The sequence below is a fragment of the Brassica napus genome, chromosome A7 (genome assembly GCF_020379485.1).
Source record: "Brassica napus cultivar Da-Ae chromosome A7, Da-Ae, whole genome shotgun sequence".
NCBI classification, from domain to species: Eukaryota; Viridiplantae; Streptophyta; class Magnoliopsida; order Brassicales; family Brassicaceae; genus Brassica; species Brassica napus.
In genome coordinates this window covers 2,044,064-2,100,217 of record NC_063440.1, presented here as the reverse complement: position 1 = coordinate 2,100,217, position 56,154 = coordinate 2,044,064, and the positions used below count along the sequence as shown (strand labels likewise).

The window sequence follows — 56,154 nt, the reverse complement described above, 5'->3', positions numbered from 1 at the left end:
GTAGTAGTTGTTTTGTTCTCTTTTCCCAAATTTCTGATAATATTATGCGTGGTTTACTACATAACATTCATTCCTTATAAATTTGTTGAATATTGCTATCGATTTGATTCATAAAAAAGTAAGTGCTAATCCTTTTTGAAACTGTCACAAATCACTTTGTTGATTCAGAAGGTGTAATTTTTATACATAGACGTATGTGTTCTATTTTTCAGGCCAGTTTCGTTACGAGGATGAAGACTTTGATACTGTATTCCAATCTATTTTTGGTGTATTCCAATCTATTTTTGGTGTACCCCACGATTTTGATTATCAATCTATGAAGAGGAGGATCGATGTTGGTGGTCACCCTTCACGGTTTTCTGGTTTCTGTATGACCTTGTGGATATGATTAGTATATCGATATTATGACAAAGAAAAAGAAGTAGTAGAAGAAGGAGAAAAAAAAAGAGGATTTTATAAGGAAGCAGTATAAAAAATAGAAGAAGAAAGTTACAGTTCCAGGAATGCTGGAGATCAAAGTTTCAATTTGATGATAAGGAAAAAAGAAGAAGATGGTTGTGGTTCAGTACTGTCTGACCCAATTGAAGCTTCTCATAGAGAAACACTTGAACTGAATCCCTGGCTCACTTAAAACTAAAAGATGTCAAACATGCGCGTGAATTTGTCTATTAAACTTCACGATATAACACATGCATTCATCTAATTTCTCATGATCAAACTTAACTTCTTGCTTCCTTTTGTTTTGGTTTAGATATAGAACTTGTGCATTAAATGACATCCAAATTCATGAGGACTCTACCAAGGTATGTAAACCAATAAGATTCTTCTTCTTCTCTCTCTCTTTTTTCAGTCTTCATTGTATGTGTTTTATATCTTGTATTATAATTCTTGAATATATAGACATGATGAAGCTGAAGCTAAGTTCAAGTTCTGAAATATATGACTTATCAAGCTTTAATCAAAAAGTTACAGTAAACTAAGACACAGAGGATGATGAATTTTGATTAAAAGATATATGTTTTCATCATTACTTAGATTTCTTATAATAAAGTAATTTGATTATTAAAAAAAGAATTTTTGATTATGAGTTGATGACCCTTAGCAACTAATATTCTAACAGGATCCAAGTATTGTCCTCTCAGTATGAAAGACTTAACTTCCTATTAGTAAAAAATGTTTGTTAAAATATGCGTAAGAATATTTTTCTGAAAAATATTTGTAACTGATTTTAAATTTGTCTCGAAGCGGGGTAATGTAGTAATAAGTCATTTAAATCATACAATTAATACATGAAAAATGTTAACATAAGTTAGATCTGGAATATTTATATTTTTTTTTGTCAGCAACAAACAAACTCATATAAACTATGTAAACTAAACTGGTAGCTCTGCATCTATATGGACTACAAACGAAGATTGCTTTTTTACACTTCGTGCTATACTGTCCGCCCTTGAATTATGCGTCCTTGGTATATGGATGAGCTTTGAGCTGTGGAAACTTCTTTTCAGGATCTTTATATCTTCTAGATAACTTGCGAATACGGGCTATTCTTCTGGTTTCGAAACCCTCTTCACCAACTAAGAACAATTCGTTGTAAAAGTAACATTAAATTATCGTAAATTCCTCATACACACCATTACCCATAAAAAAAGCCTCCATCTCCGAATGAAGTAACGTCTAACTCGCTCTTGTACTCCTCGCTCCCATTAAACCAACAAGACCTTCCAATGTGCTATATCACCCTTGTCCCAAAAATGCGTCCTGATTTTTTTCATGAGCCATCTGTAAAACACCATCGACCTGGAATAGCCAGTATTATCGCTTTTACTAGTGAACGATTTTGGTCGATTTCTCGTGTAAGTGAGTTATGCACCTCAGCCCAAAGTAAAGACTCCCTTTCCGCCAATTTAAGAGTATCTCTAGGATCAATATCCAAGTTACTAAAGATTTTGTTGTTTCGTCCTTTCCATATATACCATAAAATTCATGCAAATTGGTGATCTTCCAATTCCGGACAAAGCCTCCAAAATAGGTGATCTCTGTTCGCATAAATTGACTGCATTGGACTGTGACAAAAAAAATGACTGCATTGGAAAAATGTATGAGCTTGATGGAACTCGTCAGAGTGCCCAAACCTGAACAGCTGGTGGACATTCAAAGAACACATGATTTATAGATTCCTCAGATGCTCCACACCGCGTGCAAAGTGTATGCCCTTGCATACCTCTTGCTCTTATTTTTTTCTTAACTGCTATATATCCTGATACCCGTTACCATAGAAAATGTTTCATCTTAGGTGGGTAACGAACCTTCCAACATAAAGCCTTCAGAGGAGATACCGAAGGACCAATGTCTGGTGGCCTTCTTTCTCTGTCCGGGTACGCTCGCTCTACTTGATAACCAGATTTAACCATATGTTTCCAATTATTGGTAAGATACCATCCATCGCGATCTGCTGTCTGTGTTTGGCTTAATGGTATACTTTCAATTAGTTTCACATCTTGAGGATCCACTAGAGTTCGAATGAATTGTAAATTCCATGTCCTCGATGTTATATTGATGAGAGAATCCACTGTAAGGTCTGGGTAAAGATTGTGCTGATTTTTATTTGCTTGTCTCGGGCGAGTGGATGGGAGCCATGGATCATTCCATACGGAGATAGAAGATCCTGATCCCACCCTTTTGATTAGTCATTTGTTAACCAGAGATCTATCAGAGACAATACTGCGCTAGCCATAGGACGACGAGAACGATCTAATAGGTTCCAAGGGAGATGCGTTCCTGAAATACCTTCCTTTGAACACACTGTTGACATGAAGAAATAAATAGCAGCAAGTGTAAGGAGTCCGATGAAGCAATAAGAGGCAAGAAGAGAACAAGTGTATGCAGATTAAACAAGAAGTTGAGTCAACTTGGTACACAAGTATGTCCGTACAACCTAAGGGTTCTAATGTGCCTTACAAGACAAGGGAAGAAGAGAGTGATCCGGAAATGTAAAGGGAAAGAGCCACTCATCAAGTCTAAGGCAATGAGAACGTTGGAGAAGTGGGATCACGTAAAGGAAGATAGCAATTGCCTATGGGAACGTTAGGACATGTCACTTTCTCACTGATCCAAGACAGTTTGGACAGTTTGGACTCATCTACAATTGTTTAGTCTTATACTAGGTTTATTACTAGTTTAATATTTTCCTAGGATATTTGTCTTTGCCTATTTATGTAATGTTTCCAGCAAGTTAATTAATCAAGGAAACTCTTTCCTCCTTCACTCTCTCTCATTTCCGAATCTCTCTCTCTCTCTCTCTCCATCTCTCATGTTCTTCATCTAGTTACTTAATCCTCTCAACTATACTCTAATAAATCACTAAAACTCACACACACGAGAGAATAGTGTGTTTGGTTTGTAAATTAATCTCCAAAATTGCTTTCCAAGCATAGCTGTGTTAAAATCTGTGAGATCTTTAAAACCCAAGCCTCCGTTCTCCTTTGGACTACAAAGTTTATCTCATGACTTCTAATGCATACCTCTAGTATTACCCTCTGGGTACACCAAAATTGTGCCACTGCACTCGTTAGTTTTTTCATTACAATTTTTGGTATGCGAAAACAGTACATGACTTGGTTTGGCAAAGCCGTTATCACAAATTTTATAATCACTTCCTTCTCTCCCTTGGTAAAAAACTTGAAAATCCATCCCTTTACTCTATTATTCAACTGGTCTTGGACAAAACCAAAAACCTGAACTTTCGATCCTCTCAGATTTTCAGGAATTCCCAAATAAGATCCTATGCCACCTAAATTCTGTATCCCTAAAATATCCCGTAGCTCCTGTCTGAGAGATTCCAATCTTGTGACCAAATTGAATCGATGATTTTTCAAAATTTATCTGTTGACTTGATACTCCTTCATAGTCTTTTAGAATTTTAAGGATTGTCCGACACTCCTCTTTTTGTGGTATACAAAAGAGCAGGCTATCATCTGCAAATAGTAAATGTGAAATTGAAAGACAAACCTTTGCAACCTTTATGCCCGATATATTTATACATAGATTTAGAAAAATTGTATAATTACATAACTAATCCAGAGAAAATATATAACAAGACACAGTAACACAATATATGGTCTCAACAATAAATAAAAGTAGTAAAAATTCAACCATTAAATTGTGGTGTTTTGAGCTTGAGTAATAGAATGGCCGTTCGACGTCAAAAAAAAAATTGTGGTGTTTTGAGATGTATGTATATCTATTATAAAATAAAAATCCACGCGGACGCGCAGGTAAAGCCCTAATATAATCTTATGACCGATATATTACAGAATATTGCAATTAGAAAAGTGTTCGTATTTTTAAGTTAAATAAATAAAACACATATCTAATTAAGTAAAACGACGGTTTATTAATACATTTCATACTTATTCAATCTCGAACGCTGATCCATCCAATCTCGACCGCTGATCCATCTTCATTTCATATTTATAAACTCATGAATTGTATATTTTTAAGTTAAACGATGGTTTATGAACACATTTCATACTTTTTCAACATATATGCTATTTAGTTGTCAAAACATGAAATCATATGAAATATTGTTACATACTATACTATATAGTTATCAAATGAAGAATATAATATTTTATTTCTTATACATATATTAATCATACACGCTACATAACCAGACTTCAGCCGTTCAATTAAATTGCATTTACCCGCCACCACTGATATAGAATTTCTGGCACCGATGATCTTCAAATTATCCACTATTGTTTTGACAACAAAAGCTCCATATTTTTATTATGAAGATTCCAACCAAGTGGTGTCTAGCACCAGCCAAATTGGGACCTTAGAGTGTACTGGTTACGTCGACGGTGGTTGTAACATCGCTCACCGGAAAGGAGAAAGAGAACCGATTGAGAGCTAAGATTTCGCATGGATAAGAGAGAGAAATGAAGAGTCTAGACTGATCTCTTCTTGGTCCGAGAAAGACAAAGAGACGTGGTGGGATGTGGCCTTGAAGAATGGGCCGTGTTGGACTCATACGAAACAGGTGGAGATTTGTTGGTTTTGTACATGCCCATATTAAAAGGGTTTGGGCCACGGTCTTAGCTGAGATGGGCCAAGCCAACTCCATTACCAGCCCATCATGAAGAAGCCGTGAGAAAGGTATAAATATACATGCTTGTGAGGTGATTTGGGTTTAACAGCTGTAACCTGCAACAGAAGAAACACAAGAACAATGACATTAGAAGATATGAAGAAAGCACAAGGAGAACATAGACCGCAACACTATAGATAAAATAGCTTAGGCCTAAACAATAAACATCACAAGGTTGTGTGTGGTTTCTTTGATCTATTGGTGTTGGGAGCAGAAGTTCTCCAATGAGACATACCAGTTAGAGGCCAGGAACTCGTTCAATTACTTGTGTCTTTTACTTCAAGTTTAGTTTAGGTCTATAGATTACTTAAATTTTAAGCAATCCTAGATCAATAATCTCTACACTTACAAGCCTCTGACCTGTGGAAAGGCCAGATTGTTGTCCACTTCCACGGCTTGCTCCCTCCTCCATGAAATTTTTTAGCCAATCTGAATTTCGTATGGGGGTACATTCGGCAAAATCAATATCCAAATAGTTTCTGATATCTCATGTCTCTTTTTCATCCCCAGTGTGCAATTGAGGGAATGGGCTTTACAGATAGGGTACTTGCAAGCAGAAAATGTCACCTTCTCTGTCTACATTTTATCCGATATCCGAACCCATATCTGAAAAACCCGATCTGAAATTCGAACTGAAGTAGCAAAATACCCAAACATGTATTGAACTAGAAGAGTTGAATATCCGAACCCGAACGGGTAATATCCGAATCCAAATAGATATCTGAAGATAACCGAACATATGAATAATTGACCCTATATTTGTAGTTTACTTATCTAATTATATTCAAAATATTTATACTGATGCACATGGCTCAAAATCATATAATATACATATAATTATGGACAAAATAATTTGCTACTCACTTAAAATACATATAAAGCTCTTATTTTTTACATTAACAAAAGTTGCATCTAAAATTTTAAAATAACAATTAAATTAGTGTCTTTCTATTTTTAAACTTTTATCTTCAATCATATTAATAGTTTAATCTATTAAAAATTAGAAAATCGGCTAAGTTAAAAATATATATTTTAAATACAAAAACTTAAACAATGAAGAATTTAATTTTTTTTTCCTTCAAATTCTAAATATCCAAACCTGACTTGAAATAACCGAACTCGAACTTAAAATACCCAAACCCGACCCAAATATAGAAATACCCGAATGAATTTTATATCTCTATACGGAAATATCCAAAAATCTGAAATACTCGATCCGAACCCAGATAAGTATTCGAACGGCCACCCCTAGCCCCAACTTGGGCAATATTGAAAAACGTTCCACCACAACTACATGTGGTGTACTGTGCAACTTGGTAGACGAAAAATAGATGTAGATTGCCCTTTCAGTTCCAGGGTGTGGTCTTTCTTCATGTCAGGCTTCACCTCTCCCCTCCGATGCTCTTTGAAGATGGGGGTGAGATGGCTGAAAGACCCCACTACAAATAGTATTGTCAATCTCATGTCAAGCTTCTTTATCATGCTTGTGTTTACTCTATTTGGAAGGAACAAAACTCAAGGCCTCAAGGGTACATTCTTCTCAGGCGCAGCCTCCAAAAGCTCTCATCGAAGATTATCAGAAACATTATCGCCTTTAAGCTGGATTCTATTTCGAGATCAAATCGTTATGTCTCCTCTACCACTCCTCCTCTTTAGGTTCGTGGTTAGCTTTGTTTTAATTTAGCCTTGTGAAGCTGTGTTATTTTTTGTAAGCTTTCGTCTGGCTACCTTACCCTTCGGAGCTCTTGACCCAACTCTTAAAATTGGATTAGTGAAAGTATATTAAAAACTGTTAATTTTAAGTGAAACGATATTCACAAAAACATATAATATCTCGATGAAAAATGATTACTGATCATATCAATTATCGATTACCATACAGTAGAATGAAAAATTTAGTCAAATCAAGGAAAATAAAGTTTATAGCGAAACAAACCACAAACCAATTCACACTTGCACCACAAAATAAAATTGTAATGTATAAACTGTAAAATATATTACACAGTTTCAGAAACTAAATACGATCAAAAATATTGAAAAAAAAAACAATTTTAAATGAGGAAAAATGTTTGAATGGACTTTAAAAGAAAATAGGACGTTATGTTGTACATATTCATTTGTCGATGATATTTCGGAAATGGAAGTATATAATAATAAACCTTAGGAGGTTCTACCCGGACGTGGCCTTCCTCTTCTCTGGCTTGATGACCATTCTCTAGACTCATACTGTTCACTGCTTCTCTCGGGAGTATAGTAACCTCTCGTCTCGTAATTGTTTCCTCCTCTACGTCCATATCCTCCTCTTCTGTTACTGCCGTTGTGGTTGCTGCTTGATCCTGCGGACCTTGCAGCAGAATCAGACCGGTTCAGGTCCAACGGCAGTGGCTCGATCCCTTGCAAATCAGGTTCTGGAGTGAACCAAACCGGGCGTTTAGACTCATCCATTTTCCTAAACGTGATTGATATCCTGTAGACAACAACAAAAAAACTCAAATGAGAAGCTTTAGTGGTTATTACTATGTGTAATAAATGGATGCAAACCTTTTTGTGGGAACTGCAGGTACACAGTGTTTAGCTACATCAGCTCCATTTCCATTTAACACCAGAACTGATCTGAAAAAAAATGTCACAAAACCATATTATTTAACAGTTTTTGATATTGGGTCAAATCTCAAAGAGCTTTACTTACCCTACAGGAAGTGGTACTGAGAATGAACCGGAGAATTCACCAGGACCTTCTATTTTAAGGTTTGAGCCAAAGAGGATGTTGCATTCACTGAGGAACGAGATGGTGCAGAAGGGACGGAGAAAGTCGTGGTTGTCGATGTGGGGAGGTATACAGTCACCTTCATCGTAGATGTTGACAATGCAGCTATCGGGCACACAAGTCGGAGGCAGGACATGCCATCTAATCAACCTTCTGATGATCACTTTGAAAAGAGAAGGTAATGGATCCACTTCTTCGCGTTGAAGGATACCCGGTGGGTTTCCAGCTCTATCCTATCAAACATATAGAGAAGGCAACAAATTATTTGTTAGAAATGAAACATCGAAAATGGCAGAGAGTGAGTTACTTACTGTAGCGTAGTTGTAACAACAGCCGAATTGAATAGTCACACGTCCTTTGCCTCTCATCCACTTCTGTGGAGCAGTAAACGTACGCTCTACAAAGAGACAAGAATCAGACTCAAATTGAATAAGATAACTAATTCGGATTTGAAAAACAAGAAGCTTACCTCTAAGTTCTCCTTTGCGTCCTCTCTCTTCAAGTTCATACACTTTATCAACAATCCTTTTCTGCTCCACTGCGCTGAACACACCAGTGTGCAACTCAAGCCCATCAACTACGTTAACGAGCTTTCCCTTAAATCTCTCCAAGCAAATGAAATCTTTCTTTCTCTTCACGTTCTTCAGCCTGAGATCCTCTCTTTGCTCTCTTGATAACTTAGGCTTCTCTGGAGTCTTCATCGGACTCGCATCAATAGCTTTCCTACTCTCCTCCTCTTCGTCCTCCTCCTCAAACTCATCTTCTTGACTCATATCAGCCCAAGACATTCTAGGGCTTGCTGTTTCAGCAGCTTGTCGAGATGGCAGTACACTACCAAGAACTTCAGACAAGGTTCCAAATGAAATTTCAGTCTCTATCTTACTAGTTCCTTCTGATTCCAAACCAGCTTTGCTATTACCTTCTCCACCAACTTTACTACAATGTTCTACACAAACGAAACACGATTTCTCTTTAGCATAAACCCTCGAGCCAATAACTTTTTGAAGGTAAACACTCATTTGATGATCTACAGTACACTACCAAAAACTTCAGACAAGGTTCCAAATGAAATTTCAGTCTCTTTCTCACTAGTTTCTTTGTTATTACCTTCAAACTTAGTCTGTGTTACTACATTGTTCTACACCAACGAAACAGTTTTTCGCATAAACAGATCTACGCTACTCTCTCGCCTCCTATTGGTTCCAATTATCAAAACCCTAACGTTACCTTTAACTTGATCTCATAAGCAAATCGTTGTATAAACCCTAAAGTCGATAACTTTTTGAAGGTAAACAGATCTAAGCTACTCTGTAACCACCTATTCGTTCCAATTATGAAAACCCTAAAGTTCAATTTAGTAAAACATGGCTCTATACCTGGGTCAAGAGAGCGGATTCGATCGGAGAGAACGTTGACGCAGTCTTTGCAGAGATCTCTAGACAAGAAAGGAAGGCAATTCGTCAAGAACTCCGACGCGATCTTGAGTTCCGATGGCTGGAACTTCCGGAGGAAAGGGTCGTCTTCCATCGGCTTCCGCTCGATTTACGAATCGAATCGTCTTCTTCCTTTGTCAGTGTAGTAGTTGTACAGCTTTTAAGGCACAGTTGTAATTCTAAGTGACCGTCAAGGGTAGTTTCGGTAATTTGACGCCGCCAAATAAAGCTTATGAGCTGTTTTGATGACTATGGGCTATTTAATTTGTATAAGGCCCATTAGTTTCGGATTGCTACGTGTTTAACTGGGTCGGAGGAAACGATCGAAGATAAAAGAGTTCTGAGCCAGAAATCTGAAACTCTCCCGAACCACACGAACTAGGTCTTGAATTGTAACTACAATCTGTAACTATAAACCATTAGCATCCTTGAATTGTAGTATTGAATCTCTTGATTGATAAATCTCTAGGTCTAGTTATTTCTCCTTATTGCTTTCAACTTCAATCAATCCAAAAAGTATCTTGTTCACCTTGATTTCATTTAATTTACTGCTTTACTATTGATTGCCTAGCTTAACCATGATTTCTATAGTTTATTGTGTGTTCACGCTCTCTGTGGATTCGATCCCTAAGTACTACAACTGATCCTCTTATTTGAGAGAGTAAAAATCACTCTTTATGATTATTTTGAGTGATATTAAATTTGGCGCCGTTGCCGGAGAGTAAAGATTCACCATTAGATTTGATTAATAGGTTTAGTCTAGGTTTTATTTACTGTCATAGTTACTTACATAAAAAAAAATTTCTTGTCTTTGGATAAATGCCTATCAGTACTAGAAGCAGCAAAAAAGAATTACTTTTCTTCTCAAACCCAGCACGTTTGGAACGCTCGATCCACAAAGAGAAACACGCAGCATCGATCGACACCACCTCTATTACGCTGATCGACACTTGTGACAGAGCGAGGATCGACATTTCAACTCAAACATCGATCAATACCAATCCGCGAGCAGACATGGTTGCGACACTTGTGCTACAAAGGGATGAGAATGGAGACCTGCATGACCTGAAGGTCATCTGTGTAATGCAACAGGTCAGAAGATTGATGGACAAGGGACTACAATCCTTGAGCCATTTGCGGCCACCGAGGATGCTAAAGTTCCTCATCAAAGAATGCTAGCAGATTTGGACATTCTCTCAGGGACCTACATAAGCTTTCAAAAGCTCTTGGGAGAGGTTTAGGAGATACCAAAGGAACTGTCCACATCATGGTTTTACGGAGATTCAGCTATTAAAGAAGTTCTGCAAGGTATTTATGTGCGATATCATATGATGTTGGATACTGCAAGCGAAGGAAACTTCAAGACAAGGACCCCAGAAGAAGTTAAGAGACTAATTGAGAACTTGATGTCTAGCAAAAGTTCCAAAAATCTGGATATGCACAGGATAAAATCAGTTGCGGTGGATAGCGACAAGATCGTTGAAGTCGAGATTAATTTTGTACATGAAGTTTCATTGGTGGAACAAGACATAGAAAAGGATGAGAATCAGGACCATATTCAGATGATGGAAAAGATCCTAAAAATTCAGCAGGTGACGAGTGACTGCTTAAATATGAAGTTGGATTGTTTCTACAAGGAGCTGACTATAAAATTTGAAGCCTTAGACGTCCATGTCATGACACTAGCTACCCAAGTTTTTCAGATTGCAAAAGCTGTGAAAGAGCAAACTCTTTTTAAAAGGAACGACACTGTTCAGCCCGGTATTGTTCATCATAGTACTGTTTACGCCGGTACTGTTCATCTGACGTCGATCGACACTCTTCATCTACGTCGATCGACACTGTTCTTCGGGACACTGTTTATCGGGATACTGTTCATCCGACACTATTCATCCAAAAACTGAGGAACACCAGGTCGATTCCATCTTTGATAATTACTTTAGGGAAGTAATCGAGCATGAGAAGCTTAAAGAAGAAGTTTTTTTAGTCGAAAATTGTATGTCCATTGGTAGCTCGTATTTGTGTCGATCGACACCATCAGACACACGTCGATCGACACCACTTTTGGGATCGTGCAACACTGTTCGAATTCAGAGCCACTCAGATTTCCCCGCTCGACACCCGCATCCTCCCACCCGAGCTCGAGTTAAATCAGATGACGTCGATCCACAATAACAAGACATAATCGATCGACAACAACAAGAGAGCGTCGATCGACAACAACAGAAGAGCTGCGATCGACAACCGCCAATGCAATACCAAGTACGTTTACCATATAGACAAATATTTGTGCAAGTATTAAGGATTTATTGTGTTATGAAAAATTCCATATGTATATTTTACTAAAAACGAACAACTGCAGGTGCACGGTTTAAGGATTTATTTATCAAACATATCTTCAATATATATATTGATGTCATAAAAACATCAATGTACATTGAATAGTGTGTTGTAGTGAATCCTTAAATGGTTAAAGAATCTGCGTATCACTAATGTATTACAAGATCCAGACCCCCAAAATATTGTGATAAAACCAGATTACGTTTCTAACTTTATATTATGTTCATACAATGTTTTTAGTCTCATACATATTAATAACTGATATATTCCAAGATTCCGAAACCCGAAAATATAACATACATCTGTATTTTTCTTCTTTAGTAGTGTGATAAAAGAAAGAAATCATATTGTAGTAGAGTTGGTAACAAGAATGAAAGGTTCCATTTTATGTAGATTTCCTGACATACAGAAAAATTATAAGGAATTGGTGGAATAATAATAAATGGATCAGTGATAGGAATCAAATTGTTTTATTATAAATCTATTTGAGAAAACTCATTTTATTATTCCAAATACTAAACAAAAAGAACAGCAGAAGCATAAAAGGCTAGCATCTAGCTAAACAAGAAGATGGCTTCCATAAATACTGCGTTTAAGGCTTTGTGCTTATCTCTCTTGTTCGTCATCGTCTTAAGTTCTCCTGACACTGAACCAAAAGTCTTCGATGTCCAAAGCTATGGTGCAAAAGGCGACGGTACAGCGGATAATGCAAATGTATCCGATCTTCATCTATTTTGTTTTCTTTGAATTATATTTACATTCTTTCAAAATATTTTGATAAAGTTCAATCCGAAATTTAAAATAAACTCAGGACCAAATTAGAAAAATACAACAAAAGAAACTAGTAAGGAACTGAAAAACACTTCACATTTTTTTTTATAAAGAAAAAAAGAGAGGGAAGAGCATCGTCTTTTATTCACATTAACTTCATTTTGTTTTATTTTGTATAAATTTGCTTAGTATACAAAATAATGATAAATATTTCTATAAAAATACATGTTTCTCATTTAAAACGTTTTTTCATAGACTTTTTGAATTATAAAAATGACCTACACCCATACACACAAAATTTGAAACCCTTTATTTTATAGCCACCATTTCTAGGTTTTAATTAGTTTCAGTTAATCACTATTGATTATTGTCTTGCAATTGTCCCGCTTTGTTTTCAATGTAATTTATCAGGCGTTTACAAATGCGTGGAAAGATGCATGCGCATGGAAGGGACGTAGCAAAGTGTATGTACCAAAAGGAGCCTTTTATCTTGGTGGCGTAACGTTTGCTGGACCATGCAATTGTCAGACTTATTTTGTCATCGATGGAGTCTTATTGGCTCCAACGAATAACGACGACATTAAAAAGGAGACATGGGTGAATTTCGCCTACATAAACTATCTCACCATCTCAGGCAGCGGCACCATCGATGGTCAAGGAAAAGAGTCATGGCCACTTAATAACTGCAACAAGAACGATAATTGTCCTAGACTTGCTGTGGTACGCACGATTTCTTGAACTTCTCTTTGTGTCGTTACATATAACTTTTTAATTAAAAAAAAAGAACAAAATCTTGACATTATCTTACAAAAAAAAAAATTCTTCAGTGTTTTATTATTGATGAATTAAAATAATTATTTATGAGTCTGGCACTATTATATAAACGGAAACTGTTCGAGGGGATTCTGTAAGAAAACCGCTAATTCATCCGGAGTCTTATTTCAGTACAAGTTCTGAGCTTAAAATCTTTCAATACATTTTTGCAGAGCATGGGATTTGATTTCGTGAACAATTCAAGGATCGAAGGGATAACATCACTAAACAGTAAAGCAGGACACTTCAATTTTTACTTCGTTAATAATTTCACCATCGCCGGTGTCAACATAACAGCTCCCGGCGATAGCCCCAACACTGACGGGATCAAAGTAGGCTTTTCAAGTAATATTAATATCTCGAACACTCACATTGGCACAGGGGACGATTGTATCGCTATCCTCTCTGGAAATACAAACTTATTTATCTATAACGTCACTTGTGGTCCTGGACATGGGATCAGTGTTGGAAGCTTGGGAAAGAACAAGGACGAGAAGAATGTTGAGGGCTTAACGGTTAGAAATACGGTCTTTACTGGCACTAGTGACGGTATTAGGATCAAGACATGGGAATCTTCGGCTACAGAGATTGCAATATCCAACTTCCTATATGAGAATATACAAATGATCGATGTTCAAAGCCCAATAAACATCGATCAGCAGTATTGCCCTTACCCGCCATGCATAAAAAAGGTAACTTAATGACTATGGGAGAAACAAGATTCTATATTTCTTAATTTTTGGTTAAGGACTCTAATTTGATTTAACAGGTTGCATTATGACATTTTTCTCAGGGAGATTCTCATGTTCAGATCCAAAACGTGACGTTAAATAACATTTGGGGATCATCGATGAACAAAGAAGCTGTGAAATTTCAATGTAGCAAACTCTTTCCTTGCAAGAATGTTCAATTAATTGACGTTAACTTATCGTACAGTGGAAACGGCGGGCCCGCAACGGCGTTATGTGAGAACATTGAAGGTTCTGCCTCTGGCAAGATGGCTCCACCAAATTGTCTGAAGACTCTGAACTGATTGGTCGAAACAACAGTCATTTTTTTTGTACATCATTGGGGCGTAATACATTAAAGGGTTAATTTTTAAGGTATTCATATATATTAGGACAATTCTTTCGAATTACCATTTTTTTATTTTTTGTCACAAAATAGTACTCAAGAAAGAAAATGACCAAAATAGTCTTTTTTTATTTTAAAATTTTTAATATTTATTATTTTTAAAATTTTAAAACCATATCTCCAAAATCTCACCTCTTAACTCTAAATCCTAAGTCTAGATTAGTTAACCCTAGAGTAAAAATACATATTTTGGTTATTTTTACCTTTTAATAAAACTTATTTTGATCATCTTCTTCATAAATGACTATTTTTGTGACAAAAACTTAAAAATAAATATTTTAGGAATTTTTTTATATATTATTAAGAGATAATATTCACCAAATGACCATATAATAAAGTAAAGTTTTGATGTGACAATTTTTCATAAAAATGGACCAAATGCTTTTTTTATCCGCGCTACGCGTATCTATCCCTTATATATTAAAGGAGAAGCATTGTAATAAATGCATTCGCACTATAATAGACACGTGGCAGCCTCACAATGATTTGATAATAAATATGTTAACGCGTTCACACTATATTCATAAATGTGTTCACACTATATTCATAAATATGTTCACACTATATACTTTGTATTTTTTTTTTGAATATAAAACCCATATGCATGGTTCCAATAAAACTTTGGATTTTTCGGTTCGAATCAAAACAAATAACGAATCAAAAGCTAAACTATATATATATTATTTTTATTGTTTACCGATAAAGTTGGGCAAAATATTTATAAGTTTTGATTCAATTCGTTATCCTTTTTGAATTGAACCAAAAAATATGGATATCCGTAACTTTACGAAGCAAATCAACTACTACAATTAAAGAAAAGCAAATCACAAATACCAATATTTTTAGGAGCGATTATCAAATTCGATCTATTATATGCATATATATACATATATGTACAGAATTTTATATATATATATATATATGTTATATATATTATAGTTTATATAAGTTTTACAATATTTTTATAAATTAAATTTATTATATTAGGTATTAAAATTTAAAAAGTAAATAATATTTTATTTTGTAATAAAACGTTATTATTAAATTTTCAATTATTTTTTAAATTTTATTTACGGATCAAATCGGATATTCTTTAAAATTCTAAATCATTTCGAATATCATAGTCACCGACTATCCAAGTGGCTAAAGATTGAATCGACATGAATGCCTCCAAATACTCGGATATTCGATCTGTGCCCACAACTATTTATGGATACAGTTGAGTTTTTTATATAAAAAAATTCACTAATGTCAAGGCCTTTTAATTTTTAATTAATTTTAATTTTATCTTTCATGTATTATTTAGAACAAAAATGTCATTAATATTAATTAACAATATCTTTATATATTTGTCATTTATTTTTATATACTTTTACATACACATACATGTGCACCTTGAGGTGAGCACTTTATAAGTGTTTACCACTACTGAAGTATCTATTTTTTTTCTGGAAGTTGAAATATATTTTTTCTTAATGCTTATTTCACTACCGACCAAATTGTAGTGAAATGATTAGTCTTAATAATTTTATTTTCTTTTTCTTGAACTATTATCCGTTTACAAACTATAATATGAAACTATTGATTCGACATGACGATTATCTAAAATTTATAACATAAAAATAAACAAATAATAATAGTTTTTGGTTTTTACCAAAAAAACTAAAAAATCAAACATTCTAACAGAATAAACCAAAAAATAAGTTAAAACTGAACCAATATCCAGATTAAACAGATTTAATGTGTTTTTATTAAAAATAACGAAACTAATAATCACATTCCGCGCAAGGCGCGGGTTATTACCTAGTACTATACTAAAATGAGAATATACTCCAAGGAGAGGGTGTCCACCTCAGCAAATAAATTCCTCCAATAAAATTCAACCAAATTTACATGTCATCTGTATTACACTCACGTACATTGTTAATCTCTTCATCTTCTCCATACTAGCTTATACAAGCTTTACTGCTCCCGCCTCTTTGTTTTCCAATCGAAAAACCCAAACTAATTCAATCGTTTGATTAGCCTCAAAAAATATATCAGACGCTCATACATTTCTTCAAAGGTCTTGAAAGCCATAGAGTCAAGTTGAACAGAAAAGGTAAATTTTGATTATGAAAACATTCTTTGATTTCAAAAGATACTCGATCTGAATTTAAGATTTGACCATTCTAGACGGAGAAAAGAGATGGATTTTAATCCTACCATTCACAAACCATCCATCTCATCCGATATATACGTTCATGTAAGTCAATCTTTAAGTTTCATCACTATGAATTTGAGTTTATCTCTTAGAAAAATTGTTTTCATCTTCTACACTATCCATATTTTTAGATTCTGAATGTATATCTCGTGATTTTTATCCGTAAGCGCTGGTTCAGATTTTTGATGTTTTTAGTTGTTGTTTGTGATCTCAGATCAAGTTTCTCTAAAGTTTGATGTCACTATGCTTTCAGGTTGCAAAAGATCTTTCAACGCTTCTCCTTCTCTATTTACCACGAAGATAAGTGACTGAATTTAAAATGACATCAAACTCACTCTTTGGTTTAGAACAAGAACAAAAGGACAAAGTGGAGATATACGACATGAGAAGCATTGGTGTGGTTAACAATATCATTTACTTAGAAGATAAAAGGTAAACGACTCATCAGATTTAGATATTTTAAAGTTTAAAATTTCTTAAATCCTTAACCATTATCTCTCTGGGAATTGTAAAGTTATAGATTAGCTGTTTCAAGAAAAGTGATGTTCCAGAGTTCAATTTGCACTGGTGTTTGGGTAACGTCTGATCTGCATCAGAATGGATTCCTTAACGTAACTTTATGATAACATGGTTTGACCCTCTCACTGTAATTTCTCTCACCCACCCATTTACTTGCACGAATATGTCTGATCTCATATAGTTTTGTTGTTATTTGCTGGACAATTCTAAACATAAAAGGCCATTCCTATTTTCAAGAACTTTAATCAGGTTTAATGACGGGAGCTTGACCAATAGGTACATGTATCGCAGATTTGACTCAAGGTTATCTTTGAGAATAAAGGAATCAAAAGTAATTTCTTATGATGATCCTACGACCGCCATAAGAAACCAGGGAAAGGTGAACATTAATATAAATATATTGTTATATGGTATTCCAAATATAATTTCCAGCAAGTCAAACATATCATGGGTAACTTCTATTCTCGATGTGTTAGGACTTATTCATTGCTTTTAACATATCTTGATTATTTCAGAGCTTCTACATAGTTTCCAAAGCTACGATTAATTTAATATACTCAGAAAATTATGTTTATTGGACAATGAAGATATGAGGTTTATCCTGCTACTGATAAATTCTGCATAAGGGCTCATAAATTGGAAATGAAGGGCTTAGTTGAAAACTTGGCAAGAAAAGTCTATTCTAATAAGCTTTGCAGGGTTGCTTCATGCAGCAATAAAGAAGAGTCCAATCTAAAGTGGTTAAGATCAGTTTTTATGGAGTGATTATATTTGGTTCACGGGTCCATCCATCCTTAGGCAAATGTATGTATTAATAAGGATATCATATATTGATGACCTTGATCCAAACTTAAGCTAATGCTCTGACTGAAAAAGTTCAGTTTGTATTGCCTCCAACAAAAACATACTTGACTAATTGCTAGATTTGAAAAAGAAGAAAAATATAACATAACTCTACCATTTTTCTCTTATCAATGGCTACCGATTTGGTATTCATTTGAGATCGAGACCATTACTTTCGAAGCAGCGGAACTTACTTTTTGCGCTACTTCTTCTTTTTTGGGTCGATATCTATAAAAACTTTCATTACTTACTACTGTTCCATCTTCAGACTCTTTTGCCACTTCTCGATATTTCCATTGTCATACATTACACGTATTGTAATTAAGGAACAACTTGCTATTAAAAGATGAATGAGAAAGCGAACTAGAATAACATAATATTTTACTTATACTATAAAGTTTATATTTATAACGAAGATTACAAAATACAGTAATTTAGTAAATTCATTGAGAGAAAATTAAATTTCACTTTAAGATTGTCATGGGCATCGTCTTAAATAAAAATGATATGCATTTGAACATATTCAATTTTTAAAAAATAACATATGCAAATATGTGTTGTGTATATTCAAATGCAATTCGATAATAACCTAGAATTAATATAAATTATTTATGATCATGCCTGTGAATGTGTGTTTGTATATTTTTATCCAATATTTGTGAATTTTTCATTACTAGTAATCAATAAACAGTTAAAATTTTGCTTTTTTCAGAAGGCAATTACAAAAATAATTTACTAGCTCTACATGTCCACATTTGAATATTAGTCCAATGATTACTGTTTATTTGAATATTTGGAGAGAGATTTCATACGTGCTATATCTCATTTCAAATATCAGTCTCCACGAGTTCGTGACACCCCAAGACTAATAAAAATATATTAAATTTAACGTTTTTGAAGTTGAACATTTTTTTTTACAAACTGTCATATTTTTGAGGTATATTTTTAGAAAGAATGGTTCCATTGAGAAAACAAAAAACGGTTGTCGTAGATCATATAACACAAAAACAGAATCATAAAAGAAAGAATCTATGATCATGACAAAAAAAAAAGAAAAAATCTATGAAATTCAAACTATCAACTTATTTGAGTTAAGCCGAAAAGGTATTCGACTAAGACGGGGACGGGTATTCCCGAAGATGCTTGACCCCTCCCCATTCATTAGATAGAGAAGATCGTCAAGATTTCGCGATCCGCTGCCAAACTTATTCTATTTTAATATTATGCCTTGAAGAGGACTTGAACCTCCACGCTTTTTAGCACTATAATGTTAGCTTTTAGATGTAATAATATTTTAAATAGTATGATATGTGTGTTCTATTACTATTCAATTTGTGCATTCTAATAATATAAATTTCATTTTATCATTTCTATTTTGTAAAATTTACAAGATATGTATGTACACATTGTACATATTCAAAACAAATAAAATAATAAAGATATAACTGAAATACAAAATTTATGTCAATAAGCCGGGCGTAGCCCGGAGAGATCTCTAGTATTAGTAATGATTTGCAAAACTATATATATTATATTTATTACACAAATAACATAAAACAATTGATTATGGTTGTTAGTACCCGAAATTGAAGAAAAAAAACAACTGAAGAGATGAGGAGACAGTCAGACAGTGTATGACACCGGTGGTGTAGAAAATGACAATAGTAGACTATGCCAAAAAAGCATGATTAAAACAATCAAGAACCTTGAAGCCTACCCCGCCCACCTTGTTGTTTTGTGCATTGAAAGGGGCTGTTCATTTCACCATATGCCATCTCCATCCAGCCGATACATCTGTATGATCCACCTAGATGATTCATTTATATTTTATGGGAATGTTTGTTTGTCCATCCAGATAATCAATCGTTTCCCAGTTTTGTTTCCAATTCTGCGAGAAAATGATATTTTTTCGGTTTTGGCGGGAAAACGCAATTTTTTTTTCTGGTGGGAAAATGCGATTTTCAATTTTTGCTGGAAAATAATATTTTTTTCACTTTTTTGTGGGAATTGGATTTTCCAACTTAGACAGGAAAACATTTTTTTTTGTTTCGGCGTGAAAGCAAAATTTTTTCGGTTATTGTGGGAAAGCGCGTTTTTCCATTTTGACGAGAAAACACAATTTTTTAGTTTTGGCGAGAAAATGTGAGTTTCTGTTTTGGCAGAAAAAATGTTATTTTCAGTTTTGGCGGAAAAACATGATTTCATGTTTTGATAGGAAAACATAATTTTCCTGTTTTGGCGGAAAATGATTTTTTCGTTGGGAAAGCAGAGATTTTCTTGTTTGGCAGGAAAACACGATTTTTGGTTTCAACATGATAACAAGATTTTTTAGTTTTAATGAAAAAAGAGATTTCCTTTTTTGAAGGAAAAACAAGATTTTTTCGGTTGTTGCGGGAAAACAAGATGTTTTGGTTTTGGCAGAAAATCGAGATTTTCGATTTTGGCGATAATACGCGACTTTTGGTTTTGGCGAAAAAATGCGTTTCTATGATTTTGGCGGAAATTTTTTTTTGCGGTTGTCATTTTTTCGTGAAGGACAAAATAATTATAGGGTTTATGTTTGTAATTTGTCAATTATATTAAAGGGTACAGTAGACATTATATTTTTCGACAGAACTATCTTCGTCCAGATGGTTCCATTTAGATCTTATTTTTAAAATTAAATCTAAATTTTTTAAATTCATCTAGATAAATCATCGAGATGACTCTAAGAGCATCTCCAATGGAGGTTCTATCTATTGGAGTTCTAAACATTTATATGTGTGTATGTATATATTATATAAGTGTATGTAAGTGTGAGGATCATTTTTTGGAAAAGAACCTCATGCAAAGGTTCTAAGAACCTTATAAAATTTTGGGAATGATGAGGAATGATAGTTTCTTAACAAAGTTAATAAGGAATAGATTTGTTTTATAATTCTCTACAAACAATGAAGAGGAATAAAAAAGAAAACCTATTCATTCCCTTTATCATCATTCAAAGCTTAAATGAACACATTTTTTAATCTCCATCCAGCCTCCGAAGACGTTTCTACGCAACCCATGGTAAGCCGCGTTTACCTTCTGATTTCTCCGCAAGATCCTTGACATCATCACAATTGTTATCGCAATGATTTACGGGCTTATGGGCCACTTTGATGACGTTTTTATGGGCTTTTTAATTTCAGTTAAAGTCCGTTAGTTTCGGGTTACTACGTGTGAAAGGACAAGGTATCTTAATTCTCAATGGTTGAAGATAAAAGAGCTTATCTTCTTCGTAGCTTCAGAATCTTCCAACTAAACAAAAATGAAAACTCTTCACTTCTTAGCTCCCAGTTCAGCTAAACCAACTATCATCATCAATCCGAAGCAACAATCTTACGGAGCAATAACGCAGACCCAGTTCGTGTTGCGTCGTCAAGAAAGACGATCTCTCTCGATAAACTGCTCAAACAGTGGCAACAACAACAGCAGTGAAGAGAAGGTCTCTCAGCCGTTGGATGGAGTGGAGATAAGGTTCAAACGAGGGTCAAGAAGGAGAATGAGGGAAGAAGGTTCAGGTGAAGGGCAAAACGGGAAGAAAGCTGAGAAAACTGTTCAGAAGACATGGGAAGAGATGACACTGAATGAGAAAGCGTTGGAGCTTTATGTTGGAGAGAAAGGTTTGTTGTTTTGGCTGAACAAATTGGCTTATGCGTCAATCTACATTGTGATTGGTGGTTGGATTCTTTTCCGGTTTGTTGGACCGGCTTTGAATCTTTATCAGCTTGATACACCTCCTCTTGATCCTAAAAACATCTTGAAGGGCTAAACAAGCTTTTCGCTTTCTCTGTTATAAAACATTTTGAGGCTTTATATTCATGCCAGTTTCAGAGTAATGTGTACCCAAATCAAACAAGGTTGAGATACTGAGTATTTTTGTAATGACAGTAAAAGAACACACTTCTTGATTCTTCAAGATTGTGCCGGAGTTACGGCTTGCTCAATGATATCTCGTTTAGTCTTGCACCTGAAATGAAAACCAAAATGAACATTTTTTTGTTAACCTTAGCATAATGCAAAGAAACAAATGTAAACTAGAAGAGAGTTGAAACTCACCTATTGCACTCTGATCGAGATGCATAATTGTGATTCTTGCAGTTTGTGCACATCCAGTCTCCATCACGCCATTGTTTTGCTCTACTTAATGGAGAATCAGCCAAGTTATGGAGAAACGAAGTAAGCAGTGGAGAGCAGAGATCAGAAACCGAACCCCTTTCCAAGTAAAGCAGGTGTTAACTGTTGCTGTTGAAACAGGAGAGGAAGTTGCCAGTTTGAGAAACTGCCTGAGCTTATACCAGGAAACGATGACTGTTGTTGCATGCTTGTCTGCACAAAAAGCCAGAACAAACATAGCTAAGATTATGTAACTAGAATGTTTCTTGAATGTGGACACTAACTAATGCTCACATATCCTTGGTTCAATCTTTTGCTATCCCATTCATGAGCCAAAACTTCTGATGCTAATCTCTTCGTTCCAAATGCTGCAACCCAAAAAAAAAAAATGATAACATAGCACAGCATTGGCATGTGTTCAAACTAGACAAATAGCCATACCTAGTGGAGCTGTTTCATTGCACTTTTTGCACTGCATAGACACACAGGAAAGCGAAAATGAGTAAACAAGAATCCGAAAAGTGCCAAGACCCTAAACTCCAAAACCAGTTGCTCCTCACCTGTATACGAGAGGAATAGTTGTGAAACCCACATGTGCAGATCCAGTCACCGCTCCTCCACTCTTTAAGAGCCGAAGCTTGATTAGAGAAAGGGAGTAAAGAACCAAGTTGGTCGAAGTAACTGAGATGACTCTGAAGAGAAGCTGCTACTTCCTTTGGTTGTCCGCACTTCTTACACTTTTCTCGTGATGCATAATTGTTGTTAGTGCAACCTATTGCCACGTCACCACACACACACCCAAACGCACGCACGCACACCAGCAAGTTCCATATACAACAGAATACACAAAAACATCTCAACCTAAGGCCTAATCCAAAAATCTAATCATCCACAATCTGAGTATTGAGCAATCGAATTGAATAAGAAGAAGAGGGACGAACCAGTGCAGATCCAATCACCGATACGAGGAAGCCACTTGGAGTTCTGAGAGGTATTGTTGTCCATGAAAAGACGAGGCTGCTTGCATCTGTTGCAGAATGATCGAAACGCGTAGTTCCTGTTATTGCAACCTAAACACTCCCAATCTCCTTCTCTTCCATCTCCCATTTCTCCTGCTCCTCCTCTCGGAAGCTTCACTCGCCGGCGACGAATCTCCGGTCTCCACCTTTGAAGAAAGTAGGAATTTAAATGGGCTAACCTTATATTATAAAACTAGGCCCATAAAAGACCTTAGGCCCATTATTCACATTAGAAGAAGGAAGGGTGCGAGAGATGGATGAAGTAGGCATGGGCAAAAAAATTGGTTTTTGAATAATAATTTAGATAATTCAAAAATTTTTAAATATTTCAGAAAAAAATTATTATGGTAATTTAGTTTTTTGGGTATTCCGGTTTATAAATAACATTTTTAAATTATTTGATTACTTTAAACTTTAAAACTAAATGTATAGATATATAAACTATATCACAGAAATTTGGGTACCTATTCGGTTCAAGGTTCAGTTCCGGTTGTGTTTCCTTTTTTTGGTTCTACAAATATAAGGTTTTTTCTGATAATTGATAAGGTCGAAACCCAAACCAAATATCGCTTTTTGGCTTGGTTTGCTACAATGCTTTGGTTCCAAATAAATGTGCCAAACCTAGGCAAAATGTGAAACCCCGCGATTAGAAAAAAACTTGAACTAGAAACCTGATTTCATATCTGATCAAAGCTGTAAAAATAGGATTAAGTAGAAATGTAGAATGGTATAGAATATATTTGAATTTGAAATATAAATTAATCAAATCTGAATGAGTAAGTCAAAAATCCGACCTCGAAATCTATATTAGTATATGCAATAGCATTTAAAACCTCAATATATATATTTCAATTACATTTTTATGTTTATTTTGATGCGAGAACTAAAAATATTCAAACTGATCTAAAATTATCCGAACTCGAATCCGGGTCCAAAATGTGTCATATATAGAATTATAAAATATATTCAATTTAAAGTATTATTAACCATATCTAATTTGAAGATATATGAAATCTAAACAGGATTAAAGAGACTGAATTCAAAAACCTTTTAAAAAATCTGATCAAAATTTGAATGGGTATCTAAACACCCAATGCAAGGAGAAGAGTTGAAGTAAGCAACAACATATATTGGACACTTTTGATGTTCAAAAAAAAGAAGGAAAAATTATTGTTAAAATAACTTGGTCTACTAGGCCTATTAATCACAATAGGACCCACTAGAGCATGATTAACCTTGACTCTTAATTTGAAATTCTTAATTCATGATTTGATACTTTTTCCACTTTTCAGCAAAGAGCCGGCTCTTATATCTTTTATTTAAGAGACAATTCTTAGCTTTTCTTAGTTAAAAGTTAAGAAATGGTTCTTAGTCGAAGCTAAGAACCTCACCCTAAGAACCCGGGTTAATCATGGTCTTAGACACATTTTCATTTCCTTAGATCAGAAGGTTTTTGCTTATATCGCCGTTCTCCTTTGCAATCTACATCTCACTAGATACATGTTCATCACTCATCTCTGCTTCTGTGTTTTGAAGTTTCTCTCAATCGTATTAGGATTCATATCTCAAGGTCTCTTATTTTCCCCCAATGTTAACATGAATTTCTTATAACTTGTTTAGTGTAATCATGTAATCTTGATCTGAGATTGGCAAAAGAGTGAAAAGACGATACAGTTTTCAAGCTTTCATTGCTCTCAATCTACGCCTGAAACAGATTGTAACTTCTCTTATGTACAATCTCTCTCTCTCTCTCTCTCTCTCTCTCTCTCTCTCTCTCTCTCTCTCTCTCTCTCTCTCTCTCTCTCTCTCTCTCTCTCTCTCTCTCTCTCTCTCTCTCTCTCTCTCTCTCTCTCTCTCTCTCTCTCTCTCTCTCTCTCTCTCTCTCTCTCTCTCTCTCTCTCTCTCTCTCTCTCCTCTCTCTCTCTCTCTCTCTCTCTCTCTCTTGTTTGTAAACGAAAAAAGGTCTTTATCAATGTAGAATATATAGGATTAAGTTTATGTTTTTGGTTGCATATAAAATCCATGAAGGGTTGATGATATAAAATCATGTTCCCGAAACTATAGCTATTTAATTAAGAAACAAGTTCGTTTCCAAGGGATATAAAAATCTTATATATGTGATATACCATAGATATATAGTGAATTTAATTGATCAGTTCGATAATGCTTGCCTAAGGAACCATCGATCGACGCTAACTCAATAGAATCGATCAACGATCGTTCTGTGTCAACAAGGGACATCTGAGATACTGGACTTAGTCAATAGATTAGACTCACAGCGGAAGCTGGACATCTTTTGCATTATATATCGAGTTCTAGGATTGTCATTCTCTTGTTGTTTGTAAACGAAAAAAAGGTCTTTATCAATGTAGAATATATAGGATTAAGTTTATGTTTTTGGTTGCATATAAAATCCATGAAGGGTTGATGATATAAAATCATGTTCCCGAAACTATAGCTATTTAATTAAGAAACAAGTTCGTTTCCAAGGGATATAAAAATCTTATATATGTGATATACCATAGATATATAGTGAATTTAATTGATCAGTTCGATAACGCTTGCCTAAGGAACCATCGATCGACGCTAACTCAATAGAATCGATCATTCGATCTGTGTCAACAAGGGACATCTGAGATACTGGACTTAGTCAATAGATTAGACTCACAGCGGAAGCTGGACATCTTTTGCATTATATATCGAGTTCTAGGATTGTCATTCTCATACCTGAAACATTATATATCCCTATAATCATGATTACCTGAAACCCTAGATCTAGCTATTTATTCTTATTGCTTACAAACCAATCAACCATTTGAACAACTGCCTTGTTCAATCTGCTTTACTTTATTTACTGCTTTCATATTTATTACCTATTTTAATTGCAATTTGATTTTATTGTGTGTTCACGCTCCATGTGGATTCGATCTCTAAGTACTACAACTGAACATATTATTTGAAAGAGTAAACTTGTTCGGGGTAATTTGAGTTATATCAATATGTTTAGTCCTGAAGTACCATACCTTAAGTTTATTTTGATCAAGTTACTAATCTTTTTGTGATTGAAAGATATTATTTTATATGATAATTAAAAGTCATAATAGTAACTTTTTTATAAGAGCATAAATAACTCATTTGTACAAGAAGAATTCGCAGACGATTGTATGTAAAGAGATTTAGTTTGAAGTCCAAATAGACCAAGAATTATTGTCTATGTCAAAACAGAATTATGGACAAAAAATTTAAAGACCGTAGATATTATAATAGAAATAAAAAACAGTTTATTTTGCTATACTCAAATCTTAAAAAAATAAAAATTCTTTGATTGGAATACATATCCTAAAGATATTGCTTCAAGAGGAAGAAATCTGGTTGTGTGTGTGGTTATACTCTTGTTCATTATCAGGATGTTTATCCCACTGGGTTTTTCTATGACAAAATTTTAACGAGGTAGAAAACACACACAAATGATAGACAACCAAAGGGGATATTAGAATTTTAAAGATAAAAGTCTTCTTGAGATCTAGAAAATCGAAGAAGATGATCAAATAATAGGATGAATCATGCACTGCAGAAGAATAGCAATGTTTGGGTCCTACAAATTCGTTCAAGTGACAATTTGGCTTATTTATTCATCAAGGCGTTATCTACTGCTACTCCAAAGAAGCAAATTCATCTTACTGGATTACATTGTCTCATATATCTCGATGTATGTACACATGATTGGAAGTCATTCGCGCGCTGCACTTTTTATAACAACAGTTTTTCCTATTATGTTTTTCTAGTAAGGTCTTCAACGAGGCAACATTTTATGTGCCTAATGGTCATCAATGAGACGTGTTAGGAAGATTGAGTAGTGAGTTCAGGATTGTGTTAAAGAAAGGATTAAAGGATAAAGTAAGTCAGAAATATTGTTTATATTAAAAGTAGATCGAAGTAAAGGGAGATTATAAACGTTTGGCGAGTTCGATATTCGAACCGAGCTCGCTCTTACATGAGTATTGAGATCGGTAAGTTATTTCTGTTATATGCTCGCTCGAGAGAAAAACCAGTCTTTTCCTTGGTTAGAAAATGTCTCCTTTTCTATAGCTAAAAGGTGCACCGAATAAGACAAAATACATCTTGTCATCCTTCGTGATGAGATCATATATTTGGATTTTGTTAGAATGATGTCACATATTCGCTGCGACGCAGGTTCAGCTCGTTTCGTCTTAAGCATTTAATGTGAATTACTATATCATATGTACTTCTCTGACCGGTTAGGACGCATGTGCTCTAGCTCGCTACTCAGAAGTCGTTTACTTTGCTCTTTTTGTTGGTTAGCTATTTGGGTTTTGGCCATCAATGGACTTTGAATAAATTAGGCCGGACATTGTTGGAGGTGGGGCATTGATGGGTGTGTATAAGGCACCTCAAACAATGTCCATTATGAATAGTTCGAAATATATTTAGAAAATTTTAATGATACTGCAAGTTATATTGTGTTCTCAAGCTATTATACACATATACTAGGTTAAGATCTGCGTCTTGCGCGGGATGAACATTATATATAAAAATTATTTTATGTATTATATGTTTTTACATAAAATAATAAATATATATTGAATAACTAAAAAGTCAGTAACTATTACGTATATAATTAAATTGGTGCAAACATATAAATAAATTTTATTAATCCAAACGATATTTTTTTCTGTTTGATATGATATATAATTAAATATAAATGATATTAACATATATGTAGTATATTTTTATAACTAAAGATATCTCCACTTTCTATATCAAAAATTAAAATCTCCCTAAATCTGATACCCGAAATCATTTCCTAATTGTTATCCTCTTCGAATCTAATATATGCAAGTTGTAAACCTTAGAATATCTTTAGTTACATGTGTTTGAGATGGAGAAAGAAACTAATCAAAAAAAGACATCATCTCCTTTCTCAAATAAGTCAATAACACACTCAGAGATAGTCTCCTTCTTCTTTGCTCTTGATTTAAATTATAAGTTGTCAAACTGTTGTAGATAGAAGCTTGTTTTAAGGTTGGTTCTGTTTTGATGATTGTGCAAATACAACCCGTAGATAGAAGCTTGTCATACGTTTGTTCACGTTTTAAATATTGTTTTGTTTGTCTTTTCAGAGTTTGAGACTTGAAGACTGAAGCTTGAAGCCGGAGAGGTCTATTTGTTTTCATTTTGGTGTTGGTTTTTATTTCCTTTTCATTTGAGATATGTCGTGCTCTAGCTTTGACAGTTGCTTTTAGGGTTTTGGCATTGGTTTTTATATCCTTAGCCTTGTCCGTTTCTATGATGCTGCGTCAGCTTTGAGCGACAAGAAAATATTAAAGGATCTAAAATGCCAGGTCAGCAACAAGTTGAAACAGAGAGTTAAAAGATAATAATGTTTGACACCAGCGACAGATCAACAAATGAATGGGAGCCGCTAATATTTCCAGCAATGAAGAAAACACGGAAAAAATTAGTAACAATAGTCGCCGGTGGTAACTTTATAACGACTCTGCAATTAGATTTCTCGGTATTGTTTGTTAATTTCTCGGTCTTGTTTTTTAATTTCTGTCGCTCAACGCTGCGACAGCGTCAGAGAAACGAACATGGCTCTTGTCATTTTGCAGTGCGTTGAAGTTTAATAAAGGTATAGAGGTTTTCTTTTCATTCACGTTTTGATATGATTGCTTCATGTTTTGATATGGGTGAACGCAATAGGTTCGTTGTTACGAGTTACAACATCTTCACTTTCATTCTTTGTTGTTGACATGGTTGATTCATGTTTTGTAAGCATTGTAACCATAAGCAGAGACGTAAGCATTTTACAACTTGTTCTCTCATAATGCAAATTTAAATGAGTACTTTCGAATAATATATAGGTATGTGGATATCCAAAACCCGGTTTAGATCCAAACTCGAAAATCAAGTGGGTTCAGCCGGCTTTAGGATGTATTACCAAAACCCGAACCGAGACTTATTAATACCCGAATAGAGCTTATTTTTGTAAACCTAAAACCCGATTAGAACCGAACCAAACCCGAATAGTCACCCGATTCCCCATGCCTAAGTGTCGTATAAAACAATTTGCACACAGATTTGGAAAAATAGTAATTTTTCTGCCATACTCATAAATTTAATATATTGTTTTGTTTGATTTTTTTCATTAATGAATTTAAAATAAGTGTAAATTTTAGAAATTTTTTAATATTAGGTGATTCAAATATTAAAAAAAAAATTATTGTATCTAATATGTATGATTTGTTATAAATAATATTATATTGTTTTAATTAGCATGGGATTTTAGATTTATAATGTCTAGTTGGGTTAGTTATTATTTGGGTATTTTGTATTGCATATAAGTTTCTAAATTCAACCATAACGTTTTTATTCTTAACAAATTAGAGTTTTGATCAATTTTATTATTTTACTTTTTTTGGTTGTTGTTTTACATTTCTATATATAGTTTAATAAATGTATGTATCATTTAATCATATAATAAAATAGTTTGATATATAAAGAAAATATCATTATTCGTTTAGATATATATATATATATATATAATATGTCTCTTATTTCTGATTATATAGTAAATTATACTTTGGTATATCAATAAAATATGTTTAATATATATACCTCGGTATATCAATAAAATATGTTATATATATATATATCATGTTATTTAATATTATGATTAAGGAAAATATTATTTATATCAAAATATATATTTTTCGTTTATAAAATTTAAAATATAAAATGAAACCAAATTAAAAAGAAATAATTTTATTGATAATTAACAATTTGATATAATTTTTGTTTCATTAAGTATACCAATGTAATTAACCGCCATAAGAACTAAGGTGGATGTGAAACGTAGGATAGTGACTTCTAAAGTAATACTTTCATAATTATTTGATCCGAATAACATACAGTAAAAATTATTATAGCTTCTTTTTCCTAAATTTGTTATTTTTCTTAGAAGTATTTTGAAGATAACATATTAAATATTTAAATAAACAACAACAAAAAAATTACACTTTTACAGAAATTATGTTTAACCTGCAAAAAATAAATACCCAGAAATCCTTGGGAAAATTTCATGTTTACCACTTTTATGGTACTATTATTCATTTTTACCACCACTAAAAGAATATTTTCAAAAATATATTCTTCATTAAGTGGCAAAATATTTTTTTACTCGTGTTCTCTATATAAATAATAAGTAATTATTAAACTAAAAAATATTTTTTTATGTTTCCGTATTATACTTTTTCAAATTTAAAATTTTTTAAAATTAATTTTTCTTGAACTTTTTTCGAGCTTTTGTTTTCAAAATTTCTTTTTGAAATCAAAAATTATGTTTGAAACTATTTTTTCTATTTTTAGTACTTATTTATATATTTATTAGAATCATACGTTTCAAATTCCAAAAAACCTACCCACCCATCAACTCTAAACTTTAAATCTAGATTAGTTAACCCTAAGGGTATAAATATATTTTATCTTTTATTAAAAGAGAGATTGAAAATGGTTAGTGTAATCATGAAAAGTGGTACTATGAATGTGGTATTTGTGGTAATTTCACAAAATCCTTTATGGATTGTTTTTGAAAAAGCATACTATATAAGTAAAATATTAAGTTAGTTTAAAAATTGTAGATATTTTTATCTATGTCAGTTGATATAAACATAAATAAAGTTTAAATCATAATTTTAAATTTATCAACAATATATTTTCCAAAATATAAATAAAATATCTCTGTAGTTTTAATTCAAAAATATTTTTAAGTCACTAAAGATATTTTAGTTTATGTGACTGAAATTTGTTTTTAATAATATGAGAAAATATATTGATATAAAGAAAATAATTTTATTAGTTAATATATATTGTGTTATTTAAAATTGTTTTTTAAAACAAATATATTATTTTAAATATCAACATCATTTTTTGTGAACTTTCCTTTTTATGAATGTATAATCTAATATAATATTTGTTTCTTTTAACAAATGTTTCTTTTATTATATATGTTATTTGGAAATAATATAAAAAGGAAACAAAAAAAGAATTGATTTTGATAACCATATCTCATTTACGGAACAAAATCATCAATTTTATTATATATTCCTTATGTTATTTAATTACTGATTTATGCATATTTATTTTAAAAATATTTACCGGAATGCCAAAACATTATTTGAAAACATGTCATAAAACAGATTTTTTATTTATGTCACAAAAAAAACACATACGTATTATTCATAGATTTATTTGATCATCACAATACAAAATAACACTACCATAGTTTTAAATTTAAAGGACACAACATATTTTTTTCTGAAACTTTTAGGCCACAACATATTTGATCAGTTAGAAGGACAACAACAACGATATCTGATAGGTTCGGATAGAATGCAAAAACCTCTTTTATAACCTAATTCAACACAATGGTTATAGCATTGTTGAAATGAGAATGTACCATTACAATCTGGTCCACATATCGGAGTCGCAGCTTGGACAAAAATTTCCGCTTCAACTACCAATCACCAAAAACAAATTGGAGCGCATACAAAATTATACAATATAAATAAAAGATATACTTTGAAAAGAAAAATATACCAGGAAAGAAATCACATGAAATGGCCGTCATAGCAAGAAGAGTGAAAATAACCACCAGTTTGAAGGAATCCATTTTTAATACTCTTTCTAATACTCAGTTTCTTAAAAAAAAAACAAGATTGTATAGTCAAAACAAAAACAAACAAACCAAAATTTTATATTTCTAAGATCTGTTTTGATGATCAGAAGTTGACCATGAAAGAGATCTATTTATAAAATTACATGAAAAGATTGTAAGTTATAGGACTCGTACCTGAAACAGGCTACTTCCCGAGTCTATCCGATTCTTTCACTTTTTATTCTTTTGTAGGTTTTATGGAATTTTTTATTTTTGCCATTAACTTTTCTTAATATTAAGATAACTGATATATCATAAATTGTTTATTTTCACAAATTTACTTACTTTTGACTAAGATTTGTTTGTTTATTTGTTGCCATATTGTAGTTTATTTTGATTATTTACTTATTTTTCCACAGATTCTTTCCATTTCAACTGATTTTATTTGACAAAGTTAATTAGTATTCCTGTGATTTTTTTCTTTGTTTATCATCTGATTTTATTTGCCAGAGTTAATTATTTTCAAAGTGATTTGTTTCTTTGTTTATCCCAAATTTGTTTCGTTTTGAACACTAACTAACTGATTATAACTAAGCCATACCGTGTTTGACAAAGTTAATTAGTACATGTTTGAAGAAAGATCATACTAAACTTTAGTCATTGATGTTCGAACTCCAAAAGGGAACGAATATGTAGTAACCTATGTTTTCACATTTTCAATTAGGCCTATCAGTACATTTAAATATATTGTATTAAAGTTTGTTTTTTGATTCATCATTTTAGTAAACAGCTCTATACCAAGATCAGAGCTACCATATTGCACTACAAGAAAACAGCGGCATACCGAGGGAAAAAATTGTCGGTATGTCGTCGGAATAACACTATTCCGACGACATACCGACGAAAAAAGTCCTCGGAAAAAAATCCTCGGAAATTCATTTTTTCAAATGAATTTCCGAGGAAACTCCGAGGACCACCAGTTCGTCGGAAAAGTCCTCGGAATATACCGAGGGAGGACTTCCTTGGGATATTTCGATGGACTTTCCGATGGTCCAATCCTCGGAAGTTCCGACGAAATGTTCCTCGGAATTTTCATCGGGAATTTCCGAGGAACATGGCCCTCGGAAAATTCCGAGGAAGAGTCCCTCGGTATATTCTGACGACTTATTCCGAAGAAATGTTCGTCGAAAATTTCCGAGGGTCCATTTCCTCGGAATTTCAAAAAAAAAAAAAAAATTTAAATTAATTTTTTTTAAAATTAAAAATTTTGAAATTTAAATTCGAAAATATAAAATTAAAATTGAAAACATATTAGATAATATTCATAGTTGTACAAATAAAAATAAAACATTCCGAGTTTTTGAAAAAAAAAAAAAACTACGGGTCTTGCACGTTTGGGAACACCTCGTTCGGGTACATCCTCTTCATCATCTCCATCATTTGCTCGTTCAGCCTCTTCTATGCCTCATAGCCCGCCTGTTGAGCCGCCATCTGGGACTCCAACACAGATATGCGATCATCATTGTCCTTCAACTGAGCCGTAAGTACTTCTGGATCAACAAAGGGCGGTGGTACAGAAAAAAGAGCAGCCGACCAGGAGCGACGACCCAAACCGACCAAACGTCCCTTCTTCTTTGGAACCGACTGAAATAGAAAATAGCCAAATTTAAATAATATAAAAAGATGATAAAATAAAAATCAAGAAATAAATGAATTGAACTTTAAAAAAAAAAGAACTTACCGATTCAACGATTTCGTTGATTCGAACCCGGGACAAGTTGGTCGAAGCCGTCGAATCGTCATCCTCAGTTTGAAGCTGAGACACTTCGTCTTGCACCTGAGTTTGGACCAGGGTGACCACGTCCCTCACAAGACCATCATCAATCTGGCCGGTCTTCTTGTTCGTATACGCCCTCTTCATTAGGGCGAGATCATCAACCGGCTCGCCATCATTTTCTTCCACCTTGAAAAAACATAAATTAAACAAACATTAGAAATTTGAAGAAATGCAAAAAAAACAAAATTTCAAAACTTAAATAATTGAAGAAAAAACGGCTGAACTTACCATGCGATCCCCCAGAGTGGCAATAGATTGAGCACCCAAGTTATGCTTGAAGACGCCCTTCCCTTTACGGTCGCTCCTGCGGTTGGTGGAGTTGGTGGAAGAAGTTTCTTTCGTCTCTTCCTTATCCCAATGTGCACACAACTCCTTCCAGACCGTGTCGTTCATCGACTTTGGAACCTTTTAAAAAAAAAAAAAGTTAAATAAATTAAAAAATAGTTTAATAAATTAAAAAATTGTTTAATAAATTAAAAATAACCTTGTTTATTTCCCACTTCTTCTTCCACTCGTGGATCTGCTTCCCATAGTTGTCCATAACTTTATGGACGAAGTGGTGATAGATAAAGAGCGTATCATCGGAATTCCAGTTGAATTCTTGCTGAAAAAAAAACACAATTAGTAGAAAATTTATATTAAAGATTAAAAATATAAGTAAAAAATTAGAATACTTATCGCAAACTGACGAAACCACAGATGCTGCTTGTCGGTAGGGAAGTCAGTGAAAGTCGGATGTCCCTTGTCGAGGGCCGAGTACATCATACGGTTGATCCATGCGCTGATCCCGTTCCCGGATCGGTTGAACCTAATAAAAAGAACAAATTATTAATAATTAATCAAATTTTAATTAAAAAAATAAAAGTTTAATTACCATGTTTGACCCCGTCTATGTGGATACGGAGTGAAATAGGGAAGATGGTCACGACCGGGCTGTCGAACCAACTCCGCAACACTCATCACTCCCGGAGGACCCGGAGGAGCAGGAGCGGGTGCAGCAGCGGGAGCGGGAGGAGCAGGAGCGGGTAATGGAGAGGGAGATATATGGTAGGAGCTGTGGGGCGAAACGGAATCCTGAATATGGCTGGACGAACCCCGAGACTGTCTCCCCGTACCACCACGACCACGACGCTGTCGAGGCCGGGTCTGATCATCATTAGACCTGTAAATTAAAAAAAAACATATTTAAAAATTAGTTCTAATAATTTTAATAAATAAAAAATAGTTTAAAAATAGTTTTTAATCACAAAAATATAAATAGTTTAATAATTACAAAAAATAGTTTTAATAAATAAAAAATAGTTTAATAATTACAAAAAATAGTTTTAATAAATCACATGAAATGGCCGTCATAGCAAGAAGAGTGAAAATAACCACCAGTTTGAAGGAATCCATTTTTAATACTCTTTCTAATACTCAGTTTCTTAAAAAAAAACAAGATTGTATAGTCAAAACAAAAACAAATAAACCAAAATTGTATATTTCTAAGATCTGGTTTGATGACCAGAAGTTGACCATGAAAGAGATCGTAAGTTATAGGACTCGTACCTGAAACAGGCTACGTCCCGAGTCTATCCGATTCTTTCACTTTTCTTCTTTTGTAGGTTTGATGGAATTTTTTATTTTTGCCATTAAATTTTCTTAATTTTAAGATAACTGATATATCATAAATTGTTTATTTTCACAAATTTACTTACTTTTGACTAAGATTTGTTTGTTTATTTGTTGCCATATTGTAGTTTATTTTGATTATTTACTTATTTTTCCACAGATTCTTTCCATTTCAACTGATTTTATTTGACAAAGTTAATTAGTATTCCTGTAATTTGTTTCTTTTTTTATTAACTGAATTTATTTTTCAGAGTTAATTATTTTCAAAGTGATTTGTTTCTTTGTTTATCCCAAATTTGTTTCATTTTGAACACTAACTAACTGATTATAATTAAGCCGTACCGTGTTTGACAAAGTTAATTAGTACATGTTTGAAGAAAGATCATACTAAACTTTAGTCATTAATTAGTACATGTTCGAACTCCAAAGGAGAACGAATATGTAGTAACCTATGTTTTCACATTTTCTATTAGGCCTATTAGTACATTTAAATATATTGTATTCAAGTTTGTTTTTCAATTAATCATTTTAGTAAACAGTTCTATTCTGAGATCAGAGCTAACATATTGATAATTTAGGGAGAAAATAATCTCCTATGACACTTTTTCACTTTTCAGTTACAGCATAAGTCACACTAGACTTTCCACACACATTTTTATGTTGATTTACCTTTACATTCTTTAACTTACACTCAACTGATTTTGACCAAACGCAAACCAAAGAAAACACATGTTCCAACTCAAAACATTCTCTTCACAGAGTTTGACCAAAAATTTTCTTTTTCTTTTTCGTAAAACAAATCACTCTTGAATGATTTTATATTTACTTAGAACATTACAACATTTTAGGTAGCTATGTGGCATCACCACAATGAATCTTAGGGTCCGATTAGTAATGGTTGTAGCTTTAAAAATTTTGATGTAGAAAAAAAACTGTAGATTTTTTTGCTTGGATTTAGATTTTATTGCTTAAAAAATTTATGAAAATATCCAAAAACTTGCTCTAGATTTTTGGCTCTACAGAGCACTTATACAGCTGTAGGTTATTTCAAGAGCTGTGATTTTGAATTTTTTATTAAATCTTGATTACTATGTATTTAGTACTGTAGAAATAAATGGGGCTGTGGACAACACCTACCACCACTACCAATCACACTCTTAGAATCCTTAGAAAATTGGTTGGTCCGTCTATATATATATATAATAAGTTTTTTTATTTAACTAAACATAAATTTATCATTAATGTTCTTTATTTTTTTCTTAAATAAAAACTACGGAATTGTTTAATGTGACTAAAATATATATGAAAAGTATTGTTTGAGTAATAAATATTAATAAAAGTTGTGTATCTTCTATCATATTTGTTTAATTTTAAACTAACAAAATAAATTAAACAACTATATGTACCATAAAATAAATTTTAGATTCTTTTGTCTATGTTATATTTTGATTTTTTAAACGACTATAAATTTTTAAAATTCTAAATTACTAAAACTATTAATCCCACAATATTTTTTTTGTTATCAATGATTTAAAATAACATTTAAATTTAATTGTATACCATATAAATAGAAAAAAATAATTATTTGTATGAATGAGATTTATTTTTGTGTTCACATCAATTTAGTTATATACGTAATAGTTACTGATTTTTTATTTAATGTATATATATTTATTATTTCATAATATATAAAAGAATACATATAAATAATATATATAGTGTTTATTCCGCGTAGGACGCAGATCTTAATTAGTGATATTTTGCACACAAAAAAAAAAAGAATTAGTGATATTTTGCATATGGTTATACCAACCAAAAAAAAATCAAAAGAAATTAAAGGATAAATTAAAGTAAAGGAGGAAGAGGAGGGGGAAAACAAAAGAAAAGCAAAGCAAAGCAAAGCAGCTTTGGGTTCCTTTCCCATTTCAGCCTCTACCTTCCAATCTCTCTCACCCGCTCTCTTCGGCAAACCCTCAACGCAAGATCAAATCCTTTTTGCCTCTAATTCGTTCCCCGAATCAATCAGCCGGAGCTTATGATCTCGAATTGTGAGAACTTTTTGTCCCTTTTTTTTTGTATAATAATCTTTAAGATCAATTTCGATTTATGTAGGATTAAGTCATTGCTCGCGTCAAATATGATCAACCTGCGTCCTTTATGTCTCATTCCGTTTCAATAGCTCAAGATGATTGAAGATCATTATAATTCAACTCGGTTCTCTCTCTCTCTCTTTTTTTTCACTGCCTTGTGTTTGTTTGACCCGCCAATCAAAATCACTTGTTACCTTACCTTACCTTGTCTTAATCCTTTTTTCTTTTTTCCTTTTAGTTCAATGATCTTTGTCTGAATTGAAATGTTCCCACTTCCTCGTACTCTTTGTTTCAAACTCAAATCAAGCTTTAAAAAGGCTAAGGATCGGTCTAGGCTAGAGTTAAAACACATGTTCTAAAAAAAATAGAAGCTATATCTGTCCTTGGTTTTGGCTCTAAGCTGTGTTTTTTATGACTTATTGCAGTTTGAAGAGACTGTGGATGGCTTTTAAAGAGGACACTAATGCATCTGCGCAAAAGTCTTTAACCCGGGAAGACTCTGAGATATGTAAGACTGAATTGGAATCTCGTCGGTTTCAGGTAGATAGTTTAGAAGCTGAGCTTTTGGATGTCAAGGCTTGCCTTGAGTTTGGTTCAGAGGAAGACGCCAGGAAGGAGTTAGGTGTTCTTTCTGGTAGGGTGAGAACGACTGCGACATTGTTGCGGTACTTGAGATCAAAAGCCACAGTCTTGGCCATTCCTGATCTATCTCAGATGGTACTTAAAGACGGTGGTGGTTCATCTTCCTGTGAAGATACATTGTCTGAAGCTAGAAGTCACTGTGGTGGCTCCTTGGGTGTAGAGGATGGAGCTTATACTAGTGAGATGCTCCAGTCCGTAGAGATGGTTACTAACGTGCTTGAGTTTCTTGTTAAGAGAGTTTCAGTAGCGGAATCTGAGACTGCTGTGCAAAAGGAGATGGTACTCTTGGGAGAGGAAGAGCTTAGTAAGAAGACGGTCCAAATCGAGAATCTGGCTGTAAAGTTACAAGAGATGGAGCGGTTTGCCCACGGGACGAATAGTGTTCTGAGCGAGATGAGGGAAAGGATTGAGGAGCTAGTTGAAGAGACGATGAGACAGAGGGAGAAAGCTGTGGAGAATGAAGAGGAGCTGTGTCGTGTGAAGAGAGAGTTCGAGTCGCTTAAAAGCTATGTCAGCACTTTCACCAACGTCAGGGAAACGCTTCTTTCGTCCGAGAGACAGTTCAAAACCATCGAAGAGCTCTTTGAACGGTCTGTCTCATTGTCTTCTTTGTTACAGCCTTTTTGTGTAACTAAAACATCATCAGCTTTGTGAGTGTTGTTGTTGATGGTGGAACAGGTTGGTGAGTAAGACGACACAACTAGAGGGGGAGAAGGCGCAGAAGGAGGTTGAAGTTCAGAAACTGATGGAAGAGAATGTGAAGTTGACGGCACTTCTTGACAAGAAAGAAGCTCAGCTTTTAGCTTTGAATGAACAATGCAAAGTTATGGCTTTAAGTGCATCAAACATGTGAACATTTGCTTATTTCTTCGCTTCATCTCTTGTTGTTATGATTTTTTCTCTTTCTTGAGACAAAGACAATGGTTTTGACGAAGAGAAGATCTTCCAAATTGTTGCAAAGCTGCTTACTCTATTGTTCTTTGGTTAAGATAAAAAGAAACATTCTTAACTTTCTCATGGCTTATAGAGCCTGCTAGTCCATCTATGATTTTTTCTCCAAATAGCGGCAAGTAGTTCAGGCGGCAAGAAGTACGATTTAGTATTCCACCAGTCCATCTTTTATGGTTTTACTCCAGAATAACGGCAGGTAGTTCTTACGTTTTTGTATGAGACGGCAAGTAGTACGGTTTGTGTCATCTTCCATGGTTTTCCTTCAAAAACGGCAGGTAGTTCTTACGTTTTTGTATGAGACGGCAAGAAGTCGGATTTAATTTTCTACCAGTTCATCCTTTTTGGGTTTTCTTCTAAAACGGCAGGTAGTGTTTAGGTCTGAATATCAGACGACACCAAATCCGATTTAGTTTCCTACTAATTCCAGTTTTCATGAATTTTGCTCCAAAATGGCACTTAGTCCTTACGTCTGGATACGAGACGACAACAAATCCGATTCAGTTTTCTACCTGTTTCATTTCTCAGTGTTTTTCCTCAATAAAACGACAGGTAGTTCATACGATCCGATTCAGTTTCCTATCGGTCCATTTAGAGCATCTCCAATGTATATCTCTATATTTTTCTCTAAAATAGAGATCTCTATTATAGGAGTGGATTTGCTCCAATGTATACCTCTATAATAGAGTTTCTCTATTTTAGAGAAAAATATAGAGGAATCTTATTTTTTACCTTTATATTTAGAGATAAAAATAGCAAATCTTTATATTTTTCCCTATAAATAGAGAAACTCTATTATAGAGGCATACATTGGAGCAAATCCACTTCTATAATAGAATTTCTCTATTTTAGAGAAAAATATAAAGATAAAAATAGAGGTGGGTTGGAGATGGTCTTAGTACTATGATTTTTCCTCAAAAAAAAAACAGCATGTAACTCTTACTACGTCTGTATATCAGACGGCAAGAAGTCCGAGTTAGTTTGCCACCGTGACAAAACCATAAATGACGTGGTAAATAAAATAAACCAACACCTTTAATCCACGTGTCAGCTTGTTCCGTACGTAGAGAGTGTGTGTAAGATCAGAGAAAGAGGAACCGTCGTCCAGTAGGGCAATTCCAGAGTCATGGAGGATTCTAATGTCGAGAGGTTCTCTGCTTCTACGCCGAAGCCACGCATTGGCATTGATGGTGGCGATGATAATAAGGTATATATACACAATGAACACGACGTCGTTTTCTAGGTTTACGTTGCATACGACGACGTTTTCGTTTCTGTGAACAATGCAAAAGCTTCGATTTTGGTCTGTGATTTTGTAGAATTGGAGAAGAAGAGTCAATGGTGTTGAAGTCTCTGTACCTATTGTGTGTGGATCGATCGCGTTTTTCCGCGGCAAGAAAGCTAAAGAGTGAGTCTTTTTCTTCCTCACTTAACCTCAAAGTTTCAATCTTTGACCTTGATTCTGTTGTAGATACCGAACACATAACTGGACTGTCTACGTACGTGGAGCTACAAACGAGGATCTCGGTGTGGTCATAAGGAAGGTCATCTTCCATTTGCATCCAAGTTTCAAGAGCCCTACTAGAGTTGTTGACTCGCCTCCTTTTACTTTGTCTGAGTGTGGCTGGGGAGAGTTCAAAATCGATATCACCATCTTCTTCCACGCTGATGCCTGTGAAAGGAAGCTAGAGCTGTGAGTTTTACACTTTGTTGATTGTGAGTTTCAGTTTGTGATGGACTTCTTTCAGGTCTCACTTGTTGAAGCTGAACCCGGAGATCTACAGTGGGCCTCAGTCTCCTAACGTACCTGTTGTCACTGAGTCTTACAATGAGATTGTCTTCCCTGACCCTTTTGAGTGTTTCCTCTCCCGTGTGATTAATCACCCGGCTGTTCACGTCCCTAAGCTCCCAGAGGGATTCAACCTGCCTCCTCCAGGTGTGTTCTTGTTATGGTCTCTTCTGAATCACTTGTTATTGCTGGTGCATGGTTTTCACTGTAATGTTGCAGGAGACGCTGGTGATGAAAGTTACTATAAGATGAAGAAAGGAGACACCAAAGATCATCCCCTTAGCCATTGGTTTTCGAAGTTCTCAGAAGCAGATGAGCTTTTCAAACTTACGGCTACTCGTCAGAAGGTTTACGCAGCTTGCTTACCTTTCGTTATTTAACAGGTGCAAGCTGATATAGCCGAGCTAATATCTGATTGTATTTACTATGTATCAGGTACAAGCTGATATTGCAGAGCTAAAAAGACAGTTGGTCATGGTAGATGTGCAACCTGAACAGTTTTAGTCTTCCTCTGGCTATGAATGTTAACAACAGAGACAAGTTTGCTAGGAAGTTTTGTGTGATACACTTTGTATGGGGGTGCAGAAAACATTTTCTAACGGTTAGAACATGTAAAGAAAAGACCATCTTATGGTCGAATATGGGTGTATGAGACGAAGACAAATGCATATGCGTTAGCTCAAATCTTTCTTTGCCATACACATGCTGCAAGCTTTTTTTTAATCCAAGTTTCACTCGGACTTAGGCATTAGAGGTTTCTATCTTTCATGCATGCCTTATCTGTATAGCAGAAAAGGCAATGGAAGAAGCGAACAGTGCCTTCAAAAAACTGGCATTTTCCTTGTCTTCTTTATGGAAAGTCAACTTCTTGATCTGTCTGTTGTCTTTTCATTCAATAGAACATGTGGGGATGCGTAAATTTTAGGCGCTTGCAGATTTGTTTAGTTTGTTTTCTATGTTAGAAGAAACACACATTCACTTCTCGTGGGTAGGGTCGACTTGTGACAATGACATTTATCAGGCTCTTGTTTTGTGAAGCTCAAAGATTCAAAATAATCACATGTGAATTGGAAACCGAAACAGAGAGAGAGAGAGACAAAGATGTCAAAATCATTGGTTTTCTTTGTGGCCATAGAACATGGGAAATCAACTCCCCCACCTTAGGTGATCCAAAGGAAATAAAATCAAATTGGTGGCTCATATTGGATGGTGAGGAATATATGTCTGCTTATGTGTTGTGACACTCTTTGCTTAGTTGGTGTTGCTGGTGATGTTTTAGGTTTTTGGATAGTAGCCCACATGGGTGAGTCTTATGATTTCAAGACATTGGTCCCTTCACACTTAAGCCTCTTCTTATATTTCTCTTGGCTCTTTCTTTTTTTCTAATACCTTGTCTGCTGGTTTCTTTTTTCTTTTTAACAAAATTTTAGTTAACTTTTTGTAGAATACATGTTGAACATCACATGTCTGACCTTTTTTTTTTTCCTTTTTGTTGGTGGGTCTATGAGTTTCCTATACTTTTTACTTTCAAATTTTTATAACATTCTTTTTTTGAAACTAGTTAATTATGCAATTACAAACTATGGGAAACATTACATAGATGATATTACAACCGACAATTCTACATGTTTTATGAGGATTCATGACTGAATGCATCACCATGAACCGCCATATGAGATCCATTTCTGACAGTATTTATTGCACCATGCCGAAAATCTTTTGTAAGTCTTTTCTCCAATATTCTGCATAATTCACATTTTCGAGGAAATTGGAACCCGTACCTTATGGTGTAGAAACATTAGTAAATCCTTACTTAAACCACTAGATCAATTGAACCCAAACCTCTTGATTATCTTATCCAAACCAGAATAATGTAATCATTAATAGTGATCAAATATAATCCTCTATATATTAAAAGAGAAGCATTATATAACATTAGAAGCATGACACGTGTCATCATGAGAATAATTTTTGAGAATCATTAAAAAGTAAGTCCATCTAAATATAAAATATAGTTTTCATTAAACTGATCATGAAATCATTTATTAGTATTAAAAGTTATTCTTCATTTTTTTTTTAAATAAAAGCTACGAAATTACCTAATGTTATTAAATATATATAGCAATTAATGATTTCCAGTAACAAAGATTTGCTAACAATTTGTATATACTCAATCATTTTTGTTTAAATCTTTGTTATTAAAATAAATTATACAATTGCATTAACCATATAATAAAAAATTAGATTTTTTCGTATATGTTGTATTTTGAATTTTTAAAAACGAGTATAAATTACTAAACTATTAAAAGTCTCAAACAAATTTTTGTTATCAATGGTTTAAATTTTTTGTTATAATAAGATATGAAAAGTTATAAACCACATGAGTAAGAAGTCTTTTTTAATAAGTGTTTATATTAATATATGTATATATATCATTTAATTAAACTACATATCCTATAAAATACAAACTATATATTGATATTTGCATCGAGCAAATATTGAGAACTTAACTAATATTTTAATTTTTAAATTTGCATTCAATTAAAAATGATTATAAATTGCTAAAAATATTAGACATTTCAAATTAAAAAGTTTATTAATGGTTTAAATTTTTGTTATAAGATAAAAATAATCATTAAATCATATGATTAAAAACTTCATTTAATAAACAGCTTTACTAAAACTATATTTTATATCTATGTTAATATCATTTAAATTTAATTATATAATATAGAATGGATAAAAATGATTTTATTTATTTACCATAAAATGATCGTTAATAAACAAAAGTAATAGTTTGATTTATATGCGCAAGCAAACTTAATTATATACGTAATATTACTGATTTCTCAATATTTCAACATATATTTATTATTTTATTATTTCTTAATATGTAAAAATCATAAAATAAATAATAATATAGTATATAGTTTGTATATAAAATATTTATTCCGCACAAGGTGCAGATCTTAACCTAGTCTTCAATGAATAATAGACACTTGTCATTGATTAGGGGCAGTAGTCGGACTAACTCTTTTTGTATGCATTTTGTTTTCAGAGCAATCTTGTACCATTTTTCATGATTTATATTTTAACATACCTAGATTTTATATGAAAGTGTTAACTATATTACATCATGCTAGGCAAGTTTTTTTTTTTTTTTTTTGATAACTCTGGTATCTGGGCAGCCACAATCCCAACTATCCCCCGGAAGGGGTCCAGCGCCCCAACAGAAGGGATGTTAAATCCGTTGTGGCCAAGACTCGAACCCGGGTGGCGGGCAGTACAGCTGTACCTCCTTTACCACCAAGCTACGAGCGCTTGATATAGTCAACGTGTGCAGATATTATATATATTACTGTAAGATTCGTTGTATCAGTTGGTGTAGATTTTCAAAAAAATTAGCTCGCATTGGGGTTAGTTTGATATAGTTAACGTGTGCAGATATTATGTTCAGTCTCATGAGTTTGTAAATTAAAATCAACTGCCTATAATATATTAGCTTATCTCCCCTACACATGAACACTATATATTTTTCTTTGTCAACCATGTAAAGACATCATCATCAATGATTTTTAATGAGTATCTTGCTATTAAATAAAAAAGTTATAATGAAGAAGAGAAAATAAGCGAAATTGAAAGAAATAGTTTTGATCACACTTTGTCATTCTAGCTTGTATTTTTATCGCTTAAAAGTTAATTATCTAACTAATTTACAAGAAAACTAGTTATTTATTATAAGATATTTAGATGATCTAATGTGAAAGTCCTAACGATAAGTTTTCTTTAAAAACTAGTAAATGAAAAAAAAAATGTTACAATTAGAATCATTGAATGAACGGCTAAACAAGCTTTCTCTCTCCTTTTCCTCTGTTCTCTCTCTAAAACCTTTCACAGAGGAGAAGTTGAAGAAGAGAAGCTTTGCGCTGGTTCTTTTCCGGCGACTCATCGCCCGTGGTTGGGCTCTTCCGGCGTCGCATCTTCTTTAGATGGTCGGCCGGTTTTTGGTTATGGAGTCCATGCTTTCTTCTCCGGCATAGGACTTCCAACTCAGGTGTTTCCGGTTACGGTTTCATCCGTCCGGATATCAGTCTCCGGCGTTGCATCTATCTTAGGTGAACGGCCGGCTTTTGCTTCTGGCGCCCTCACCTTCTTCTCCGGTGTTGGACGGCCGGCTCTTGTCTCCGTGTCACGCTCCTCTTTGGTGGTGATGGCGGTTTTATCGAATCTTCCCGATTATGGTTTAGATCTACGGTTCTGTGGCTTCATTGGTCCTATCGATTCTCTTTCCTTTCACTTGTTGAGGGATCGATTGATGTCGATTGTGTTTATCGAAACGTAGATCCTCTGAGCGCTTGGAATTCAGCGAAGACCGTTCTGGATGGATGGTTCTTCTCCGTCAAGGCTCCGTTCGTCGGAGTTTCTTCCAGCCGCTTCAGTTTCGCCGGAGGATGACAGCTCTCCATCGTCTTGACGCGTGTCCATTGGTTGCTGGGCAACCGAACACGTGGTGGACACGGTGGGCTTTCTTCTTCATCGGGTTATCACTTTGGGCTTTGGGCTCATAGTGTTTGTTTGGGTTGGGCCTTGCGTTGGGTTTTGTTAGGTTGCGGCCCGTTGTTTGGGCTTTGTACTTTTTATTGGGCTTGTTCCTGTTTGGACTTGACCCATTAATAAAATTCCAGAGGAAAAAAAAAAAAAGAATCATTGAATGAGAACAGGAAATTAATTAGAAGATTATCATAAACAGAAGAAGGTGTGTTGGGGCTTTCAATTGATGTCAAGAAAGATTGATATTGTCTCCGAGTTGTAACCACAACAAGTGTCCCATTTATAGTCAGCCAAGTGTTATTGTTCCACCATCATCTCACTGTCCACCCATTGATCCTACACCACCCATCCTTTTGACTTTTTATTAATTTGTTTATTCTTCTGTTATTTACTGTTTTGTTTTCTTCTGAAGATTTGACTAATAGTGATTCATTTTCTATCGCTCTTTGATTCAGATAGGCTACAATCTAGCTAGTTACTTAACCATATTAATCAACATCATCATGAAAATAAGAAAACTTTTAATGAAAAGGAATAGCGTATAAAAAACTGGATTGAGTAACTAGGAGTGTCATTGTTTAATACTTCTAACCATTAACCTAACATGTTCACGGTACGGCATATGCAAAGAGTAAATATTTCTGTAAAATATAAATGTTGTGAATGATTGAACATTCGATGTATATTATAATTTGTAAATCAAGAAGTTCTGCATGAAACTTCATGCTAGTATCATCGCAATTTGATGTTATTCTATAATTTTATTCGTCATCACCAATTAATAATATGATAAACATAAGGAATTGTATTTTAATTGTTCGTTGTAGATTTGACATATAGAATTTGTTTTTACAAGTATAGATTGAATAGAATATATATGTTACAAAAAAGTATAGATTGAATAGAATACTATAAATCGAAGGTGAAAACTAAGACTTTATGATTTGGTTATGATCAAATAAGAAATTATGAAAAAAAGAAACGATGAAGAAGTTGATTTCGATTAAGAAAATGATTAAGGACGGCGAAGAAGTATGTGAACGCAAAGCCTCAATTTCGAGGATAAATTCACAAAAGATTAGGTTCAAGCCTAATCATTGTTCTAATTCTCACATGGGGACATAGATCATTTATGCTTGCCATCTTAGGTATTGTATTATGCGTATAGATTTTGGTATCTAGCTAAATATTAATAACATTTATTAGTATTTATTAAAATAAAAGTGCATAAAAATTCCGCCATTTGATATAAATAAATATATCCATTGGTTTGTAGATAAAACAAATATAGTTTCGGTATATAATTTGGACACGAGTTTGTGAAAACATGCAAAAAGAAGTTTATGCGTAAATAGAAAAAATATTATAAAGTAATAACATATGACACACAGGTTTTGACTTTTGTATGGTAAAGATTGGTTACAAGAGTTGTGAATATGATTGACATATGCGTCTATACTCTATATACGGTACCTTCTCTTTTTTGGTAAAAACTATATATATATATATTTATACACATATATATACACGGTACTTTAATGACTATTCTCATGTATTTCTACTGTTTTTTTGTTGATGGTATTCTTCTGCTACAAAAATTATTGAAGATATTGACGGAATGTGTGAAAGATATATACCAAAAGTTTGTGTGGTCCATAGTTTAAAGAAAATATATTGAGAACTCAATCCAAATCACATATTTGGAGTTTAGACAAAAATTATGTAGTATAAAATGATGTATAATTTTGATTATTATGATACATTCTAAAAAAGAATCCACAAACAAATATATGCAGGTTTCGTCAGATATATTCAAAATAGACAGCATAATATAATGAAAAAGGTTTAGATATGAAGCTTAAAAAGATTTGTGCGTAACTCAGAAATTTCTTCATATACGTTTAGAACAAAAATCAATTTCTGTAAATGTATTGACCATTTTTGCAAAATTTAAAGGGATTTTTGCAAAATTGACCTACAACTTAAAGTCAAACACAAAACTAACCTCTTTTTTTTTTGAAAATTAGTTTTGCCCTATTCACCCCACAAGTTCATATAATTTACGAAAATGCCATCAATTTTTTTTTTCTTTTTTCAAAAATGACATTTTTACTCTCTCACCCTTATCATCTTCAAGTAATTACAAGATTGCCACAACCACCATGAACAACCAATTTGAAGCTTTTAATGCTCCCAAAATCGATTTACCCTTCTTCTTTTTCCATTCTTGTGAACTAAACACAACATATCTCTCACTTTCTCTCCACAATGAGCTAAAAAAACCCAAGATTTTGAATCTAAAATTTTTATGGTTCATAGAGTCATAGAAGCTAACGATTATGGGTGGGTGACTTCCGTTTGTGATTCTGTGTGCTTGGAGAAGCCTTACGTATGCTAAGGAACTTATCTCACCAATTTAAGGTATGACATCGAGATTTTTTCCAGATCTGTTCGTCAGACGACTTACTTGGGAAGTCGTCTGGCTGTAGACGACTTACCTTTCAGTCGTCTGGCTGTAGACGACTTACCTAGAAGTCGTCTGGTCAACGCAGAGGTTATTTTTGCAATTGACTTTGAAATCTGTAACCTGAGACGACTAAAAGTTAAGTCGTCTACTATTGTTTGGTTTCAAAAAAATTCCAAAGAATCTAGACGACTTACATTTCAGTCGTCATAGGTTAGTTTTGTATTTGACTGGATAATTTCAGAAGTTTGACTTCCCCAGACGACTTACATTTCAGTCGTCTGGCGAAAATTAAAATAATAATATTTTTTTTAAAGTAAACGACTTACAATTAAGTAGTCATAGGTTAGTTTTGCAATTGAAAAAAAAAAACTTCAAGATTTAATTATACACAGACGACTTATAATTCAGTCGTCCACCAGATGACTTAATTGTAAGTCGTCCAGGATTTTTTTCCCAGATTCTGGTCAAACCTCGTAAATCCTGGACGACTTACATTTCAGTCGTCTCGTGGACGACTGAATTATAAGTCGTCTGTGTATAATTAAATCTTGAAGTTTTTTTTTTCAATTGCAAAACTAACCTATGACGACTTAACTGTAAGTCGTCTACTTTTAAAAAATATTATTATTTTAATTTTCACTAGACGACTGAAATGTAAGTCGTCCAAAAAGTCAAACTTCTGAAATAATCCAGTCAAATGCAAAATTAACCTCTGACGACTGAAATGTAAGTCGTCTAGCTTTTTTGGAGTTTTTTTTTAACCAAACAATAGTAGACGACTTAACTTTCAGTCGTCCGAAATAACAGATTTCAAAGTCAATTGCAAAAATAACCTCTGCGTTGACCAGACGACATATAGTTTAGTCGTCTAGACAACTTAGATTGAAGTCGTCTGCGTCTTCTCCACTAGTTTTTAAGTCTTCTACGTTAGTTTTTGAATAACTTGTATTTTTAAGAGTGATAAGTAACTTCAAGATATGTAAAACTGATATTTACAAAATATGTTCTCTCCCTTAGTTTTACTAAATTTGACTAAGTTTTTCAATGCAAACTTATAAAAAATATGATATGCTTTGACTAGTTACTATTGTTTGTTTCCATCTCTTACCAACATTCTTGTTTATTAAGATGAGAAAAAGGCCATTGGAGTTTATTATTGCATATGAGAGATCCAAAGATAAGAAAAAGGCTACTGTAGTCTATTATTTCATTGATTTGTAAATGTGTAAACACATTGTTAGCACATTTAATACATCTTAGAAAACATTATTACTGATTTTACAAAAAATTCACAACTAAAAGAGTATACATGCAATTCATAAAAGAGACCACAAACAAAACTATTATAGATCATTCATCTACAAAGACAAGCTTGGATTCCACTTGAGTAGACAAGACCAGACAACTTTTAAGAAGTCCAGACGACTTCTAAAAAGTCCAGACGACTTCCAGGAAGTTCAGACGACTTTGCCAGAAGACTTTTAGGAAGTTCAGACGACTTCCAGACGACTTTACAGGAAGTCCAGACGACTTTTAGGACGTCCAGACGACTTCCAGACGACTAACAAGTAAGTCGTCCCAGAAGTCTTCCAGATCTGAAAAACCTGCATATTAAATCCAGATCTGAAAAATCTGCATATTCAAAAACGTTCAAATGGCTTAAAAACAGAAAAAATGAGTGGAAGATTAGATAAATCTACCTTTACAGAACACACAAAAATACATATCTAAAAATAATAGATCTACCTTTAAATTAGTGGAAGATGAGTACCAAATAATTAAAAACCTGCAAAAAAAAAATAGATTAGTAACAAAGACATGAGACAAAATTGAAAAATTCATAAAAAGTTTGGTGTTTTCAAGTCAAAGAGATTAGAGTGAGTTTGGAGAGTTTTAGTTTGGGAAAAAAGTAAGAACTTTATACAACAAGAAGTTACCAAATGAAGAAAAATCAGACATAAGAACTTACCAAAACGCTCAGAAAAATCCAGACGACTTCCTAGAAGTCCAGACGACTTCTTAGAAGTCCAGACGACTTCCTAGAAGTCCAGACGACTTCCTGGAAGTCCAGACGACTTCCTGGAAGTCCAGACGACTTTGTCAGAAGACTTCCAAGAAGTCCAGACGACTTCCTGACGACTTCCAGACGACTAACAGGTAAGTCGTCCCAGAAGTCTTCCAGATCTGAAAAACCTGCACATCAAATCCAGATCTGAAAAACCTGCATATTCAAAAACGTTCAAATGACTTAAAAATAGAGAAAATGAGTGGAAGATTAGATAAATCTACATTTATAGAACACACAAAAATACATATCTAAAATTAATAGATCTACCTCTAAATTAGTGGAAGATGAGTACCATTTGATTAAAAACCTGCAAAAGAGATAGATTAGTAAGAAATACATGAGACAAAACTGAAAAATTCATATAAAGTTTGGTGTTTTCAAGTCAAAGAGATTAGAGAGAGGTTGTAGAGTTTTAGAATGATGAACATTACATTTTTGTTGCAGCCATTTGAGAGGAAGAGAGAGAATGTGTAAATTTTTCTTTATATAGGGAGACAAAAAATCCAATTAGATTAAATATTTTTGACTCAGACGACTTCCTGACGACTTACATTTCAGTCGTCTGGTGAAGAAATTAAAACAGACGACTTACATGTAAGTCGTCCAGAAGAGTTTAATATTTTTAGCGGGAAATTAAATATTTTTAGCGGGAAACTAAAATAGAAGACTTTCCAGACGACTTACAAGTAAGTCGTCTGGACGACTGAAATATACGTCGTCCGGGTAAATTATTCAACAGACGACTGAAATATAAGTCGTCCACACCCTAAACATAACCCCTAAACTTAATTATCTAATTAAACACTTCATAAAACCAAATCAAACTTGAAAAGTGTTTACTATACACAGAAATAAACACATATAGGTAAAAACTAATTTAAAAAAAAAAACATTTTAGTTTTCCAAAATCTAACCCTAACAATACATACAATACTACAACATATGTTTGCCAAACTCCTAAACCAAAGTATTTCATGATTCACTACTTTCACTCACCTATCTTCAAAACAAATCAATTTTATCATATCTTAATTTATATCAGTTAAAACTGTTTATAATTACTTGATTTTTATTTTTTACGCATCAAAATATTTTTTTACAAGATTTATAAATTATTTTAAAAATAAACTGGTACCATACGACTTACACTTCAGTCGTCCAGACGACTTCCAACATCTCAGACGACTCAGACGATTTACTGGGGCTATATTCGTAAAAATGGCTTCTGTTTTTTTGTTTGGTCACAAGGGACTGAGCTGTAATTTCACTAGGCTTTTAGGTTAGTTTTGCATTTGATTCAAGTTTGGATATAGGTTTGGAATTAAAATCAAGTTGTGGGTTAGTTTTGGCAAAAATTCAAAGATTTGAGTATGTCTTAGATCTAGAAAAGAAAACATTGTTAGAAACAAAAAACATGTTCTTTTTATATTTTTATTGAGAGAAATAGGCAAATGGGCATTATGTATGTAAACATTTCAATAGTGGCCAGTTGTAGCAAAACAACATAAACAAATTTGCTGCAAAAATACACATGTGTACCGTGTACGTATGAGAAACCAAGACAAAGGTTTTGCGATATCTTTTTGTGTCGAGCCCTTATATATGTATCATCGCAAGTACGTACTTTTGCTACAACTTACAAAACTCTTATTTCGTCCGCAATATTGTACATACACATCTATAAATATATATATAACAGGCAGTGGTCTCATTCATATGATGTATACGATATTAGAGGTACGAGAAACAAAATGGACATTTGTTTGTAACATTGTGTCTAAGTATGTAAAGGAAAATGGGAGACATTGTAGGGCAATGTTATAGTCCTACCCGATTTTGTTTTGTATACATTCTTTTACAAATTTAATTACATCTCTCTAGTCCTTGTTGGCTCTGTCCTCGATGTTTGTTAGCCCTTGCCTCCTACATCCCACATGATTTTGCTTTCACAAGAACAGGAAATCAAAATATAACTAACTTGAATCCAAATAGGAAATCTAGATTCATGGAATAACTTAAATTGCTTCGGTTTAATATAAGATACATATATATTCGCCATGTTACTGAAACTTGAACTTGGATCCGTGTATATGCTCTGCAATGTCACATGACTAATTGAGATACCGTCACTAGTTATCTATAAATGCTCTACTAAAAAATACGTGTTTTTTTCATTGAGTTTTATCCCAGTACTTTAAATCACTGCATGTGTAATATATACATATCTACATACTGTAGAAACATTCTTCTTTTACATCAAACTATACAGTAACCTAGTCACTAATTTTTCAAGTTCATAATTAAGCAACCAGTTATGATCTATAAGTAACTTAACAAAGTAGAAAGGTATGGTCGACTTTGCATTTATTCTAATGCATATCTATATATATATATTTAATAATACCTATAATATAGTCACTGTTTGGTCAACGCTAGCAGTAATCAAACCCAATTTATTATTATCTATATAGCTATACTCACCAAACTATAAAAGCATAGTAATGTACTATATATATATTATTTTCTTTTCTTTAGTAATTTATGCCATCCAAACTGTCCATACTCCATATAAATACGTCTCCATGGACGTCTAACATCCATAACATTTCTTCAAACAAACCCCTAGTTATAGAAAAAAGAAGAAGAAAATATTTAAAATAAAGTAATGGCCATAAAGAGGTCAACTCAAGCAGCATCGATCAAGCAAATCCTAAAGAGGTGCTCAAGTCTAGGGAAGAAGAAGAACGTCAACGGTTGCTACTATAATCAAGAAGATGATAGTTTTCCACAAGACGTGCCAAAAGGTCATTTTCCGGTTTACGTTGGACCGGACCGAAGTCGGTACATCGTTCCCATCTCGTGGCTCGGAAACTCTGAGTTTCAAACGTTGCTCCGACTAGCCGAGGAAGAGTTTGGTTTTGAACACAATATGGGTCTAATCATACCCTGTGATGAAGTGTTCTTCAAGTCTCTCATCTCCATGTTCAGATAAAATTCGATCGAAATCCAAGTAATCTGATTAATAGCTACGGGATGTGTTTTTTGGAATGATCATAAGAAGAATCAACCCGATTGTTTTTTTTTCTTTGCAAGACTTTGTAATAGTTGGGATTGGGTATGTGGGAGGCTTTTTTTTTTCCCTCTACTCAACGTGAAAGGTTTGACTAGTGATCTTGATATGTGTAACTAGTTAACTTCTATAGGCCAGTTTTTATCTATCAAGAAATTTTATATGATTTTTAATGCAAAATATAAATCTATTATCATGTCTTACAGAATTAAAGTGGTATCATGTCTTACAGAATTAAAGTGGTATCATCTAGATAACTTGTGTACTCATATAAATGATCTTTATATCTAAAATGTTTTATTTCAAATATTATACCAGATCAAGTGGATACACGATATATATATATGGTCATTTTATGTATATATGGTCATGTTTGTTTGCAAGTGTTAGTGGCAATAACCAGCAACAACGATTAGCAATATCGATCAAATATTTTTTTTTTTTTTTGTCACTGAATAATTCATTAGAAAACTAAGAAGAAGAGATGAGCCCAAAACGATGGCCCAAATCATGATGTTCGTTACAAAGAGAAAAAGGTTTGGAGAGCCTTTTTGCTAAACCATCGGCAACAAAGTTGTCCGATTTAGAAACATGATAGAAAGAAATTGTTGCAAAACCAGAGGAGATCGCTCGGATGCCTTTCACAATTCCGATGTTTCTTTCTTGCGAGCGTTAACCTTGAGTGTAGAGAACTCCAAGGTTAGCGCCATGCTAAGTGTCGATCGAATCGTGATGGCCTCTGCAATAAGGGATGAGCTGATGAAGCTTTCGACCGTAGATCCATGTGTTGGAGTTTCCTGACCTGAACCCGAGAAGACCCATCCCAATCCTGATGTCGATTTGTCTTTGTTCCAGGCCGCGTCGGGATGGCTCCTTGGTGCTTGTCTGACCTAATCTTGATGGAAAAAAGGTACTCTGTTTGCTTCCTTGGCTTTTCCTTGCGATTGAGACCATCTATGGGCTAGGTGAACCCCGTAAACTGACACTGAAAGTAAGTTTTGGACTAGGTGAACCCTGAACTCTGAAGCTAGACGGTGGAATGCATCTGAGTTGTAAACATTGAGCACGGCTGTATCCACAAAACAAACCACTACCAATATATCAACATCCAAAGTCCAGTCCTCAAGACTTCGCAATGCTGCGTACTGGAGAGAGGGAGGCTTGAGAACAGCTAGCAACAGTACCAATACACTCATGTCCACACGAATATCTTGCAGAGAAACCAACAAGGCCCTTATGGCTGAGTTTGACAAATAAAGCTCTAATTGATATTCTAATCCTTGAACTTGGATGGCCATGGACAACACTAAATTTTCCAAATCAGAACATGAAACATGACCCAAGCTCACAAGTTCAAAGGCTGAGAAGATTGAAACCTCTACACAAGACGACTGGAGAGAGAGGTCGGAGAAGGAGGTACATAAAGGAAGAGTTGAACGTACGGTGGAAGTGGAAGAGAGTTCTCTACTCCTGGATACACCAGGAGCAACACCACTCGTGGTACCCAACACCATGGTTGAGGCAGGGGATTCCAGATCTAAGACTTGAAGAACGAAGGTGAAGGTCGCATCTGGAGGGTCTGGCGGCTCTGGTGGCTCTGTGAGAGTGAGAGATTCAAACGGTATCGGAGGAATCGTGAATGGTGGTGGATCTGGTGGAGGTCGTGACCGCAGCGGAGGAGGAGCTTTACCGTTTGAAGCCATGGAAGAGGAGACCGAGCTTCTTCAGGAGGAGGAAGACTGAGCGCCGGATTTGGATCGGAGGAGGGCCATCAAACGGAGGCGCCTAGGGACGCGGGCCTGGGAGCTTCTAGGGCGAACTCACGACTCATGACTACCTGGTCGGCATATCCGATCAAATATTGTTTTTTGTTCGTTTTAGTATCGCTGCCTTAGAGATAAGTTGCTTTGTTATTTAGTTGGTGATTGCTGCGATTAAAAAAGACAATTTATATTTATATGTTTATCTTTTAAATATTAAAATTTTACTGCGGTTAAAAGTTTTGGTCACTCTGATCGCTGTGACTAATGGTTCATACATCGACAAAAATGAACAACAAATTAGTAGTTGTCGTGTGGCGCTGCAAACCAACATGGACAGTATATAATTTTGCTTTCTCGAGCTATTGATAAACAGATATATAAGGAACCAAATTTCCTCTCTTCACTACACCATGGGGTCATCCATTGGAAGGGCTACTCAGACGTTGGTTCGAAGCTATTTTCATAAATATAGGACTATAGGAGTCACGTATTCTTTCATTTATTCCTTATTAGACTAGCTTATACGTACACCTTTTTGTAAATGAGCCAATTTGATCAATAAACTTGATATTTAATCAAAAAAATTTCTCACTTTGTCCTCATTCTTGTATATTTTATAAAAATGTTCATATGTCTAATTCATTAAACCGTGAAACGCACATAACTTTCTTATTGTCTCGGTTTTACATTGCCAAGCATAGTTATACGAGGGTATGCTCATACTAATGTTGGATAATTCCAATTAAGAGGAGCAAGTTAACTCATTAAAGTGAAGTTTCATGGGTTAAGGAAAAATGAAAACATATCGAGCTTAGAAATGTTTCCGTATTATTATTTTTCCATATTATTATTAGAAAAAGATGTAGCTTCGCCTTTAGGAAAAGATGTAGCTTCTTCCTATATAAAGAGTTCTCATGGAGAGATGTTCCATCAAGAGAAACACATTGAAAGGTTTAGTTTTGAGAGAGTTTCTAAATCTAATAAGAAGTGCTAGTTCTTATAATCTTTGTGTTTGTGCAACTTTAATTGGTATCAGAGCTCCAGGTTTCGAAGGTCATTTACAAGAGGAGTTGTAACTTTGATCAAAACATGGGAGACGATTCTCAAGGACGTGATAAAGGTCTTGTGATGAAGAAGGACATACGATGTCCGATGTTAACATCGACCAACTACACCGTATTAGTACGAAATTGTCCACTTTGGGCCTTAAAGGCTGGCCCGCATGGATTTACTTTTGGTTTCCTTCCCAAAAGGCCTCGTACTAATTAGAGTTGGACATCTCTTTATATATTAGACACTCTCTATCTAATTATCCAATGTGGGACTTGAATTTGATAAATCCCAACAATTGGTATCAGAGCTGGTAAAGAAGTTTCTGAAGGGACTTCCAAGAACGAAGTTCATTCACATCGTAGCTTCGTTAGAACAAGTGCTGGATCTAAATTCAACGGGGTTTGAAGACATTGTTGGGAGATTGAAGGCTTTCAAAGAACGCATCAAAGACGAAACCCAA

At 34.0% G+C, this 56,154-nt stretch overlaps 7 protein-coding genes and 1 long non-coding RNA gene across 11 annotated transcripts; 5 read left to right on the top strand and 3 right to left on the bottom strand.

Moving 5' to 3' along the window:
- Positions 1–7,105: 7,105 nt before the first annotated feature.
- LOC106451667 (RNA demethylase ALKBH9B) lies at positions 7,106–9,545 on the bottom strand. The gene is made up of 6 exons (XM_013893622.3): positions 9,296–9,545; positions 8,389–8,865; positions 8,231–8,316; positions 7,842–8,152; positions 7,694–7,765; positions 7,106–7,619 (listed from the first exon to the last, which is right to left on the bottom strand). The coding sequence occupies exons 1-6, from the start codon at positions 9,444–9,446 to the stop codon at positions 7,313–7,315; spliced, it is 1,404 nt and encodes a 467-aa protein (XP_013749076.1). The 5' UTR covers positions 9,447–9,545; the 3' UTR covers positions 7,106–7,312.
- Positions 9,546–11,624: 2,079 nt separating this feature from the next.
- On the top strand, positions 11,625–14,309 carry LOC106453772 (exopolygalacturonase-like). The gene is made up of 4 exons (XM_013895982.2): positions 11,625–12,406; positions 12,875–13,183; positions 13,450–13,968; positions 14,070–14,309. The coding sequence occupies exons 1-4, from the start codon at positions 12,263–12,265 to the stop codon at positions 14,307–14,309; spliced, it is 1,212 nt and encodes a 403-aa protein (XP_013751436.2). The 5' UTR covers positions 11,625–12,262.
- Positions 14,310–21,261: 6,952 nt separating this feature from the next.
- LOC111199188 lies at positions 21,262–21,940 on the top strand. Its single transcript, XM_022688602.2, has one exon. The coding sequence runs from the start codon at positions 21,262–21,264 to the stop codon at positions 21,763–21,765; it is 504 nt and encodes a 167-aa protein (XP_022544323.2). The 3' UTR covers positions 21,766–21,940.
- LOC111199187 lies at positions 21,760–23,296 on the bottom strand. 2 transcript variants are annotated; one of them, XM_048737272.1, is made up of 7 exons: positions 23,051–23,296; positions 22,670–22,977; positions 22,551–22,581; positions 22,404–22,477; positions 22,207–22,322; positions 22,053–22,133; positions 21,760–21,963 (listed from the first exon to the last, which is right to left on the bottom strand). In XM_048737272.1, the coding sequence occupies exons 1-7, from the start codon at positions 23,214–23,216 to the stop codon at positions 21,909–21,911; spliced, it is 831 nt and encodes a 276-aa protein (XP_048593229.1). In that variant the 5' UTR covers positions 23,217–23,296; the 3' UTR covers positions 21,760–21,908. The 2 variants fall into 2 exon arrangements, with proteins under 2 accessions (XP_048593229.1, XP_022544322.1); XM_022688601.2 differs by having other exon boundaries at positions 22,670–22,881; positions 23,051–23,293.
- Positions 23,297–31,383: 8,087 nt separating this feature from the next.
- Positions 31,384–32,619, bottom strand: LOC111199422. The gene is made up of 2 exons (XR_007315140.1): positions 31,748–32,619; positions 31,384–31,664 (listed from the first exon to the last, which is right to left on the bottom strand). It is a non-coding gene; the product is annotated as an uncharacterized LOC111199422 (long non-coding RNA).
- A 4,457-nt stretch (positions 32,620–37,076) lies between these two features.
- Positions 37,077–38,945, top strand: LOC106451664 (kinesin-like protein KIN-7K, chloroplastic). Of its 2 annotated transcripts, XM_022688600.2 has the most exons (4): positions 37,123–37,301; positions 37,366–37,467; positions 37,769–38,575; positions 38,664–38,945. In XM_022688600.2, the coding sequence occupies exons 2-4, from the start codon at positions 37,439–37,441 to the stop codon at positions 38,836–38,838; spliced, it is 1,011 nt and encodes a 336-aa protein (XP_022544321.1). In that variant the 5' UTR covers positions 37,123–37,301; positions 37,366–37,438; the 3' UTR covers positions 38,839–38,945. The 2 variants fall into 2 exon arrangements, with proteins under 2 accessions (XP_013749073.1, XP_022544321.1); XM_013893619.3 differs by lacking the exon at positions 37,366–37,467 and having other exon boundaries at positions 37,077–37,301.
- Positions 38,946–39,971: 1,026 nt separating this feature from the next.
- On the top strand, positions 39,972–41,419 carry LOC106455009 (transcription initiation factor TFIID subunit 14). 2 transcript variants are annotated; one of them, XM_013897073.3, is made up of 6 exons: positions 39,972–40,140; positions 40,253–40,341; positions 40,405–40,626; positions 40,682–40,869; positions 40,942–41,069; positions 41,158–41,419. In XM_013897073.3, the coding sequence occupies exons 1-6, from the start codon at positions 40,060–40,062 to the stop codon at positions 41,224–41,226; spliced, it is 777 nt and encodes a 258-aa protein (XP_013752527.1). In that variant the 5' UTR covers positions 39,972–40,059; the 3' UTR covers positions 41,227–41,419. The 2 variants fall into 2 exon arrangements, with proteins under 2 accessions (XP_013752527.1, XP_022545215.1); XM_022689494.2 differs by having other exon boundaries at positions 40,682–41,069.
- Positions 41,420–52,373: 10,954 nt separating this feature from the next.
- On the top strand, positions 52,374–52,926 carry LOC106455008 (protein SMALL AUXIN UP-REGULATED RNA 10-like). Its single transcript, XM_013897072.3, has one exon. It carries the CDS (start codon positions 52,474–52,476, stop codon positions 52,798–52,800), a length of 327 nt encoding a protein of 108 aa, XP_013752526.1. The 5' UTR covers positions 52,374–52,473; the 3' UTR covers positions 52,801–52,926.
- Positions 52,927–56,154: the final 3,228 nt, after the last annotated feature.

Coding starts and splice junctions, on each gene's coding strand:
- LOC106455009 (XM_022689494.2), top strand. CDS start 40,060: ATGGAGGATTCTAATGTCGAGAGGTTCTCTGCTTCTACGCCGAAGCCA. Junction 40,141..40,252: donor ATGGTGGCGATGATAATAAG/GTATATATACAC, acceptor GTGATTTTGTAG/AATTGGAGAAGAAGAGTCAA. Junction 40,627..40,681: donor TGTGAAAGGAAGCTAGAGCT/GTGAGTTTTACA, acceptor GACTTCTTTCAG/GTCTCACTTGTTGAAGCTGA.
- LOC106451667 (XM_013893622.3), bottom strand. CDS start 9,446: ATGGAAGACGACCCTTTCCTCCGGAAGTTCCAGCCATCGGAACTCAAG. Junction 8,317..8,388: donor ACGCAAAGGAGAACTTAGAG/GTAAGCTTCTTG, acceptor GTCTCTTTGTAG/AGCGTACGTTTACTGCTCCA. Junction 7,620..7,693: donor CCTGCAGTTCCCACAAAAAG/GTTTGCATCCAT, acceptor TGTTGTCTACAG/GATATCAATCACGTTTAGGA.
- LOC111199187 (XM_048737272.1), bottom strand. CDS start 23,216: ATGGGAGATGGAAGAGAAGGAGATTGGGAGTGTTTAGGTTGCAATAAC. Junction 22,478..22,550: donor CAATGAAACAGCTCCACTAG/GTATGGCTATTT, acceptor TTTGGGTTGCAG/CATTTGGAACGAAGAGATTA. Junction 21,964..22,052: donor TCTCGATCAGAGTGCAATAG/GTGAGTTTCAAC, acceptor TTTTCATTTCAG/GTGCAAGACTAAACGAGATA.
- LOC106453772 (XM_013895982.2), top strand. CDS start 12,263: ATGGCTTCCATAAATACTGCGTTTAAGGCTTTGTGCTTATCTCTCTTG. Junction 12,407..12,874: donor GTACAGCGGATAATGCAAAT/GTATCCGATCTT, acceptor GTAATTTATCAG/GCGTTTACAAATGCGTGGAA. Junction 13,969..14,069: donor ACCCGCCATGCATAAAAAAG/GTAACTTAATGA, acceptor CATTTTTCTCAG/GGAGATTCTCATGTTCAGAT.
- LOC111199188 (XM_022688602.2), top strand. CDS start 21,262: ATGAAAACTCTTCACTTCTTAGCTCCCAGTTCAGCTAAACCAACTATC.
- LOC106451664 (XM_022688600.2), top strand. CDS start 37,439: ATGATTGAAGATCATTATAATTCAACTCG. Junction 37,468..37,768: donor GATCATTATAATTCAACTCG/GTTCTCTCTCTC, acceptor GACTTATTGCAG/TTTGAAGAGACTGTGGATGG. Junction 38,576..38,663: donor ATCGAAGAGCTCTTTGAACG/GTCTGTCTCATT, acceptor ATGGTGGAACAG/GTTGGTGAGTAAGACGACAC.
- LOC106455008 (XM_013897072.3), top strand. CDS start 52,474: ATGGCCATAAAGAGGTCAACTCAAGCAGCATCGATCAAGCAAATCCTA.